The sequence below is a fragment of the Pteropus medius genome, unplaced genomic scaffold (genome assembly GCF_902729225.1).
Source record: "Pteropus medius unplaced genomic scaffold, Ma_sr-lr_union100, whole genome shotgun sequence".
Lineage (NCBI taxonomy): Eukaryota > Metazoa > Chordata > Mammalia > Chiroptera > Pteropodidae > Pteropus > Pteropus medius.
In genome coordinates this window covers 58,255-130,343 of record NW_024352787.1, presented here as the reverse complement: position 1 = coordinate 130,343, position 72,089 = coordinate 58,255, and the positions used below count along the sequence as shown (strand labels likewise).

The 72,089-nt window shown below is 34.9% G+C and overlaps 1 protein-coding gene, 1 long non-coding RNA gene and 1 pseudogene across 2 annotated transcripts; 1 reads left to right on the top strand and 2 right to left on the bottom strand.

The window, feature by feature from the left end:
* Positions 1 to 12,381: 12,381 nt before the first annotated feature.
* IPO5 (importin 5) lies at positions 12,382 to 51,156 on the bottom strand. Its single transcript, XM_039849168.1, has 26 exons — positions 50,981 to 51,156; positions 45,448 to 45,528; positions 43,073 to 43,265; positions 39,030 to 39,132; positions 37,849 to 37,945; positions 37,533 to 37,637; positions 35,201 to 35,323; positions 34,996 to 35,116; positions 33,234 to 33,321; positions 31,260 to 31,366; positions 27,728 to 27,852; positions 27,546 to 27,635; positions 27,291 to 27,464; positions 24,947 to 25,165; positions 23,823 to 23,906; positions 22,285 to 22,417; positions 22,078 to 22,199; positions 20,730 to 20,826; positions 19,475 to 19,647; positions 18,394 to 18,505; positions 18,252 to 18,307; positions 17,123 to 17,245; positions 16,045 to 16,264; positions 15,223 to 15,451; positions 13,764 to 13,905; positions 12,382 to 13,131 (listed from the first exon to the last, which is right to left on the bottom strand). The coding sequence occupies exons 1-26, from the start codon at positions 51,068 to 51,070 to the stop codon at positions 13,045 to 13,047; spliced, it is 3,294 nt and encodes a 1,097-aa protein (XP_039705102.1). The 5' UTR covers positions 51,071 to 51,156; the 3' UTR covers positions 12,382 to 13,044.
* LOC120591843 (uncharacterized) lies at positions 36,163 to 36,281 on the bottom strand (annotated as a pseudogene).
* Positions 51,157 to 60,328: 9,172 nt separating the features above from the next.
* LOC120591615 (uncharacterized) lies at positions 60,329 to 63,168 on the top strand. The gene is made up of 2 exons (XR_005649926.1): positions 60,329 to 61,234; positions 62,685 to 63,168. It is a non-coding gene; the product is annotated as an uncharacterized LOC120591615 (long non-coding RNA).
* The last annotated feature ends 8,921 nt before the right edge of the window (positions 63,169 to 72,089 follow it).

Genomic DNA, 72,089 nt, shown 5'->3' with positions numbered 1-72,089 from the left:
ATATTCCGTTGTATGAGTATATCACTGATGGTTAATCCCTGCATCCATTGAGGGACATTTGGCATGTGTCCACCTTTTGGCTGTGAACAGTGCTGTGATCATGCATGTACTTGTATTCGTTTGAGTACCTGCTTTTAATTCTTCTGGGTACATACCCAGAGTGGAATTTATGGGTTATATGGTAATTCTACATTTAATTTTATGAGGACCCAGCAAACTTTTCCACAGTGGTTGAATCATTTGGCATTCTCACCAGAAAGATGAGAGTTGCAATAGGATTTTTTCTTTTTTAATTAAAAAAAAAGAAAAGGCACAGAGAGGCTATAAACTCTTGGAGCTCATTAAGGGCAGTGTTCACAGGGAACATAGGAGTATCGGTGGGATGAAAATTATCTTTGGCCTTGGACAAATTCCTTACTTTCATGGAGCCTCAATTTATTTTTGCTAAACACAAAAATTATAACATCATAGAATACTTGGGTATTATATGAAAAAACATGAGAAATCATACTCACTGGCATAGTGTAGACTAGTGGCCCCCAACCTCCAAGATGTGGACCGGTACTGGTACATGGCCTGTTAGGAACCGGGCCACATATCAGGAGGTGAATGGTGGGCAAGGAGCAAAGCATCATCTGTGTTTGCAGCCGCTCCCCAGCGCTAACATCGCTGCCTCAGCTCCACCTCAGATCATCAGGCATTGGATTCTCATAGGAGCACCAGTCCCTGGTGCCAAAAAGGAACCACAATCAACAATATTTAAGTGAATCTCAATGTTCTTTACTAACAGGAGCATTTATTATAGTTGAAAAAAAAGTTGAAACCATGATAGATGTACACGTGATGATTTCCCAAAAGAGAGAGTTTCCAAGATAAGGTAAAGGTATCTCTAGATAGTGTCATTTCAACAAGATGAGGGCACCATGATGGAGGCAGTATGTCACGTGGTGTAAAAAACACAGCCTTTCAAATCAGATAGTCCTGAATCCACAAATTAGCTTTGCCCTGAGGTAGTCAGAATTCCTTCCATTGCAAGTGACAGGAACCCAACTCGAATAGCATATACAACAAAGGGAGACTTGCTGGCTATGGCAGAGCTTCCCTAACAGTGTACTAGGCATGAGTTACAGGTATGCTGGGATATTCCTCCCTTCAGCCTTGGAGAAGGGGTGGGGTCAGCCAGGGCTGGTACCTCGATGTAACAACATGTAAGCCTGATCAATTACTGTTTTCTTTGGCATGCTTTTCCATTGTATACCTGCTGTCTCATGTGGCGCTGACCCTTCTTGGGCTCCTACCCTTACATCCCATCATTAGAAAAAAAGGGAACTCACTTCTCCCACCACAGGTAGAAGAATCCCAGAGGTATTCTGATTGGCCTGGCTTGCATCATGTGTTCACGCTCCACCAATTCTCAAGACTAGAAGACTAGGTATTTCAATTGGCCCACATGTCTCATCCCTTCTAGCCAGAGATGGAATCATTTAAAAAAATGGCAGCTCCCATATCCAGACTAGGAGGTAGAAAGAATAGTTCCTGAAAAGTGGACGGGACACAAAAATTTTGATGATGTTCAATTCACTAAATTTTTCTTTTAGGGTTTGTCCTTTTGGTGTCACGTCTAAGAACTCTGCCTAGCTCTAAGCCTTAAAGACTTTTTCCTATGCTTTCTTCCAGAAGTGTTATAGTTTTACATTTTGCATTTAAATTCAAGATCCAGTTTTGAATTAATTTTTGTATCCTATATGAAGTTTGGGTCAAATATTTTTTATCTATGGATGTCCAACTTGTTGTTGAAAAGACTATTCTTCATCCATTAAATTAATTCACACCTTTCCCAGAAATTAATTGGATATATTGTATTGATCTATTTCTGGGTTCTCTTTTCTTTTCCATTATCCTATGTGTCAACTAACATGCTATCTTGGTTATGATAGCTATATAGTAAATCTTAACATAACGTAAAGTATTTTGTCCCACTTAATTCTTCCTTTCAAAATTGTTTTGGCTATTCTAGTTTGCCATTCCATATACATTTTAGAGTCATATTGTATCTACATATTTTTAAAAGCTTGTTAAGATTTGATAGGAACTGTGTTTAATCTACATATCGATTTGAGGAAAACTGACATTTTACTATATTGAGTCTTCTAATCCGTGAGCACAGTATATCTCTCCATTTATTTAGATCTTATTTGATTTATTTCATCAATATGTTGTGATTTTCAGCATACAGAGCCCATCCTGTTCTGTGCTGCAAAAGATCCTATTAAGAGAATGAAAAGATAAGCTGCTGACTGAGAAAAAATGTTAGCAAATCATATATCTGACAAAGATCTTATATCTATAATATACAAAGAGCTTTCAAAACTTGGCAGCAAAAATACCTAAACAGAATAGCAATTCAGTTGTAAAATACACAAAGATAAAGACAGATATTTCACTGAACAGGAGATATGCATGGCAAATAGCACATGAAAACATGTTCAACATTAGCCATATCATATTTTAGCATACACAAACTTTGATCATATACAGGAATTAATAAATTGAGTGTTCATGTTGACTGCTTAGTGTGGGAGAATTAAGACACAATTTAACAAATCCAGTGTTATGTCAAAATTATATGTTTTTATTACATATAAAGGCTATCATATTTTATAACATGATATGCCAAATTTATGACAATGTAAAAAGTATTCACCATATGGTACACATATTTCTTTTCATAAAAGTGTTAAGTACATAAAACTAGCTTAACCTGTATTTTAGGGTAAGATGTTATTTTTTCATATTTTCTAATACTTATCCTCATTGATTCCCTTAATCCTACTATGTTATTATTTTGATCATAAAACTCTAGTGGTTTCTCCAAATTCTTCTTATTCATTTGCTTAACTATATTGTACCACGCTATAATTCTGATGGGATTGCATAGAACCTGTGATCTAAACATTGTTTAAAAAATAACATTAGATATCAAATAGCAACAAATTCTTTTCTCCATATTTATCGAAGGTCAAATAATTATCAGGCACAGAATGTATAGAAAGCGTTTTTTAAAAAAATCCTCCAATGTGGAAAATTTTCAAAATAATTTTATGTAAATAATTTTACATAAATAATACCTCAGGCCTCAAACTTTACATACCAAGTTTATTTTGTTAATTAGATTATATGTCCCAACAGTGGAAGAGGATCAGTAAAGATAATACAGACACACTAATAATTAACTCAGAAGATAATCATTCCACTTCGGAATCATTTGCTATCTTTTTTTGCCCCAAGGGCTCTAATTATTCATGATAACTTGCATTTCTTGCCTATTTATGCTCTGAAATTTGACCATGGAAGGTTGAAAGTGTAATTTTGACCAGTAACAGAAAATGGCAGCCACATTACACACCTAATGACTGGAGAAGGGCCTCAGTGTTGAGGTAGTTCTAACATAATTAGTATATTCTTTAGAAGCAGTTTCAGTATAGGTTAGTATTTTTTTCCCAAAAAATGATGAAGCTTGAAGTCATTGTCTATGATGTTCCTTTGCTGCCCCCTCAAGTTTTCACATTTTTCTTCAGAGAGACAAAATTCTAAATAACCTAAAATATCACCCCAAATAGAATTTAAAAACCATTCATAAACTGCTCGTGATACAAACTACTGGTAGTCTCAATTATTAAAAACAGTAATATTATCTTCCACATACATAGTTCTGTGGGGTGCCATTTACTCCTATTAGCATAATTCAGGGATAATCTTTAAAATGTATAATTAAAAATATATTTTGCATACATTTTAAGGTAAAAGCAAAAGCTTTTTTCAACTATCTATTGTTCTTAGGTTTTAAGACCCACAGGATAAATTAGTCACAATAAATTCCATCTTGATTATTATTGTACTGTATATACCATTAACCTCTCAACTAAATTTTTGTTCTGAGATAAAAAAATTTACTAGACATTGTAAAATGTCAACTTTCACATATTATAAACTATATATGGGCCCACTGTCATTATGTACAACATAAAGTAACTCTGGGAGGGGTAGGAAGAGAGCCAACCTTGCTGTGCACCCATTATTTCCTAGGCCATCCGCATTTGTGATCTCACTTAATTTTCAAAGCAACCCTGCAAAGTAGGTTTTTCTCCATTTCCCAATGAGCAAACTGAGGTAGAGAGATCACAATGCCAAGTACATTTTCCAAATTCACACACTCAGTGAAGAGCATATATGTGCAATTCAAATTCAGGTTGGTCTGACTTCAACATCCATGCTTTTTCCAATACCGCATGTTACTTTCCATACAAAAAAAGATGTATTCATTCTTTTACCTTTCAATATTCTATTTTCCATTTATCCTTCCATTCGATCAGTTCATCGAGCACGTGCTCTACGTGGGCCCTGATGATTGTTAAAAACCTTCCTGTGTTGAGGGCAGATTTAACCCAAGTACCTCCAGGCTTAGAAGTTGTTGCACAATAATATAAAAATACTTAAAACTACTGAACTGTGCCCTTAAAAATGGTTAAGATGCTAACTTTTACATTATGTGTATTTTACAACTTTAAAAATTCAATGAAAAAATAGGACATAAGAGCAAAAAGAAAAATCGGTTATATAGATGTTAGAAGGCTGAATGAATAAAACTTGAGACACTTAAATATTGGTAAATCCATGAAGAGCTATCATGCCTAGGGTTGAGGTAACCAAGATATTAATACTCAAACTAACCACCACCTTAGGGCTGGGGAACAAAAGGAAGAGCTGGGACTGCCAGGACCAGAGCTCAGGAGAGGGGCCCACATATGCCTGGTGCTTGACTTCCAAGGTGGGGATAGGAGGTGCACGCTGTGGCTAATGCTGAGAAGACCTAAAGAAGCTGGAGTTTGAAGTTGCAACTTTCTTCTTCTACTTGAAGGAGTGCTACCAGGAACTGGAAACAAAAGGATGTCCCTTCTCTCCTCTTCATATCTCCCAAAAGGGCATCCCACTGGTAGGATCCAAACAGAAGCCAGTTGGCAAGGGAGCCCTGAAAATGAACTTAGCAAAGTCTTAACCCCAGTGTCACAGAGCAGAGCAGAGAAAGGTAAGCTTAGAGCTGAGACAATAATAACCAGCATAACTGGTGAAGTTTCAATATGGACACTGTAGTATAAGTATAATAATGTTAGATTTCCTGATAAGGATTATACTGTGGTTATATAAGAAAATGTCTTTATTCTTAGGAGATATATGCTGAATTACTAAAGAATGAAGGCTTATGATTCTACAACTTGTTAAAGAAAAAATTATTCATGACACTTGCTAAAGAAGGTAAGGCAGACTTTATTTAAGGGGACTATTGCCACAGTTGTAGGGAATACCACAATGGGGCTTTGCAGTGAGGGAGAGAGACTGGCTCAACTCCAAATACAAGGACAAGTGGGAATTTATAGCCAAGGCGCAGGCTGGGGATCTGCATGGGAAATTACTAAAGGAAACATCAGTAGTCAGGGAGAATTCTCGCTGAACTGACCTAACAAGAGTCTTGCTGAAAGCAGGCCAGGGTCATCATTAGACAATCCCTGGGGGATGGTGAGAGATGAGGAAATGGATCAGATACTGAGAATGGATAAACTGACTTAGTAGGATTCTTACTAATATTGAAAATGCAGAACCGAACGTGGAAGTCTGAAAGTCTAGATGAAAAAAAACTCAGGGGATCCTCATTAGACCTTAGTCAAGGAGAGACTGTCATTCTCAAGTAATTCATAAGATACAGTAAATATCGCAATACATTAAAAGTAATGAACCTCAGTAAAGAATATATGGAAGTTCTTTGTATTTTTTATACTTTTTTGTAAGCTGAAGATTATTTTAAAATAAAAAGTTAAAAAACCCCACAAACCTGTATAGTTCTGTTGCCTTTGTCTGGTTCATACCTGCAAGTGTTTTATTGGCTGAGCTATATTCTTGCTCAGTTTTGTTCATTTAACCTGACATATTAATCATTGCATTGTATTTCTCATAAGCTGGTAAAACAAAACTTTTTGAACCTATATGATTGCATTGCAAACCTCAGCCAAGATAAAGTATTTCCTAGACTTCAATCATGAGTACCATCTGCATGATTTTTGCCACACCCGCAAAGCTATTGTGGCTCTGTTGACATTTTTAAAAATCAATTAACTGACTTTCTAAAAAGTATTCTAAAAGAAAATTTATAACATTACCATAAATGAAACACTAGTATCATTTGCTATAATATAAATAGCAGGCAACCACAAAAATATACTAAAACCAGAACAATGTTATTAAATTAAAAAAAATAACATCAACGCTAGTAAATATAATTATTTTATGAAAACATATTTGAAAATATGCTCCCTGAGTGGAACTTTTAATACTGATTTAATATTAAAAGGACATTTAGTCTGATGCCACTTAGTTTAAGATGAAATGAGGTTCTAAATCAATATAATGACCCAGTTTTAATATTTTTATAACCAGTACTGAGCATATCAATTTTATAGTCATTTAAAGAGCAAAAAATGTTTAACCTCCATCTTTGACAGAATTGAATACTGAAAATTCTTAGCCAAAAAGATATAACTTTTATTTCAAAAGCCATTTGAATATTTATAAGCCTGGAAGGATACCTAAGAACAGATAATCTTTCCTTCTTGGGAAGATGTTTAAAAACATCCTTTTTAGATAATTCAGTTATGTTGAAATTTTATTATAAATTTATTGCAAGGAGATAGGCCTCAAGCAGGCCAACTTCAAAGATTCTTTCATAGCAGAGACATTTAGAGGTAAAAATAATTAGAGTAGATAATCATTGTTGACTTATTAAAAAGCAAAACAAAACACCCAAATGTCTGGGTTACTAGGTGGGTAGATCGTTTCTCAGAATTATTTTTAACTTGATTCATAGTCACCAGACACGCACACATTTCATCAGAAGTGCTAATTTCCTTCTGGAAGGGCTTTTGAAGCAAAAAGGTTCTGTTAGTCAGAATTTTTCTTTCACAAGGGGAGCCGGTGGGTGTGGCTGAGGGACAAGTGTGGGAAGAGAATTTTCACCGTTTGATAAATTTCAAATTTTGAACCAGGTGGAACTTTGTATAAAAAGTTAAATAATTAAAAATTAACACTCTCCAGAATTTAGGCTTCAAAATGCTCATGTATTTTGTAATGTATGAAAACTAAAAGAAGAGAGCATTCCTTCCTTATCCACTTACCCCTGCCATCTGATTTGAGAAAATGTGTCAGGAGTCTTTTCATAAATATTTCCAATTTTGTTCAGATGAGTTCAGAAGCAGAAAGCTCAGATTATCAGTAAATCCTTAATCTTGGTTGGTTTTGAAATGTTTGAATGATTGGGGGTGGTCCCCATGGCCCAGATGTAGCCATCATAGTAACAGCTATTACCCATGTCCCCTGAAGCACTTTGGTTACATTATTCTATTGAATTGTCACCAGTACTCCTTTCCACACACAAATCAGAGGAAGCTTTGGGAGCAGCCAAAAGAAACTATTTAGAAATTATTAATCCATTCCAGAGAGTGCAAATAAAGGCTGAGATAGGACGTTTGCACTGAAAACAAGTCCAGGCAAGAAACAAACGCTCTCCTAGTACAATAAAGCAAAAGTGGAGACAAAGGGAGACAGTTCCTTACCTGCAAGTCAAGGCAGGAGTTTTCGAAACAGAATGAAGACTGTGGTTCCAGGGCTCCATTATCAAGTGGAGGAGGACAAGACTGAAGTTGAATGCCAGACCCTGCTGGCCGTCCCTCCAGCTTTGTATGCCTTCCGGATGACTTCTTAGAGATGATCACTGCATTAAAGTTGGGCAGGCTGTCTGGGTAAGCAAGTCATTTCAGTGAGTAGGATCCCTGAGGCCAGCACAGAGCCCCTGCCTCATAGCCTCTGGTGACAGAGATCTAGAGGTTCCTATATTGGGGAAGGGAGTGGAAAAAAGGGGTGATCCCTATTACAAATCAGAAATACCTGTTAGTGGTGTGAAATGTAACCTTTGCTCCTCAGAATTCTTTAACTATTGCTATTCAGTTTAGTTATTGCTGTTTTAAAAAGTTATTTCAATCCATTCTAATGTCTCCATATTTGCTATTTTATATTTTTACTCTTTGTAAAACACCAGCTACAATGTGAGTTTCTGTCTTATGTCTTATTGATCATTTCCATGAGACTTAATTCAAGAATACTAAAAACATTGATGGGCTGCATTTTTCTGAAATACAGAATTATCTTTTCTGACTCTTTAATAATAAACTTTAAATATTCTTTTTTAATCAGAAAAATGCGACAGAGTCATAACTCTACAAGTATCCTTTAGCTATTTCCTGATCGAAGGGGCTTTTCAGTAGCTAAATGTTTAAAACTACATAAAATGTGTCAACAGAGTCCAAGAGAAGTGTTTGAGAAAAATCCAAGAACCTGAGATTAAGTAGTTAACTGGCAGCCACATACAGCTGGGACAAACAGAAAGACTCCCTGCTCCACTAGGTTTCTAGAAATGGTAAAACTGTGGGCCTTGGGGCTATTTCTAAACGGGCTACAAATAACTTGGCACATTTTCTCTACTGACAACCTAATCATGACTTAATAGTAATACTCCTCTCAGGCAGGAGTCAGGATTCTCACTAGTTGGTCCTAAGTGCCCCACTCTGGGCCAGCTCTGTGATACAGCCCCAGGGCAATCCCAAATGAGGTAGAAAGGCTGGGTAGAGTCTCACCTCAGGGAGGTTTTCATTGACCAAGAATGAACATATTTTTAGTCTCTGGTAGTTTGCCAGAATGCCTACATTGAGGCCACTGGATGCACATCCTGTTTGCATTACTAAATGTTTCCCTGATTTCTTCCTATTATACACTCTGCACCCTCTACTTTTCCTTGCTATATAATTGTAGTATGATGTATCCCCTACATGAAGGCAGCACATGTGTTTTGCTCAGCACTTACACACCCAAGCCATAGTAGTTCTTAATTGCTTAATAAAATTTAGACTTTTTTTTTAAGGCAAGGCAACCCCTGGTTGACCTCACAGATTGCAAAGAACTTGTCATCTTACAATCCCTTATTTTTTACACCTACAGCACCTGGTCTTCCTAGGTGGTCTCCCATCCAAGTATTAACCAGGCCCGACCCTGCTTAGCTTCTGAGATCAGGCTTGTTCAGGGTAACATGGCCGTACTTAGATTCTTATTGCTTTCATTTTCCATGGAATAAACATGACAGCTAACTAGTTGTGAAGACAGATACTATCCAAATTTAATAATCCCTTCAAACAAGTACTCATAATCGCAAATCTGCACTACTAGGCATTGTCTTAGGTGTTCCTATTATACACATATTACCTCAAGCCTTACAACCAACCTGTGGGTGCTGATACTGTCCATGAACTTCTCACAAGTACTGAGGCACAGAGGTTAAGGGCTCACCCAAAGGCCCAGACTAATAAGCAGTTGGGACTATGTGTGTACTATTATTATTCCCATTTTAGAAAGAAAGCAACTAAGGCATTTAGGTGAATTTGTTCAAAGTATCGATAAATGTACAGTGAGATTTCTGAACCTAAGCAGTCATGTTTTAATCAGGCATCAGCAAACTATATATAATCTACCTGTTCATGGAGTTTAATGAGACATAGCCATGCCTATTTGTTTAGTAATGTCTACAGCTGCTTTTGTGCTAGAATGGCAGAAAAGCAGTTGTGAGGAACCATGGGACCTGCAAAACTTTACATAAGTAAAAATATTTACTCTCTAGTCCTTTAGAGAAAGTTTGCTTACCCCTGATCTTAACCATTAGACGCCATCATCTTTCACAGTGTACCTTAAGACCACAGAATGTTGTCCGGCTGCAATTCAAAACTTACATTTTCTACCCATCTGTTACAAAACTTCCAGAGAAGACGGGGAACTAATTTCTAATCCACAGGAAATGGCACTAGTCTTGATTCCCATTACAATCTGAATACTAGTCAAGAGGACAAAAATGTATAGATCAAGGAAACGTACAATGAAAGATTCAGAATTATCAAGTAATGTATTTCAGAATTAAACTCTGCTGCCTTAACTATAATTAAAAAAAAAAATTTGTGCCGTTTTACATAAAAATCATATTGCATTGTTGGATTTTTTAGAAATAATTGAACTATAATTTATCTTCAAATTGTTATTCATTCAAATGTATAATATAAATACTATGCAGAAATAAGTCCAAATATTATCTAGCAAATGACTGTCAGGATTATAACTGTGTGAAAAAAAGGGGTCAGTCAGTCCAGGATGGTTTTAGAGTTTGCCATCCCCTTTCCCACTCATTCAGAATTGGAAGCGTTGGAAATAAAAATGCAAGCCTATTACTCCTTGCAGATAATTCACTTTCTTCTAAAACAGTGGTACTCATAATTTTAGGGCTGAGAAAAATGAAAGATGGCTAGGTTTTAGTTATTATTCCTTTGAGGCAAAGAGGAATTAGGAGGAACAAAGTGATTTCTATCTATAGAACATGACAAGAGCCAGAAGATTGACGCAATACTTGTAGTAAAACATTTAGCTAGCTCCTTAGCCTTTCGAATTGCTTTAATTGTAAATAGAAAATCATTCAAGATTAGATCACAAAAATATAATGCTACAGCACTGTAAATATGCACCCCTCCCATGAGACCAGGTGCAGCAAGAATATTTGCTTATGTATTTACTGATGGTTCTGCTAGTCAAACTATAACTCCAGAGCTGACAATTGCTGCTCATTACAAAAGTGTCAAATTACCTTTAAGACTTTATTTTTTAAATTTACAGCATTAAAAAATACTCCAAGAGTTATGCTAAAAATTTCTAACACCTGTGCATGTAACCTCATCCTTTGTTACAACATACCCAGAAAGAGGCGCACACTTTTTTTTTTCCTCCAGAAATAACTTGGATTCACAAATATATCATTACTTGTTGACATGCAAGGCCACTGGGACACTAAATTTGGTACAAAAGGAAAAATCATAAATTTTCATCTTGTGTAGACAAAAGGAGATATTAAAAATGTTTCCCTAATTTAAAAAAAAAATCATTAGTTCATGGACTAATATATTACAATTAGTTATGAGCCCTAGATTTCAGATCATGTCACATTAACAGCCTTTAATACCAACCTTCCCTGATTAAACTTGATTTAACTCCAATTACTTGTTTCTCTACTTCTATCAAGAAGGATGTTGTAGTCAGTTCTGCAGTTAATTGATATAAGCCCATTTACTGCTTCAGGGACCTTAGACTCTTTTTATTGGTACATTTTCTGACTTTCTCATTAATGTTTAAAACCAGAATCTAGGTTCTTACCCATAAGAGCCAGTACAGTGCTTTGCACACATTAGATTCTCCATTTTCAAACCAACTTAGGCAGGTGCACCACGTTTTTAACATGTTTTAAGTGTAGTAATAAAAACAAAACCTAACTGCTCTAGTTAATTGGCATCGGTACATGATTGGTTTTCAAACTCTATGTAAGAAACCAGAAAGGGCCTGTCTTGACACATTTTTACTCCAACAGGAATACAGGGTATAAAGCAGCTCCAAATATTACCCCCTACACATTACAAGAGTCAAATAGGTACCCATTGAAAGCAAGGATTGTGATGGTGAAGTCATTCAAAACATGTTCTGCCAGACACCAAAGCTTCTGGGCTAATGGTGTGCTGAAAATCAAAAATATATTTAAAAGGTATTTGCTACCAAGTGAACCATTTTAATACAATCCACTCTACGTTCTATTCCACTTCAGATTTAATTTTAATAAAGTAATGCAAATCATTTAAAGAAAAAAACCTTTAATTTTAAATTCTGATCTAGGCATAAAATTCATTTTTATATCACGGTTAAATTTAGTACAAACTATAAAAATGTTAACACTGATGTTTCAGCAGAAATCTATTAAGATCCCTTAGAAAAATTTAAAGAAACAAGAACAAGTCATTTACTATGAGGTTAATACATGAAGGAAAAAAACCATTCATACATTTTACTGAATTTGTCAGAAATTTTAGTGATTATACTCATAAAATTAAATTTAAAAGTCGTGTGCAATTCTATAGCAATGACAATTTGCAATGAAAATACTAAGCCAAATCTTTTTTATCTTATCCATCTTAGTTTTAAAAAGACACCAATTGTGAACGCTATAGGTGTATCATAACTTAGCTTAAATTAAAGTGGAAGATGGTAAAAACTAGATGTTTTCAAGTTTGAATTGCACAAGGGAAATGCTAGGGGAAAAAACATTCAGAGCCATAGTTATTACTTTAAAAAAATATTAATTATTCTTATATTAAAAACATTGAATGAATCAAAGCCAGACAGTATGGAACTTTTACACAAACATTTTTTTGTATTTCAATGTTGTTTATTGAGGAGTGAATGAGACTACTGCTAGACATGCCAACACTTCACATTCAAGGGTTGGAAGCTTAAAAGCGTTCCAAACTGAGTTACTGCATAAGCCTTTTGGGAAAAAGAACCAAAAGTGACATCAAATATGACATCTTCATGCTTGTTTTTGTCTTAAGCATTTTATTTTTCAATTTTTGGATCTACTAGTTTGCTGTGTAGGCTTCTTTCTATCCTACAAAAAAGATTCACACTCCAATTAATAGAATTAACACTAGATGTACAGAATTTGTTTTCACACACATCTATGCTGAGTAACGGATCTTAAAGCTGTTTTGTCTTAAATTTCCTTATGTCTAATGAGATAAATTAATTCCATTTCCCTTTCACCTTCACATGGGTGGGTTATACCAATAGAAAAATACTCTTCAGTGCTACTGTAGGGCTAACGGGGAACTTCTTCAGTGGTATGATAGAAATCCATTTAAACACCATTCTGAAACCCAGAGCTTCTCTTCCTGCTGTTGTAGCTTTGGAGAAGAATGCCCTACACAAAACTCAACTGTTCTCTTTTGCTCAAAAACAAAACAAAGAAACCTAAACAAAAGGGTAAACGTTTATTTGGAGTTAGTTTTCTGGTGGTGATATTAAGGCCCTTCAAGCAGAGTTCAGGAGCTCCTGTATTGCTGCCTGCTGCTCAGGACTGAGCTGTGCTATGCATTCAGTCCACAATCCTCCAGATGTCTAGGGGAAAAAACATTTTCACAGATTTAGATTTGGTAAAATGGTTATTTGGAAGTATTTTAATAATCATCATTAGGTAGACAGTTGTAATGCCAAAATATTTTCTTTCCAAGTAGATTAGTTTGATGAGTATCATTATAAAAGAAATCTGTTCATTTCTTTAAAGTTCGTTGCATTTACAGTTTTCATCTTTGCACTGATAAAAATGCACTAGGTAGATGACAAATTCAAGTAACCAACACACATGAATTTAGGGAGTAAAAATCATTTTAAACAATAATGCTTACAGTACTAAAAAAGATGCACCCCCCCTTATTTATTATGGAACCAGGTGCATCTTTTTTTTCTCACAGATACGCAGACAATTTATGCATGAGTTGTACTAAGCACCAACTGGAAGGTTCAAAATATCTCAAATTTAAGACAAAGGTTTTAGTTCTAATAAATAATAGGTATACACACAGATTATGTTAAATATAATCCATTTGAGGCTTGGAGACAAGAGAATAGAAAAATAAAATTTCCTTAGCTTATTAAATTTCTATTTCTTCTTCTAATAAAGGATATGAAAAAACAAAAAAACAAAGAAACAATTTTATTCCTCCTGCCCCAATTTAACCAAATCTGCTTACCTGTACTTGGCGAACTACATTAGCCAGACGTTTGGCACAAGGATCTTCATGTTTAATTGCCTCATGCATTTCTCCTTCTGCAATTATACTGAATATTTTGGGCAGATTGGTATTGTTTGGGCCAAGAACGATTGGGTGATTACTGACAAAAGAAAGAGAAGAAAACCTTTTAAATGAAAATTATAAGGAGAAATCACTCAAGCACTCATACTTTCTTTCCTACACCCTCCCTCCAACACTAAATTTTGTTATAAGGTTTTTATAAAGTGATTATGCATTCACTAAAATCAACTGCCTTTTTAAATTTAGGCAGAAAACCAGTTAATTTTACTTATTAACTCTTTAGTTTCTTCCCCTGCAAATTAGAAAAAATACTTGGCTCATTTCTCGAGACAGTTTTAAGAGTCAAACAACAGAATGCTCTAAATGCTTTAAAAATAATGTGACTTATTAAAAAAAGAAAGTATAACAGCTTAATACAAATTTAATTTAAATATTACCAAATAGTTTCTAAAATAAATCTGAAGTTCAAAATGATACACGGGCATTACGAGAGTAAGCCAGGAAATAAACTCCAGGAAACTCTAATGTAAAGAAACATAACAGTGAATTTAACTAGAATTCAGAATAGTTATTTCTGAGGGAGGTGATCAATGGAGAACTGGTCACTTCAGAGGAGGAGGCAGGTAAGGAGTGTGTTGTCTTCAGGATGGCTGTTATATTTCTTAATGAGGTTCTCAGTGGGAAGACTAAAACTGTGTGTGAATATGAACTTATAGGCATGAAGAAATAAGCCCATTGGCCCATTTCTACAAATTCTCGATGAGTGGTTATAGCCCTTAGATGCATTCATGAACTAAAATTAAGTGAGTAATATTCAGGGGAACTTGGACTTAGACCACTGAAGAACATGCCTATGATCTGATAGTTTCTATGCCTCCAGGTTGTTTATAATTCTTAGATTTACTCATGGGAACAAAATTGTATTAACAATGCCAGGGCCCAGTGCCCAGTGCCAGAACTTGACTGCCCGTCTGGTATACTTCCTTATATCATTGATTCTTAAATCCAAAGAAAAACACCAGGATTTCAGAGGGCAAAAAATGGTACTAACAATGTACTTCAACCTCATTCTATTAATAATGTCAATTATACCTCAGTAAAACTGAAATTAAAAAAAACCCTAAAGCTGAATGAATGAATGAATGAATGAGGGTGGGAAACAGAACAATGAAAGAGAACCTTCTTAAAACATTATGTTCTATATAAGGCCTCATTTGTTGAATTCCATAAAAAATAACCCAAATTAGATTATGAGGCAATCTTACCTGTGATATGGTTTCTTAACATGATTTATAAAGACAGTATTATTACAAATCTGTACACCTGAGGGCTGTGCACAGGAAGCACTTCTTTTGTGAAGGAGAAGGACATAAGGTCCATTTATCTTCTTTCTTACCTTTCAATCAGGTCACACAGATAATTGAAAGTCTGAACAGCTTCTTCTTTATCTTCATGTAGTGGAAGCCAAGACAACCAGTGTGGCAGAACTTCTTCAACGTTCACACAGTCAGGCTTAAACTTCATAATTTTCCCTACTGCTGAGATGCAGTTCTCTGTAGCATTGACATTTTCTTTGGTCTTAGAATCAGCAGACTGAATTACTCTTACCAGCAGTGGAAGTGCTTCTAAAATAAGCATTTGAAAAAAGGTCAGTTAAAAGCTCACACTTTCATGCAAATCTCTGGTCCAGTTATCAGTTATAGTGAAGAAATGTTAAAGATTAAGGAATGTTTTGTCTCCTTCACTACAGAATTAACAGATGGAGTAATGAAAGGGAGACTGTTCCAGCAGAGTCAGGAGCACTAGCATTCTACTAACTTGGAGACCTCAAGATGTTAGTAGCCTACAGATTTACACACCTGATCACCTTACAGTACTTAAGCTTTTAAAAGCCTCCTAGCTATATTCCTGGCTAAACTCAAGTATGTTTTAAAAGTCCTGTTTTAGGAGTTTTTGGTGCACCTCCGAAACCCAAAATAAACCGTGCCCTGGAAGACTGGGGAGGAGAGGCTCTGATTCCACGCAGATTTCATTTTTCATTTCTATGAGAATAAAGATGATAAATTTATAAGTGCTATAGATGGAGTGTTTGAAAAAGGGAAAGAGAATAAGGTAGAAACAGAAAGATAATGTTTGGGAGTGCTCTTGAAGAGAGAACTAGGTAGGAAAAAAAAAAATGCCTGAAAGAAAATGCATGTAACCAAATAAACATCAGTACCTGTACAAAAAGGACGATAGTTATCTCCACCATACTGTGCCATGACTCCCAGGCCATATGCAGCTGCTTGCCTGACTTCTGGGCTGTTGTCACATACATATTGGAGCATTGGCCTTAAGAAATATTCTGCATATTTAAATGAGGCTGGACTACAGTGTTCTATAACATCATCAAAGATGCACAATCCCCATTGTCTGTCTGGCCATGGTCTATGTGGACACTACAAAAGAGATATTCTTTTAAGCTTTGAATATTGAAGTACATAAAGGTTGCAAAGAAATAAATATTCACTATACACTATCGGCTTTCTTGGATATTCCCGACAGAGGCAAGGAAAACTAGTAACAACTACTTCTTGTGAACAACAAGCCTCAAAGTACTATATAGATTTAAATAAGCACAGGTTTAAAAGACTTTTGTGAACTCTTACAGAATTCCACAATCTGACATTATCATAAACCAGGAAGAACTGACAATAGCAGTAATGTATATATATTCACTTTACAAAAAAGGTAACAGAATGCTGTATTTAAAAAAACACAATAATAAAAGATGTGACAATCTTATAGTTTTGATTTAAATCTTTGAAAAAATGTAGTACACTACTAAATACAATAAAATACAAAATTAAAAACCAAAAAAAAGTGAATATCTAATGATTGCATTTTAGTACGTATTTTAAAAACAGTATATAAGACCATCATCCAAAATCTATGATTGCTGGTTGTACTAACAAGGATCATAACTGAAATCTCTAGGGTCTATTGCAAAAAATATAATCATTCTGTTTTCATTTGTCAACTCAGCAAGGCATAGATAATCTGAAATAATGAAAAATCACTTGTTTGTCTTTAGAATGTATAATGATTTAACTATGGAAAACCCAAATAGCAAACTTTAAGCTTATGTTGAGTGAGAAAATATACAGGGCAATAAACTTGATAAAATTAAAGATGCAGAGTTGAAAACTGATTTCTAGGACCCATTTTGACTGGACAGTGTAAGTTTTCTAATACTGCAATGAAAAGAATTCCAGGTAAATCATCTAAAATAACTGTTGAAGAGAGGCAACACTTACAATTAGGTTGACAATTAACGGAAGCAGCTGTTCAAACCATGGTAACACCTTTTCCTTGTAGCTACTGAATATTGAGTGTAAAATGTCTGACACTTTGGTCAGAATATAGACGTCATTATCATCCTAAAACAAAACAAACACACCTATATGTATTAAAAAGTATCCCCACTATTATTAACACTAACATTTATTTTAAAATGAGAAAAATTTCTCATCACTATCTTAAGGGCACAGCAGGAATCTAGAGACTAAGTTTACCTCAATGTTAGGGTGTCATGTCTCTTACCTGCCTATGAATAAAGGTGTATGGCAAGTATTGCACTTCTTGCAAAGACTGATCTTAGTACATACTTCAAAGTGTTTTTACTTGAGTATTTTCTGTTTTGTTTTTTTTTTGCAAGAATGTTTCTAATTTTGAAGCAGGCTGATGGGAAGATGTGGTGTCAGTTACTTACAACATCTCATCCCTGTGAACTTGTGCTTGGTAGCATGTGAGCACGCTGCAGAGAATTGGGATGACCTGAACATGCCAGCACTGGTCCACCAGGATGGCCACGAGCCACATATTATAGACCCTAAATACACAGTTGAAATATGTCTGATGGTGTCAAATGGTTTGATGAGGCAAGAACTAAGTAACAAGGCAGAGAATTATCCTATCAAATAATGCATGTATATTATTTACTAGAAGTAAATCTGCATTATTCTATAGTTCAGTAGAAAGACAGGTGTTACAAAAAGATCTGGCCTTAAACTCTAGGTCCTTCAAGAGTATGTGCCTTTAGGTAGTCACTTAACATCTGAGTTTGAGTTCAAGCATCTTTAAAATAGTGAAAGCATCACCAAATACACAGCTGTGAGGACTAAGTAAAAGAAAATACTAGAACTACAAAGTACTTTTATGTGTACGTATATGCAACAAAATGCATACACACAGCATTCAAAACACAAATCAGATAAGTCGAATGACTTATTCTCTAAATTAATAAAATATACATCAGATTCTTTTGCTAAAGATTACTAATAATTACATAAGAATGTCAGGTCAGATGAATTAGAAACGTAAGCATTTAAAAATCTTCCAGATAGAAATGACCAGGTAAATCAAGTTCTGAAGGGAATAATTTACCTCATCTTGCAGTGACTCTTCCACCTGTTCATCATAGTCTTCATCTTGTCTTTTAACTAAAACATACCCAAATAAATGTCTTTTTAAATGGTTGCCAAAATGGTCAAGGATTACATTCAGAAATAAAGCATAAAAAACTTACCTTGTCGCAATTCTTGATTTTTAAAATGTTCTTCAAGTTTAGCTTTCAGTATGCCTCCTAATTCTTCAAAGTGTTCATTACTAAGGCATCCATCTCCCATTACTTCAATGCACTAAAATGAGGTTGAAGAAAGAAAGCAACTAAGATTTACGGGTTTCTAAGAGTCAAAAGTTAAACTTCATTAAGAATCACATGGAAGCATGAGAAAAATGAGCATAGCTCAGTATCCTGGAAGACTAATGATTAAATGAACGGATATTCTTGGTTTGTATTTGTTACTATGCCAGTATATTAAAGAGAAGACTTTAAAACACATTTTCTTTTAAACTTGTTCTAGGCACATCGTAAGTGCCAGGCATTATGCTATGTGCTGAGTGTTCAAAGATGGAACAGGCCAACCAGCTTCTAAGGAGCCCAATCCTACATACATGCTCTATACAAAGACAGCACTAGAGAAGGGTTAGTCCGCTCTGGGAGGGCATCACAGGTAGAGGGAACGATATAGGCAAAGGTCTGGAAGCATGCATTCTTTGGAAAAACAAGAAATTTTGAACTGCAAGAGTGTAAATGGAGACAAAGATGCTAAAGAATTTTTAAACCTAATGGGAGCAAGCTATGGAGCTGTGAACAATGGGGGTGACCAAGAATATGGGAAGATTAGTGACTAAAACGAAGACCAAGTTAATGCTTGAGAAAGGAGAACAGGCTACGAGGAAAAGTAAGAGCAACTTCTGGAACAGACCAAGTGAGGCTATTTTGGCAGCACAAAGAAGAGAGAAGACAATGGGGAAAAACAGGAATTTAGAAGAGAGTCTAGAACAAAAATCAGACAATGAGTTGGAAATGATACCCAAGCTTTTATAGTCAGACTATAGGTAAATGATGGTAGAAACTACTTAAGACTGGAATACAAGGGTAGCTACTCTTAAGAAACAAATGACACCAAAACATTAAAATAAAAAAGAACTGGCCATTTTTAGTTAAAAAAAAAAACTGTTACACAAAAGTTCCCCAATGTATTGAGCAAGATTAATAAATGAACATATGACTTCATACATATTATTAAGAGAAAAATATTTACCTTTGCAAAAGAATGCATTATTTCTGAGAGGACATCTGAATCTGGTTCTGTGCCAATGGCCTTGATTAGAGCATCACACATAAAATGCCACATTTGTGTGAGATACTCAGGACCACGAACTCTCGCACATTCCAACAGAAGAGGCATGGATTCTGCTGCTGCCACTCGAACACGTATTATTGTTAAGGAAATGTAATCACTATCCTCAAAAGATTGTCCTATCATTTTCTTATTTAAAAGTGCTAAGTTAACAGGAGTGCTAAGCAACTTGTTTACCTAAGACTGCTATCCAAGAGCTTGTGTTAAATATAACATGTATAAAAATATAAGTCTCTCTGCTCACAAGACATACCTCCTGTGTTTTCTGTCACCTACAATATGAGTCTCAAATGTAACCCAAAAACATAAAAACGACTGTGAAAAGACCTGAGACCCTTGGATCTCTTCCTGTACTAGTCTTTTCCATTTTTAATAAAAGTTTAGTTGTCTTTCTCTATCTAATACCATTTTCAAAATAAAGTCTCAAGAGTTCCTCTTAAAAACAATTCTGCTTTGTTTTCTTAAATAATGGGAATTCTCTGCTGGGCAAAAGCCATCTTCTGTAAAGGATGCCACTACAGGATACTGCATGAGGACCACAACAAAGGGACCCTAGAGGCAGACAGAGCTGAGTTTGGGTCTGGGCTCTACCACTTTGTTGAGTTGTCTTTTTTTAACCCACTTATGAAATTTTGTGTGTGCAAAGGCATAAACATGTAACTTATAGTAGTAATTACTATGTTGAGGAGGAAAATATTTAATATGCAGATATACCAAGAGATGTTTCTTTCTAAAGATGCTATCTACTTTTGAAATGTAGGATTCTGTGCTACAGCAAGTTTACAGCAAGTTATTAGTGGGTTTCTAATCTACTGAGAAAGGTCTTACTTTTTTAACATTACCAAACAACTATTGGAAAAACTAGCAATTATATACAATTGTACACATTTGCCAATAAAATACCAATCCTTAAAATCCTTCGGTGGACCATAGAAAACAGCCAATTTAATAGGTAACATTTTCTTTTTTCATGTTTTTGGCTCAAGTGAAACAAAGGCATATGCAAAGAACCAAGTTTACAACCTGAAACTATAGTTACTGCAAACATAAACAATAGTGATATACCTTTCAGTTAACACAAAGTCTAATAATATCTGAAAACAAGCTAAAATTAAATAAATCTAGACATGTTTTGCATTCAAAAACTGCAGGATATCATCGTGGAAATAAAATTTCAGTAAAGGGACCATCAGTTTGACAACCTGTTCGGTGTATTCCACAAAGCCTTCCTTTAACTCCTTAGCATAGCAAACCTGAAATCAAAGTATTGGAAAAGTACTTAAGATTCATGTTAGTTTATAGGTATTTTTATTACATAAGGACCAGAGAATGTTGTATTCTGACTAGAATTACATTTAAGGATACATGTAGGACCATTAAATTAGTCTTTCAACCAAAAAAAAAAAAAAAAAAAGTAAAATGGGAAAAGGCCATGAAATGATTGTAGCATATACTGTCACTTAAAAGTCTGGAATACTACATATTTTTATTTTTGTGTCAGAGAATTTTGCAAAAGTTTCAGCACTCTGAAAATACTTTGAACAAAATACATCAATTAGGAAAAATAATTTTAAAAGATATTTTAAAAACTTAAAAACTTAATTGTTAGCGTATCATTTACTTTGTAAATGTGCAGCCAACAGGCTTGTTATTTTATATTAAAAAGATCCTTTCAATAAGTGATTTTTAAAACAGAAAAGTGTTGTTTTAATAATTTTTAAATTCTCTTCCACTACATTAAAAGATTTGATACTTTGTTTAAAGATGTTACATTTGCTCTCCAGTTAAAAGATACTTTACAGATCCAAAATGTTTATAAATTATAGTCAGTATTGATAAGTTTAAGAAATATGTTGAAATGAATTAGAGAACAAAATGCTTTAGTAATAAGAAATTAAAGCCATTAACTGCTAAATTTGTAATATACCATAATCTTTTCTTTCAAAAAATATATTATCCTCTACTGTCTATAACATGCTCATAAAGGCAAACAAAAAACTCAAAGAGAACTTAAACACAAATACCATAACACAAGAAATTATCAGTGTACACATTTTAATTTTCTACCATGTTTATTTACACAAACTACATCATACCAGTTTTACTTAATATCATGAGTACATTTCTGGATATTCGCTCAAAAGATATTCCTTGGCCAACTACTATACACTAAGCACAAAACTCAAAAATCTTTGCCCTCCGTGGCTTTCTAACCGCTGTGTTAATACTCTAGTATTAACCATCTTACTAAAAGCAGGTATTCAAGCTATTCTTTTTTTTTTGTTATAAGAAGCAGCACTGATAATAAAAGGTTTCATCTACATGATTTCTTTAGAATGGAAATCCATAAGTAGAGATGTTGGGTTAAAAGATTTCTACACCTTTAAGAATATATTCCTGCTCTTCAAAATTTCTTTAGCATCTATAAAAAGCACTCCTATCAAATGTATATAAATGTATTATGAGAAGCTGTAAAACAAAGTTTAAACATCACTATCACTTACCAGCATCTGACAAGCAGTTGACTTTTCTTCCAGTCCTGCAGTTTTAATACCAAAACTCTGCTGATCACCAAGGTTCACAAATTCCCAACCATCATCATCACTCATATTCTCCATGTCTTGGGCTATTTACAGGGAGGAAAACAAATTTATGTTAAAATTAATAACAGAGAGAAATTTTACAATTGCTATCTTCATGAAGATACCTACTATCTAAAAGGGCTACTTCAGGCTTAATTGAAGCTGTCTTCATTAAAGGCCCCATAACCACTGGAAGGTATTGCTGAAATTCTTTTCCAAGGATTTTGCACATTCTGGCCCATGCTGAGATCATGTAAGAGATCTGGGGAAAAAATTAAAATTGATTTTAAAACAGGGAAATACAACATCATAAAGTTTTTTCACAGAAACAATGTTTCATTTTATATTCACAGCATTTTAAGTAAAAAGTGCATTTTCTAAGGTCTTATGCTTAAACAGAAACAATAACAAAATCATTGTGAACCTCTATACTGGAATACAGATAGCAGGTGAGGCAAAAGAGAAGACCAGGACCGTATCTATATTTTCCTACTTCAAGAAGCAAAAAATAGTTTTCTCTACTATTACTTGAATCACATAAATAAAGCCCAACTTAAACATAATCAATTCCTAGGCACTAATTTCCTTGATGGCAGAAATATGTTATTTGACGCTATACCCCTAACTGCCTAGTTTTCCATTCATTAAACCTTTATTAACATATTCACACCCAAGAAACAAAACATCCTTTTCTCCTAGCTATTGTAATTTTCTGTGTAAGTGGCTGGGTCTATTTAAGACACTTCTTCTCCTACTATTATGTGTACATAGACAATTATCTGCAAACTACCTACAGAGAATCTGGTTCTAATTCATCACCCTTGTCACCCAGAAAGTGATTTTTACTCTCCAATATCTATCTATATGTCTATCTCACATGCTTACAGGCACACACTTCCTATTTCTAATTAAAAACAAAACAAAACAATTTTAAGTATATAGGAAACAATTATAGTGTATCTATGCCAAGTAAAAATTTAATTCGACAATTATTTATTGGCTGCCTGTTTTATGTTAGGCATTGTGAATATTATTAAGATTAGGAAAAACATTTATGATTATTACTATTATTATAATACAGTGTCATAGTACCCACCACCCAAACTTGTACCAGATGTGAAACATGAGCAGAAGTCAGCCAGGCTGGGTGGGGGAGGGTTCTAAGTTAAAGAGATGTTTATTTATAGGCAGAGAAGAGAGCACAGAATGTTCTAAGATTGTTAAGGTTTTTGTATTTCTTTTTCTTTTGACAGGGGAGGGAAGTCATGCAGCATTCCAAGGACCAGGAGACATCCAAATAGAGATGTCTAGTAAATGTATGTATAAATGAACCTTGAATTCAGAGAAAGATCTGGAAGTCACAAACATACAGAGGAAAACTAAAGCCGCAAATGTGAATTACACTGCTCAAAGGGAATGAGAAGATAAGAGGGCATAGGACAGAACCCTCAAGAGCACCATAACCTTGAGAGTCAGAAAAGAGTAAGCAGCTACAACAAACTGACGAAAAATGTCATGAGAAGCGGAAGTCAAATCAGTGAAGAATACATCTAAAACCAGGGGCTGAAGAAACCAATTACTAATTTTCTTTTTGTTTTAGTACATTTAACCTTGTGCTGTCTGCAACTCCTAAATGCATCAAGGTGAATGTGTGAAGACTACTTTACCTGAGGATCGTCATCTTCCATATCACTGAAGTCTGTCTGGGTCTTCAACAAAAGCTGCATCACATCTGATGCATCTTGCATGAACTAGGAGAAAATATTTGGGAAAATCAACACCAATATTACTTGTGTATATCAGATCCGAAAGGTACTTATTGCTTCTCACGTAATAACAAAACTTACCCAAACGATCTATTACATTTCCCACATGGGTCATAACCCCTCAGGTAAAAGGATCTATATTGCAACAGACTTAGTGCTCTTTCTAGAAAAACATATTTTCCAGTGAAGGTCAAAGTGAACTGCAGTATAAAGGTATTTCTAATGGCATCAAGTTTTTGTCTATGTCTTATGTATTTCTAGAAGTAAAAAGATAATCCAAATCCAGAAAGAAAATTTTAGATTGCTCCAAAGAACTACATGATTTTCATTTAACTGTGTGTATGGTTCTGGCAATCTGCACCGTAAAAGCAGGCAGTGTTTCAAAAATAGGTTGACAGCCAGATACACAGAGCATGGAACTTAAAAATGTTTTACTGGTTAGGATCTTGGTGTCCCACAGAAAAATAATTTATAAAATACTGATGCTAGTTTTAGAGACCAGATAGAGAGGTTCTTTTATGATACCTCTAGTAATCATAACGTGAGGGGTTGATGACAGAGGAACTTCTTTTGGATTAACTTTCACAATGCTGAGCTATTGGCTGGGAAGAAAAACACAATGTCCAATGGTCTTTGCAAATTATTTTCTAAAAAGCTCTATATGATGCTTTTTAAATTAACAAGAAAGAAACTGGAATGTTTCCAAGCACATGTTTAAATGGGTAAAACTAAACATATGGATCTTGAACTCCACGTCTCCAAAGAGATAAAGACTTTTCATGTGGGAGGGAAAAGGGGAGGTTTCAAGAACATAACTGGGTTAAGAAGAAACCTTAACATTAATGATGAAAAAATGAAGGCAACGATTTATTTATATATAAAATAGGAGTAATGTGAGAGTAAGATGATGGAAAAAAACAAGCATCCAGAAAACCATTTATCAGAATGAAAAAACCTTCTTGTACCCTCAATGCCTTCATAGCCAAATTACAAAATGTAAATTCAACATACTACAAATCACTTACTTTTTCCTTCCCAACAGCCAGACCAATGAGACTAATGCATTCAATAGTTTTTCCTCTGAGAAGTCTAAGTTCCTTTTGAACTGCATTCTCAACAATGTGCTTTAGTGATGGCATAAATAAGTCATAGTAGGGAACAAATTTTTCCTCTGCAGTATCTGCAACTGATGCAATGGATGTCACAACTTGTTCCAAAACTAACTTGGTGCCTTTTTGAATCAACTAGAAGGAAGACACACAAAATAAATATGTAAATGAGAAACCAGAAGAAACACTCCCTTCAAGTTCCCAAAGGCTTTTCCCAAATGTTTTGAAATAGCAAGCTGAGAACACCCTCCAGAAGCCAGAGTGGAGATTGCAGGTTTTGGAGCAAATTTAGTAATTTGTTGAACTATTTATGTATGATCATGCCTTACTTCTGCTTTATCTCAAAGCACAGCTAGTTGCTGAGCACAAATTTGACTCTTAAAATTTTTGCATCCATCAAGCTTAATGCCTACCTAATCCCATTTGTTCATTTTTCCTCATTTATTCCTACTACGTACTACATATGATGTGCTGTCTTACTGTGTTGTGAAGAAAATTCCCTTTTGGGTCCATTCCATTATCTTCTAATCTGACTCTCCCCAGAAGATATCACTAATGATAACCATGGGTACCCTCTTTCATCCACTTCTCTGTCTTGATGAAACAGATGAGACCATCCTTCTTTCTCCTGCACCAAAGGTCTACATTATTCTCTGACCTGGTTAATAACAAAAACTAACTGAGTATTTGTAGCTGGGCTCACGCTATCACCTGCCAATATTATTTGATAATTCCTTGTGAATTCATGTGAATACTTAATCCAGCAACTACTCCAGATTTTCTTCATTCTCATCAACTACAACCACATCCTCAGCAGAGCTCACCTTGTATTGAGTTCCACTACACCTTTAAGATGTAAACATATTCCCTTCTGCATATCTCGGCATCTGCTTTGTGTTTAATATCTTGGTCTGCCTCTGATCTCAAAGGAATGTCCTTCTTCCTTGGAAATACCTTCTCTTCGCACAACTCTTGCTCACATACTATATCCTCCTCCCCATCCCATCTCAGCAACTCCGTTCTTTAGTCTTTAAATATCTCACTTGCCTCTGGGGGAAGGAGATACAGAAACTCTCTTCACACTTCAGCCCTCTACCCAAATCTACTTGTAAAATCACATTTCATCCATCTATTTCTGATTTAACCAACCAACCAATCTGTCTTCAACTTGGGTCTACATCTTTCTGTCTTCAGATATACTCATGTTTCTTTGTCATATTCCTATTCTGCTGTCATCTGATACTGAACACTCATCCTTTGTTTCAAACCCCTTTCTTTGTCTGCTGAGACACCGTGTATCTCATCTTCTTCCCTGTTATTCTTTAGACCAGTGCTATGCAAAGTGTGGTTTACAAAATGTCTGTTACTGGTTCGTAATGAGTTAAAGTACAGAAATTTGGTGCTAGAAACTTTTACAGTAATTTGACAGTACCTTTATGTCTGTTGACTATGATAGCAATAAAGGCTTTAATTTTCTATGTCCTTTTTATTCATTTCGTTTTTATAGTAGTAATTTATTTTCATTGTTTTTGACGACTAGGCCTCAATCTTTTGTCTTTCTTACCTGTGTCTTTGCTCTCACATACTGCTGTACTACGTCATTCAGTTGTTTTTAGGTTGCCTCTCTTATTTAAGCTATAACCATAAACCATCTTCTATTTGAATGGCCAGGCCTCATTTTAAAAACTCAATGTATTTAAAGCAAAAATGCCTTTTCCACACCTTCTATTTGTCCCCTATGTTAGAAGGACGATATTCTTCTTTCATTTTCTAAAATTCAAACTGGCAGAAAGAAACTGCTGATGCTTCCTGAGAAATATCTTTTTGAATCACCTTTCCTTGCCAATTTCCACTATTACCATCTATGCTACCTGAACAATGATCTTATGACGATCTTGCTGAGTTTTCTGTTAATGTTTCACAATGCTACTATGCTAATATTCTACAATCACATTACTCTGATTTCTTGCAGCAGTTAAGAACATAAAATGGTTCTTCTAAATTTTCATAAACCAGAATTCAAAAATAACTGCCTTGGTTTCAAGGCAATTCATATACTGATTTTACCTAACCTATAGGCCATTATCTTCCCCAAGTCCAAAACTGGTTCCTTCTCTGTCAAGCCTGAACTGTCCTCCTTCTAACTTTCTATTCTTTACAGTCATGCTGAAAGCCCTCTTTCTCCAGGGGTCTCTCACCCACCAAATTAACCTAAATTAATCTCAAATGGGGGGGTGCTTAAAACAATCTTACAACTTACCTCCTGAAGTTTAAGTACCATGATGGAATGCAAATGTTTCACCAAATTATCTAAATATGGAATAAGTAGTGACTTGGGACAGTCCTCAGTAAAGTTAATGAGAGCGGCAGCAGCATGTGCCTGCACTCGTTGATTGCCTTGGTCTTCCATGGTCTGTAGCAGAGCCGCAATCACCTGTGAAATGAAAACACTTAAGCATACATTCTGAAATGCCACTCCTTCTTTTTAAAGTTTGAGTGTTTGAAAACTTGTTACCTTCTCATGAAATTTCTTTTGGAAACCAGGTGCAAAATCTGTAGCCATCTGTCCCACGGCATTACAGGCTGCATACCTTACTCTTGGATGCTGTAATATGTTCCTTTGTATTAGTAAAGGTTTTCTATTTCTCATGTGAAACTACGGTGATAATTACAAATCAAACATTTATCGATACTTACAGGATCCTGAAGAAAAAGCAAAACAAAATTTACTATCTCATTTAGAATTCCTTCCATTTGCTGGTGGCATCCTTCACCAATGGCAGATAAGGCCATTAATCCTGCATGCCGGTATTTCCAGTCAGCTACAGAAAAGAATTACAAATAAAAGAACAGGAATGAGACACTACAAACATGTAATTCTGGTAGAAGTATAAAAAAGTTCTCATTTTGAAAAGAATAAAATGTTCTTATACATTAATTAGAAAAATGGGCAGAAAAAGTATCTGACTAGATTATTTCATTGTAATAGTGATTATGTTATACAAGCATTTTATTCCAAAAGTTAAAGGGCAATATGGAAGCAAAGAGCTTATCAGTATTTATATCAACTACTTAAAAGACTCTTCCCTCTAATATTTTACTAAAATAAATTTAAAAGTCTGGATTTTCTGTGTCACACACTGCTGTTTACTGAATATAGATTTGCTGATTTCCATGGTCATATTTCTTTAAAAAGAAAAAAGGCTGAGAAAATATGCTAATTTAAAAATTTTATTTAATAATATGGTAAGTGAATATGGATGAACCTTATTTGTATTTTAATATTAATAATGGATACCTGCTTTTTGGTTAGCACAGTATTAGTTAAGCAATGTTTATGTTATTGGATTTCATATCCTAGTATATAATTTCCCTGACTCTCATTTCTAAATATTAATATTTACTCTATTATTGTCCCTTCCAATTGCTTCAAATTCCTTGTTGGACAAAGCAAGATATACATAAATACATAAAGCTAGGATTGTGGATAGCAATGGTTCTCAAAGTGGGGCCCGAGAACTCTGGGATTCCCTGAGATTCCTTCGGGGAGTCTACAAAGTCTAAATTATTCTAATATTATTCTTTCATTCTTATTTTGAGGGTACAGTAAAATATGCTAGGGATTACAACATGTGTAGAATCTCAAGAGACTGTATATAGAAGCAGATATAAAAATTAGCTATTTAAAAGATATCTACAAAGTTGCAGAAAAAGGACATTCTTCTAATACTTTGTTTTGGAAAAGAGTCATTCTTCACAAAAAAATGTTATTTTTATTAACATGTAATGAGTTTATCGTTATTTTAAAATAATTGCTTTAATTTCAAATACAATAAACACTGATATAACCCACATACACAAAAGCACTCTGGGATACTCAGTAATTTTTAGAGTGTAAAAAGGTCCTCAGAATAGAAAGTTTGAAAATTGCTGGTACAAGAGTTAATCAAGTTGTATAAAAATCCTGAATTATATCATACTTAATTTTTCACTTTGGGAAACCTACGTAAAGATGAACTCTATTGTAACTAATTCTACTATAAAAATTTTCTGAAAAACTGCTAATGTTGTTGTTAAAACTTTATTATCACTTATAATAATATTATTTTATATGTTTTAAATGTGTTTAATTACTCAATATACCATTGTCAAAATTTCTACAACTGATGAATAACAATCCCAGGAAACCAATATATCAGTATCTGATACTAATCCTTATACACTGCAAAGATCCCCAATCTTTATGGAACCAGGGACTAGTGCTCCTATGACAACTGAATGCATGATGATCTGAAGAGGAGCTGAGATGGTGATGCTAGCGCTGGGAAATGGCTGCAAATACAGATGAAACTTCACTCATTGACCCACTGCTCACCTCCTGCTATGCAGCCCAATTCCTAATAGGCCATTGACAGGTACCAGTCCATGGCTCAGGGGTTGGGAACCCCTGGTATGCTGAACTTACTAAAGAAATGTAATAAATATTTATTGATATAGGATATCTATATTTGGTTCAGAGATGTGCCTCATATATTCTCAGCATGCAGAGTTCCTGGAAGAATGTTCAGCAAAATGTGACGATATTGTATAGGGATTTCAAAACAGTTTTCCTCCTCTGAATTGGAAGATTTAAAAAAATTTGCTGTTTATTATTTAAAGCAAAAACAATAAAACTTTTAAAAAATAAAGTGGGCCAAATGTTAAGTTACTACGAAATATATATCATTTACTATCGTTAAAGTTCTTTTCGCATATTAAATACATCTTTGGATTTTAACCTCAATCCTGGGCGCAGGACAAGCATCATTTTCCTACTTTACAGATAAGGAAATAAAAGTGCAGACTTGCTCAAGGTCATACATTTTAAGTGTTAGAACTTAAAGTCAAATTCTTTAACTACAAATCCAAAACCATATCCACAACAAACCTATTTAAGTAGTGTGAATCAATGGAGAAACACTGATAGCTGGTTGACCCTGTGCAATCTTTAATATCTCTGGGCTTTACTTTCATCTTAAAAATGGAAAAGCGAGATTATTTCTAGCAGCTCTTATAGGTTGAATAATCTGTGATGCTAACTATCCCTATCTCTTTCCAAACAAACAAACCAACCACCCAAAATTGAGAGGCTCAAAAAAGGAGAAAACTATTATTCAAGACCCAGATGTAAAAACACATCATTTAAAAGGGATAATGTTTTTGAACCATGCCTTTTCAGGATAAATAACAATTGTATAGAATAAGGAGCTAGGTAAATAGCATAATGGCTAGAGTTCTTAAAAATTCATTTTCATTTCAAGTTGGTATTGTCACTCCATTTTACTACTTTAAGATCTCAAATCAATGGTTTGACCCTCCAGTTTGTTTCTTGTAATGTTCCCTATAAATACTCAGACAAGCAAGCCAGGATTTCTCTATTAGTGTATGTGGTATCATTATTTGCAATCAACAAAAACTGTTAACACTTAATGGGGGAAGTGTGGAATATTATGAAAGAGGCTACTATATGGTGATACGATGTACTGTAGAACAAAAGCTTAAGCTAAGTATGGTGTGCCTGTATGGTATTTTCGCATTCCAGAAAAACACCTGCATATATGCATAATAAAGTCATAGAAAAAAATGGCGAGGGCAGAGCACACAAAACAGTCTCAGAACGGTTAACAGCTAAGGTAAGGGACTTTTAGTTTACACATTTCTGTATTCGAATTAAAAAATAGTCAAACACATTAACTTTGTAATTAAGAAGACAAAAATAAGACATGTATATAACAATTTTTGGTACTGATACGAATTACAAAGGCTGACAAATGATCAAATGTTAGGGAAATGATAGAAAATACTGATAAAGGGAGATTATATGAATCGAATATGCTAATATTTCTTAAACATTCAAATAATGCCTTAAATTCACATCTAGATATTTCTAGCTAGGGAGGAAATCTGTAACTCTTCCTTAGAATTTATAAATCTTTCCTATACACTGAGGACAATTCTAGGGAGAATTGAATAATATTTGCAATAGTGAAGAAGAATATTCTTTACCATAAGACTGAATGTTTCCAAAGATGGCTAAAGAACTTTTACTAGTATAACGTAAAAATCAGGTTAAACATAGAAGATAAAAAGGCAAAGATTAATTTGTAGACGCAGTCTAAACATCTGTTAGAGTTTAAGATTTAGAAAGACACATTCCACTATTTTAACATTTGAAAGAAATATAGCTTACGATTTTGAAGCATTTGCATAATGTGTTCCTTGATCATTGGCAAAACGAGTTTTCCACCAAGTCCACAAGCCATTCGGTCTAAAGCACTCTCACCAGCAACCGCATTGCTGTACATAAACAAAATTTAATGTATTCAATCTATTCAAAATACAGAATAGTACCCTATACAGACATTTCTAAATATCTTATTGAACTGGGACTAAAAAATAATTTAAACAGTCTTTTGAATGTATGTATTAAGTTGTGGGTTAAAAACCTTAGAGTTAAAAGGGGGCAGGAGGTAGGCAAATAAAATGTTTATCATGAGTCATCACAGTTTAAAAAGTCCTGTCTGAATCTTATTTTTCAAGGCTTTTCCCTTTTTCTCTCTCTACATCTCTCACTAGCTAAAAGTTAGCTTATGATACTTTCAAGACTCAGAAGTATGAGTAGAGAATTTAGGAGGGCCTTGTGTATATCATTTTCTGGACATGTATCCTTCAAGCTTATCAGTGGACTGAACATAGAAAACTGAAAAAGGTGCTGAAACTATATGAATATCTTCTCACTATAAGCTTATTTATCTTTAAAGAACAAATTGTATTGTTAAAAATTATGTATAGGTGAAACTCAATTCTAGTGTTTTCATTAAAAATTGAAGAAATTTGGGCATAAAAGCCTTACACAGTTTTAGAAATCCAAGATTAATAGTGAGTTTGATACGTGAATAATTTTTAACTGTTTTGTGAAGATAACATTATATACATAAAGATAAAATGGTAAGTGATCTTTAGAATAGGTTCTCAGACAAACTGATCTGAAAAATATATTTAAGGCCTACTTACTAATAGGTAAGAAAATCTTATTCATCTAGTCCACAAAAAATAGCTTCATAAATTATATAAATATAAGTGCTTTTTACAGAGCAAATTATAGGCCAGGTTAGCAGCACATTAAAGAAACTGAACCAGGGAAAGGAAACGAAACCTGATCTGAGCCAAGTCTTCTCTTCAGCCCTATTAGGTGATTTCCAGTGAAGGATTACTTTCATATACTTCGGAACATAGTTAAGCCAGAAATCAGTCATTTTTAATAATGAGATTAAGCCTCAAACACACACCATGTATTCTGTTAAGTCAAATGTCTTTCATTTCTAATATTGTTATAGTAGCTTATAGTGACTACCAGCCTTTCACAGGAAGAATTTCAGTTCTTTTTAAGAAAGAAAAGTAGTGTAATGCCCTGGGAAGAGTAAGAGAAATGGTATTAAACTCTAGCCTACCAACTATGTAATCTAGTCTACCGACTATGTAATCATGGACAAATCACTCAACTTTCTCTCTCCATTCTGCATCTTTAATATGATAATATAACCTTTAGCACTCCCGAATGAAAAACAGAGTTCTGAAGTGCTATGTTTCAAACACATGTAAGAGGCCATCATCACTACTGGACAGTGAAAACAGATTTTGTTAACTTTTCCACAGGAATCTATATTCATGGGGGCCTTCTAAGTCACAAGTAAAATAGTAATTCCAGTGTTACTGTCATCTACTGTACAAGTCTCATCACTGTCTACTCTTTAGCCTAAAGTTAAATTGCATTTTATTAGGAAAATACAAAGTTTCACATGGAATTTTGCTAAAACAACCACTGTAAATAAAGTCTATGCATATAAAGGAAATTATCACACTAAAGCTTCTTTATACATATTTTTTAAAATATTCATACAAGAAAATCTTTAAAAAAAATTTAGAGTAAAATGGGGTAGAAAAGATAGTTGCTTTATTAAAAATAAGTATTTAGAGATCTGATGCAGAAAAGTATACAACAGGAAGCCTAAGTGTCCCATATTTCAAACTTAAAAGTTTAACCTCAGATTACATAATATAGAGGGAAAGAGATGGGCCTTATAACTCTAAATCTCTCACTGCTACCTCATCTTGCTCTATCCTGTCAAGGAACCTCCATACAGTATCCGGTGTGTATGATTACCTGTCAAAATCATCATCTTCTAATTCATCCGCATTTGCCCAGTCCTCATCCTCTTCCAGATCAACCATCATTGCTAACATCTGAGGAACTAAAGGAAATAATTATTTCAAACCTAAAGACCATGGCTTTTTATTTTATCAATATCATTTACAAACAAGAATTTTAAGAAGTAAAAAACAAAAGACTCACTTTACCTCCAAGAGAGACAAAAAAATTATTTGCCTGTGCCCCCAACATCTGGTTTGTTAAATTTTAACATTTTTGCCACATTTCCTTTATATCTTGTTCTTTTAAGTAACATATCAGAGTCAAACTTCCCAAATCCTAATTCATTCTTTCCCTCCTGAAGACCAGAGATAAGCGCCGTAATAAAATCAATGTTTCGATTCTCAAACTGTTTTTACACTTGAACTATAGATTTCTGTATCTATATACAAAACTATAGATTTCTGTATCTATATACAAAAGACAGCAGTATTTCAAGATTTTATTTTTCATATAATGGTATCATACGATATGCATCCTTTGGCAATTTTTTGCTTTTTTCTCAAAACACATGGATTTCATTTTAATTACTTCATAGCATTTCATTATATAAACACTATCCTGCTGATAGACATGTTGGTTGTTTCCAAATTTTTTCATTACAAAATTTGCCTTGATGAAATTCTTACATATCTCTTTGACAAGTGTGCGCTCAGGGCATAAAATTGCTACAAGTGTCCTCAATAGTACTAAAAATTAGTAAACTCCTCTCAGTGGTTGCATAAGCTTGCATTTCTAAGGGAAGTTTTAAAGGAGACCTGTATTATTTCACTAAAATGTGTGAAGTGCACTAGAGCTGTGAAAATGAGTCCTCTCCTAGGCAAACCCTTTACTACACTCAACATTTGACATCATCAACACTCAACACTATCGGTTTTTGACAACTTGTATTCCACAATTACACTTGTTTTTAAAGAGGCAGTGTTCCTTAGCTATTTCAGATTCCTCTTTTGCAAATTTCCTATTCCTAGCCTTTGTGTAATTTCTAGATACCGTGCACTGCAACTACTTCCTCTCAATGTGCAGCTTATCTTTTAATTTTACTTACGGTGTATTTAGTTGGACAAAAAACTGTTTTAGTATTTGCAGATTTAGCAATGATCAATGGTTTGCGATTCAGTCTTAAAAAAAAATCCTTTTCTACTATCGAGCTTTACTTACAAAATGTATCTATATTATTTAGTTTTTAATTAACCCCAAATTGGTTTTTATAGAATATTTGAGGTTGTGATATTTTTTCCATAGAAGTAACTAAAGACTCTTGATGAATTATCTTTTTAAGTCAGCTTTTTTTCCACATGAATGGATCTGCTCCCAGACCTTTTTGTTCCATCCACTCCATTTGTCTGTACCTGTACCATCAACAAATTCTAAATCTTCACAGTCAATTAATTGGTCATCACAATTCTCTTGGCTACTTCAGGCCCTACGTTCTTTGACATGAATTTTGGGATCAATCTTCTAATCAACTCTATTGAGATTTTGACTGAAATTATACTGAATTTATAGATTAATTTGAAAATTGATATTTAGTTCTTTCGATATGTTTAATTCTTTTAGCCCATGTACCTATGTATACAGATGCATTTTCCAGATTCATCTGATTTTGAAAGGACATTGATTATATCAACAAAAATGTGAACTTACGCAACTCTTAGCAAATTTATCCAATAATTCTCCCACATTAACATAAACTATTTAAAGACCTTTGACTTACTAGTCTGTGCAATGATATTGGTATGTTTTCTTAACATAGCGGCTGCAGTCTCAGAGAGGGTCACAATTACTTCAAGGGCAAGCTGGCGTTGCATATTATTGAGGCTAGTGTCTCCACACAACTACAAAGAAAACATATTTGCATATATTTAAGTAGTTTACTCACTGAAAATAATACAGAACATTTTCTGAAGTATTCAATTTACCTTTAGACTTAGTTGTAAAGTAGCTTCCAAGTGAGGGCGCAAATACTTTGGAACAGTATCTGCAATCTCAACGAGGGATTTTAGGACTGAATCATCATTCTGGTAGCACGAGTCATTTACAGCCTAGAAAAGATGAAACAAGAAAAAAGTCTGTGCTCAACAACCACTTTATGCCTCGTTAGCCAAAACATTAAGAGGCAAACAACAGAGAATTATGAGAGTATTTTTCATCAAATAATTTAGCAATCTATATTATGCAAATGTTCATTCTATCTACAGCCACATGTATACTTTTCCTTTTTATTGTTAACAAGAAACATTCAAAATAAGGATTTACTTCTAAGTCAAAATTAAAATCAGTGAAACTGTAATAACCACAAAACTTATGGCTATCAAGGAATTCTTTTCGTAACCAGAAGGAATCCTTTTCTCTGTCCTTCCTATATCCGTGTCCTAGTTTTTTTCATATACACAGTAAATACTAGATCCTCTGATACATTTAAAGTGTCCAATATTACCCAATTAATTTTTTTTGATGTCAAGTTTGGTCACTGTGTTACTTAAGTGTGCATTTCATATCTATCACTGTCTATTTCAGAATGACAACTCCTAGATGTTCTGCTAACATTTTAACTTTCTCCAAACTCAGAGGAAGAAAAACCTGAGATTATACTTAGTAACTTAAGATTTTTAGGTAATAAACTACTAAAACAGAATGACACAGTTAATGTTTTGTCATTGACTTAAACTATCTTTTTAGTTTGAATGTAGAGGGAGAAAAGTTTCTACTAAATCCTTCTAACAACTCTTAATCACATAGGATATTTCAGTTTTATTTCCTCTAAGTCTTCTCTACCGAATACTTAAAACGAGAATTAAAGCTATTTAAAACAAACAAACAAACAAACAAACAAACAAACAAAACCAGTGGATTTTATTTATTTAATTTTTATTTTTTGTTATGTCTACAGCACTCAGTCTTCCTAGGTGGCCTCCCATCCAAGTACTAACCAGGCCTGACCCTACTTAGCTTCCGAGATCAGACGAGATCAGGCATGTTCAGGGTAGCATGGCCGTAGACCCCAGTGGGTTTTAAATAGGGGTGCTATTTTCTCCTAGGAGGTGTGTTCTTGATTGTGAAGACCGAAGATGGGCAAAGGCCAGGGGTACTAGATATCCTGCATCCTGACACAAATGCTTCCGAGAAACTCACAAGAACTTATTATGCATCTCACATGATCATAAATGTCAGACACTTACAAAAATGAAAAAAACGGTTTATAAGGATCTGTTTTAATGTACCGTGATGCCCACAATGTAAATACTGTATAAATCAAGAATCGATACTTTGTCTCATCCAGAACTTTTATCATTTCTAGAAATCAAATCATCAATAGTAATCATGGTGTTAGACTTGCCACTGATACCTCTGTTATCAGCCCACATTTTTAGTTACTGCATTTGTACAGATCACTTAAAAATCACCTAGTTTATTATGTCTTTTGTTGCAGCCATGCTCTAGAATTTAAATATAAAAAAGCAAGCCATTTTACCATGTGTTACTTTCTATTACTTCTTTGTATTCATTTAGGACACATATTGATATTTTAAAAACTTGTACATGTGAGATGTTACCTATGCATTAAATTTTAGAACAGTATATGGTAAATTACAAAATATTTGTTTTTATAAAAAGGGGTCTGAGGTCTGATAAGGTGAGAATAACTGCTCTAATTTGCCCAAACTTATTTTTACCTTCTAATTGAGTCAGAAGGTGTCCTTAAAACAACCTATCCTTGCGATCCAATAATGTGAATTAACCAAAAACTATTTACCTTATAATACAAACTATTTTAAGTCCTATAGTTAAAAGTAAGAACTGCAGTCAGTCCTATTTGGGTTTGAATCATGTACAGTTTAACCACTTATCAACACTGTGACCTTAGGCAAGTTTCTTATCCTCTCCTTAGTTTCTCCTTATGTAATATGGGTATTAAATTTCATAGATTATTTAGTTGATTCAATAGAAATAATTTATGTGATTAGTCAAATATAAATTGCTTATATCAACTGCATTACAGAAAAATTTTGAGACTCTAACCTAAATATTTTAAAAGGCTAAGGATCTATCCAAGGTAACAGATATAAGTTCAATGGGGACAGAGATCTGCATGTTTTGTTCACTGCTGTATCCCCATAGCCTAGTTGCAGCACATGGTAAGCGATAAATATTTATTGAATAAATGAATGCACTAGAGAACTCTGACATGAATTCAGACTACAGAAAACCAACAAAGATATAATTATCACCAATTTTATACTGTTTTCTTACCTGTAAGAATCCAGGTAACAAGTCTGCAAAATGTTTGAACAGAGCAACATTATGCTCATTTGCAAGTATAAATGCTGCTGTAGCTCTAGCAGATAACGTCCTAATCTAAAATAAAGAAAGCAAAAAATGTCAAACGAGAAGTTTTTGATGGATGCAAGTTCAAGTTTTCTTATTTGAGATGAAATTTTCTTCATCAGTAAGACCAATATTTATATTTTATAGCATTACTGTAAAGACAATCGCCAAATATATAAATTTCTTTCACAATTTAAATGTTATATTAAGTGTTAATATTAATGAAATCGAAATGATTTACCGATGGATGTTCCTGATCTTGCATACACTGAACTAACATCCGTTTGATGACGTCTAAATAGTGCTGCTGTTGGTTCCCAAAAATTCCAGGAAAGTTCCTAAAAAATGATCCAAGGCAGTTTTTAAAAACTATAGTATATCTTAGTAAAGTGTCAGCTAGAATTTCTAATTAAATGTCTGTCTGACTCCAAAGTGTGCACTAATCCTTATTGTTGAACATCATCTACCCATTCTCCAAGCAAATCCTCTTTTGGGGGTGGGTGAATGGAAACAAACATAGTGGAGATGATTAGCCTGGGTGTAGAGCTGACCCATCCCAGCCCTACGTTTTATCCTTATCATTCTGTCTCAGTGGGAAGCTGACCTAGAGTGCAAGAGGAACAAGAGGAACCACAGCATTTCAGATGGTAGCTGCAGTAACCATGCTTTCCGAAAATCTGTTCCTAACCTTGTAATCCAAGTAGTTTAAATTCTGCTCTACTTTAAAACTAGTAAACAAACTGAATGCTTTTATTTAATTCTATCCTCTGGATTATTTATATAAGTAAGATACAGTTGACAATAGGAGCAGCAAATGGTGTTAATCCTCTTCTGATGCTCAAGGTATAGTTTATTGAAAAAAAAGTATATGATACTGAAAAATTATAAATCCAAATATATTTTAATGCAGTAGAACTGTATAACAACACAGTAGTGTGAAAATTTTATTAACACCAATAATGATTTAATTCTAAACTTCAACCGCTTTGCTTATAAATACACAGGAGCTTATTAAAATTATTTATTTTTAAAAAGTTTGGTTACAAAAGATCAGGAAAACAAAGGGGATTCACCAGCATTTTCTTTCTCTTCTTTAAGATGCCAGTATTAAAGCGACCTTCTAAAAGCTACATTTTTTACTGCGCCAATCTCCAACTAAAGAAACCAACCATTCTAGAAATTTTTTCAGAATCATAAAAAAACAAAGGAAAGAAATAAAGTTCCAGAGAACACTTGTATACAAAAAAGGACCATAATATGAAATAAAAAGCTTAATTTTTTTCCATTTTACTTCTAACGCAAACACAAAGCTTGTCTAAAGGCATTATTATAAGTCTAAAGTGTTAGACTAAAAAAATCAAAATGTGCTTGCGCATTCATGATATTAAATTGTTCAAAAAAATTAGATCAATGTATATATACCAGAAAATGTGAAGGGCAGCTTCCCGCAGTCCCATATTTTGAGAGCTGACCGAATCAAAAAGGAACTTCAAACCTTCAGGCCACTGGTTGTTGCCATCCTCATCTAAAAAGTAAAGAAATCCAGGCATAAAAAGTGTGTAAGACAAAACTTTAAAACGTTAAGGGTGAATGCTTTCATTTCATAAGCCTCATTCAAAATATGTAGTAGAAAATGTCACTTGCTCTATATTTTTGATTAGGTTCTTTAACCATAAAAACATTATAATCCTATAAAAAGCAACTGTGTATATTTGGGTTACATAAGCACAGATATTAGCAGTGGTCATTTCTAAAAAAGTGAGATTTGGAGACATGGCAGCACTTTTGACATCTTGATTGGCAGAATCTTTTATATACACTATTGTTATTAAAGAGTTCAAAAACTAGGCAAAGATAATTTTTGTTAACAAGATTTTGGTTTATCTTAAAACCAAAATAATTATTACTTTCAAACTGGAGAAGATATGGGAGTAAGAATCTCAGGACCCAGAGCAGTGCTCATTCTTTGCAGCTTTACTATCAGATGTTGTCATGTTTACTTATAAACGAGATTTTAAAATACATAATTTTGGTGATACTTTGTAATAAAAACAAGCAACTACAAAAGTCTACAGTACCAGTTAAGAAATTCACTGGTTAGATTGTCACAAAGAACTTAAGAGTTGTAGAAATTACAGATGAGTTATGCTCTTCTTTTAAAAAAATTTCCCTCATATATGCTAAATTTTTCTGAAATGACAAGTGTGCCACTTAGCTGAAATTAAAAATACCTTAATCTGTCTCTTCAACATAAAGATGCTTTGAGGTGAAGTAAAACAGCTGTTTAAAAAAAAAAAAATCTATGGAGAGAGCACTTAGAAACATTATGTGATTTTGAGTTAAAAATGATGGTGTCACCTATAAAAATTCATATCTACACACTTATAAAATTTGAAAATAGAACTTTCTAAGCTCTTTAAACAACTCGAAATAAAGTTTTAGTGGGTTTTGAACTTTGCTGGTAGCTGAGATTAAAACATTAGTGTCCTGATTTACTAAGCACAACCAACAATATTCTCCCATTTAGTCCTTATCTTAATGATGTAGCCTTTTCAACCTTTACAAATGCCACCAAAATGAACTAAGTTTAAAATATATTTATGAATCTGACCAAAAAGTTCTGACAGTTGAGAAAATGCATTTTTAAATGTTTTTCTATCTCATCTTTAAAATATTTTTGGGGGGCAGTGCTAGTCACAGCAATCAGACAAAAAAATTAACAAAAGGCATCTGAATTGGAAAGGAAGTAAAACTGTCATTATTTGCAGACGACATGGTACTATATAAAGAGAACCATAAAGATTCCACCAAAAACCTACTAGATCCGATAAACAAATTCAGTAAAGTAGCAGAATACAAAATTAATATTCTGTAATCTATTGCATTTTTATATACAAATAACAAACTACCAGATAAATTAAGAAAACAATCCCATTTACAACTGCATCAAAAACAAAACAAAACAAACCCTGGAAATAAATTTAACCAAGGAAATAAAAGACCTGTACTCAGAAAATTATAAGTCATTCAAGAAATAAACTGAAGATACAAATAAATGAAAGCATATACCATGCTAGTAGATTGGAAGAATTAAAATCGCTAAAATGGCTGTACTACTCAAAGCAATCTATAGATTTAATGCAATCTCTATCAAAATACCAACGGCATTTTTGAAAGGACAAGAACAAATCATTCTAAAATCTATGTTGAACCACAAAAAACTCCGAAGAGCCAAAGCAATGTTGAGAAAGAACAAGGTTGGAGGTATCATGCTACAAATATCAAACTATATAGTACAAGACTAGAGTAGTCAAAGCAGCATAGAACTGGCATAAAAAAAGACACATAAATCAATGGAACAGAATAAAGTATCCAAGAGTAAATCCATGCCTATATGGTCAATTAATCTATGACAAAGGAGGCAAGAATATACAATGGGGTAAAGATAGTCTAATAAATGCTGCTAAGAAAACTGGGTACATGAAAAGAATTAAAACAGACCATCTTCTTATACCACAAACAAGAATAAACTCAAAATGGAGTAAAGCCTTAAATAAAAACCCCAAACCATAAAACTCCTAGAAAAAAACATAGGCAGCAAATTCTCTGACATTACTCTTAGCAATTTTTTTAAAAATGATGTATCTCCTCTGGCAAAGGAAACAAAAGAAAAAATAAACAAATGGAACTGCGTCAAACTAAAAAGTTTTTGAACAGTAAAGGAAATCACCAAAAAAACAAAGACAACCTATTGAATGGGAGAAGGTATTTGCCAATGATACATCTGATAAAAGGTTAATATCGAAAATTTATAAAGAACTACACCTTAACACCAAAAAAACAATCCAATTAACAAATGGAGAGGACCTTAACAGGCATTTCTCCAAAGAGGAAATACAGATGGCCAAGAGATACATAAAAAGATGCTTACTGTCACTAATTATCAAGGAAATACAAATCGAAACCACAGTGAGGTATCACCTCATACCTGTCTGAACAGCTATCATCAATAAATCAACAGATGCTGGCGAGGATGTGGAGAAAAGGGAACCTTTGTGCACTGTTGGTGGGACTGCAAATTGGTGCAGCCACTATGGAAAACACTATGGAGGTTCCTCAAAAAATTAAGAACAGAACTACCTTATGACTCAGTAATTGCATTTCTGGGTATCTATCTGAAGGAAATCCAAATCACTAATTGGAAAAGATATATGTACCCCTATGTTCACTGCAACATTATTTACAACAGCCAAGATAGGGAAGCAACCTAAGTGCCCATCAACAGATAAATGGATAAAGGAGATGTGGTACATATGTACTATGGAATATTATTTGCCGTAAAAAAAAATGAAATCATTTGAATAACATAGATGGACCTAGAGGGTATTATGCTAATAGTAAGTCAGACAGAGAAAGACAAATACCGTATGATCTCACTTATACATGGAATTTAGAGAACAAATAAACAAAACAGAAACAGACTCAGAGAACAAAATGATGATTGCCTGTTGAGAGAAGGGTTGTGGGGCTGGGTGAAAAAGGTGACGAGATTAAGTACAAATTGGTAGTTATAAAATAGTTATGGGATGTAAGGTATAGCATAGGGAATACAGTAAATAATATTGTGATAACCGTATATGGTGCCAAGAGGGTACTAGACTAATGAGCGGATCGCTTCGTAAATTATATAAATATCTAACCACTATGCGATACACCTGAAACTAATATAAAATAATATTGACTATCAACTGTAAATTAAAAAAATAAATTACCTAAATAAAAAATATTTTGGGATGTTTTATAATGTACACAGCATAGTAGTATAATAGCATATGCATGTAATTTATAAACACACAAATATAACAGTGAAAGCATCTACTGATTTCTACTTCTATTGGCAAGTAGGTTATAAGTTAGACTGTACTTTCAAAACTTTAGATTGGTAACTATTATGACTGCATGTCACAAACTTCTGTAATTTTGGTTCTAAATATAGAATCCATAAGCATTCTCATTTCAAACAGAATGGTAGTCAAGTATAGGGTAGTCAAGTATAATGGTAGTCAAGTCTTCCTCTAAAGAGTCCACTTTAAAAAAGGATATACACTTGATCCTTGAACAACATAGGGGTTAGGGGTGCTGATCCCAAAACAATCGAAAACCCGCATAGAACTTCTGACTCCCCAAATACTTAATCTGTCCTTTGGTATCCTCAGGGATATTGATTCCAGGACCCGCTATGGATACCAAAATCCACAGATGCTCAAGTCCCATATATAAAACGGTGCAGCACAATGTATAGTCAACTCTCTGTATTTGCAGACTCCCAACGGCAGGTCAAAAAGTATGGGTATTTATTGAAAAAATCCATATGTAAGTAGGCCCGCCCAGTTCAAACTTGTATTGTTCAAAGGTTAACTGTATTTTCTTCTATAGCATAATAATAAATGCATTTGCCTATTTACCTATTAAATTCCTGGCCAGCTCTGCAGCAATATCACAAATTTTTTTCCTCATGCTAGACTGTGTTTCCATTTGAATAATCATGAGTAGTTCACTCTTGATGGCAGTCTGGACATCAGAAGGAAGAGTTGGGTAGACTTCATCAAATGCAGAGGACAAAAGACGCCTTAGGAGAACGGCAGCCATTTGTCTAGCCTATAAATAGTTAACTCGGTTAATAACTTGAGAAAAAAATTTCCAACAAACTAGGTTCACTGTCATTGATGTATTTTACTATTACATTTTTGCAATTCATTACAAAAGCATTTTGTTAAACTTTTCAAAAAGTAGGTAAAATACATAAAACTATTTCTAATCACATTAATCTACTGTGCAGAAAATGCTATCCAAAAACTAGTTTTGTTTATAGCTGAGGAAAAGCCCTAAACATAGCAGATCTCAAATAGGAACACATATCATAGCAACGATAAACCTGTCTTTAATTCCTATTCTTAATATAGTCTTTGGAAAAAAAACAAATCTTAATATAAATTGCAAATCCTATAATGCTCTTTTCCTACTCTTCCATTTGGCTCTCATTCAAGTATATGAAGTGCCCTCCCTTACTATACTCCCAACCTGGCCTACCCTGCTATTTTACTGCCCTTTCATTAACCTCTTAGATAAAATGATATCAAATCCATTTACTTTATGCTTCATTCATGCAAAAACATTACAAATTCCCAACACTTAAAAAGAGCTAATCAATTTCAATGTGTATATTCTTATGCCATTTTAAAATCTGTAGAATATATTCAAGTTTGGCTGTTTCTATATAATATTCCTTAAGATTATCAACGAACAGTTGAAATAAAGGCCTTTCTAAAATTTATCATATTAAATCAATAAGGCACTGAAAACATTAAACCCAATTATTCATGTTATTTTCCTTTTCTGGGCTGCAGCTATTCATTATCTCTATAATTACTTTGAGACTGTGACCAACAAAAATAAGAATTAAGCTATACTAATAAAATTTGCCAATTTTTTTCTCCATTTACTTTTCACTGAGAAACCTTTTTTATCTTAACTACTTTGGGCAGATAGCAAACTTATTTAAAAATTTATGCTCTAAAAAAAAAAATGTATGCCCTAAGAAAGATTCAAAGTGGTTAAAAATCCCCACAAAAGTGGTTGAAATTTGTATAATTCTTCTCACACATACACTGAAAACTATGAAGCCACAATCAAGATGCTAAGTCTAGTTCACAATCACCATCTAATTCTTAAATCAATTGGATTCAATATAGGTTTTTAAAAATAAAATCCAGTAATTTTCATATTATTCCCAGCTTTAAAGTTTGCTATATGGGTCATCAATCTTCAAGATAAAGTAGCCAACCTTTTAGAGATTTAGGTTACCTTGTATGTTCGTTCTTCATATTTGCAATCAATTTTGAATTAAAGAAAAAGAATACATTACAAAGGTGAAGAAGCATCTTTGGTAATGGTTTTTTGTTTTTTTTTGTTTTTTTTTTTAAAAAGGGCAGAGTTATACCGTTTAAGTGTTATCAGAGAACATTAAATTTAAAGTCAAGTGTATTAAAGTCAGGTGTATTACTATGTAGAAGTAAGTATGACTTCAGTTCCACTATGTGTTAATATAAGCATTTTGCATATAGTGTGTCTGTTAGCAGAGTCTCACTTTACAAATTCTAAGGGCAATGTTTTGTAGGTGGGTTAAGTTTTCTAGACTTGGGTATTTTGATGCCCTTCTCAAAATAAACAGGATATTCAATTAACATTCAATATATATAAGGATATTACTTTTGAGAAGAAAAAAATTAGCTGCTAAATGCACAGTAAAGTAGTAAGAAACTATAAATTTGAAACTGATACAGTCACTTGGTAATTTGCTAAAAGCCATGACTTTTAAAGGCCTCTACACAGTTTGTTTCTAAACATCTTTATAGTACATATCCTTCACCACCTAGAGAGAGCTTTAAGCATAAACTTTTTATAAATAAAAAGTATTTTTTCAGAAACATTTGGCAACACATTGAAATACTGAATGAATTAAATTTCCTACTTTAGAAAAAATTGTTTCAAGAATGAAAATTTTTTATAGCTACAGAAATCTTTTAAATTTAATAATTATTTAAAAACTATTAACTTTTAAGTATCTTGGACACATCATCTTATATGGGAGGGAAAAAGTAATTCTCATTCTTAATACGAGTATTTTAAAAATTCTAACTCCAAAGTAGCTTTCAGCAAATAAGTTCAAAGTTCTGGTAAACAACAATTCAGTAAACAACAATTCTCACTACCCACTCTGTCCACCATCTAATATCCAACTTGTTTTGTAAGAATATACTCTCAAGTATTAAAGTAGTACCTCCTCAGCAGCTGTTGTATTTCTGATGGCTTGTAAGAGGAATGTGATCTTTGACTGGCCTGGGATATTCTCATAGGTTTCCTATACGAAAAAGAAAAACATTAAAGGTTAAAATGTTGGAAAACTTTATGAGTACATCAGTGAAAAGAAACAAATGAAGACTGGGAAAGGTCCATGCATTCATGAGAAGTCACAAATTCTACGTCTGCTGTTAAAATTTCCTTCTGTAACGTAAAATATACTTTGGATAGGTTAGGAAAATGAGGATGTCCAAGGAGTTACTTATCAAGTTCCTTTCTACCTTTCTCTCTTAAATAGATTTTTTTTGATGTATGTACAACATTTCCCCAAACTTCTACTCCCTGAACAAAACTCAAGGCCTAAGAGGGTGCTAAGTGTGACTTGAGCTACCATACTGTAAAGTACTCACTCACTATCCCCTTATACATGGAAAACTGGCTTATCTTGTCCACATTTTTTGGACCATATGACATAGAACTGGTTCAAATTAGCACTACTTATAACCACCAGAGGCATATCGCAGATGAAACAAGTCAGAAAAGGAAAGTATTCAATTTTTTAATGCTATCCTTTTTTCAAGCAAGGATCATACTAAAACCATGTTATATATACAAAATAAATGAGTATAGTCAAAAAGAAATTTGGCTAGGAGACTTTAGTATTATTTTAAAGAATCCAGAAATCTAGATTTTGTGACTCAAGACACTTTTCTCTAATTAATAACATAAAATGAGAGGAAGTTGGTTAACAATAAAACTAAGTTGACACCAATTAAAAACAGATTGTCAGAGTAGATCAACAGACAAGGCCTAAGTATATGATGTCTACAAAATCAAGTCGAAGTTTACTTTCATGTGCATGTATAAAAATTCTAATAATAGCAGTCTTTTACAGTGGAAAAGAAATCATTATTTTAAGTACGCTTGGAACCGTTTTTCTCTAAGAGGCCTCTTTAAACTGATTGACTAGAATCAGCGATAAATAAGTAAAGATAGTCCACTCTCATCTATCTACTTCTAAGGGTATAATGTAGATAACATGTTAATTTCTTAGCAGTCTGAGTTCAAAGAGACTGCTCTCTAACAGCTACCACCACTTGTATAATTTACCTGGTTTCTCTGGACAATGGTGACAAGGAGAGAGGGAAATAGGGCTTCTCTGAATCCACATCTAACTTACACCTTTTATTAAATGCTTGCTCCACAGCATCCTTGAGGTATTGACAGATAAGGAAATAAAGGCTCAGAAGTTAAATGACTTGCCCAAGGTCACAGACAATAACTAGAAGAAAAAATGCTGGTCTGCTGAGGCCAACTGTACTCATAATCTCCCTGGCACTTAATGCTTTCTGGGTTTCACCCCTGGGGGCTGACTCCGCCAAACACCCAGTTCCATTTATGCAGTATTACAGTTTTCAAACTTCTCAAACATATCTCAATCTGGGGAAGAACAAATCTGAGGGAAAGGAGAATTCAAAATATTCTGATAAACTAAAGTTCTTCAAGTACATAAGCACATAGGAACATAATGCTCAAAACTGTGACAAAATGTATTCACAGATGAGGAGAGAAAATGGTTTGAATTTATCCAGAAATAATTTATGTAAATATATTCACAAGATGATTGCAAAAATGGTTATGTACCTTGAGCTTTTTCACTTAATCTTTATCCAAACAACTCAATACCTGATATAGCTTTTCCACTTAAACATAGTCTCTCACAGTATTCCTCATACCTAGCTTAGCCCTATACTGTAGATGCTATAAATATTTAACACTTAAATTTCCAGGAGCTAAATCAAATTTTGAATTAAAAAAAAAAAAATCCTTTACTAGGATATCACTCTCAGAAAATCTGTAATAAATTTCGAAGATCTCTACCCTTGGCTCTCGCTAGACTATTAGTGACAGTTATACTATGCTAATTCTAAAAGACTTATAAACATTAAGTCAATTATTAAATTCTATTCCATAATGAATTTGAAGTCAATGGAGGAAGAGTTTACTATGAGTGACGTCTGACTCCTAAGAGACGGTATTCCCTATTTGATATGTTCCACTGTGGAAATCCAGACACAGTATTATATATATACCAAAACATGGGTCAGGATAATATTTTGACAAAAAGAACACAGCCTTAAGATCAAAAGTGTAACTTTTTCTTAACCTAAACAGACTGAGTTCCACAAAGACAGGTATGTTATCTTTTCTCCTTTGCATTCCCAGCACTTAGCACATTAGAGTATAGTGAATATAAATATTTCTAATAATATTCCTAGCACTAGCCCAGGCAGGTTCAATGAATGTTACCCAGTGTTGTGGAAAATAAAATTTGAATTCCATCTGATTCCATCATATAAAATCACACAATGTAAAGCAAATTTCACCTCCCACCCCGCCTTTCCAGCCCAGGAGAAACACTAACATGTACTCATCTCAGGCATTCCTTAAGTATTTATGGAGCGCCTACCTTACATACAAAAATGTAAAAGAGGAGACAAAGAACATCATCTAGTAAACACCCTGGTTCCTCAAAAATCAGGTAGTTTTAAATGTTACCCTCCATCAATTCAAATCTCATTAATGAAGTTTTATATTAGGATCAATGAGGAACAAAGTCAAAGGAAAAAATTAGTAAGAATATAAAAATCCATGTATATGCTTGATTAAATACTTATTTCGTATGAAAAAATGTCACGAATGCTACGGACATTTAACTCTGGATTATTTGTCAATTAGTTCTTCAATTGTTTATTCATGTAAACTATTGTATTTGGACAAGGGCATTTAATTTTTTCAAATATCAGAAACAATTTTTGTAAAGTTAGAGAGAAAAATTCTTCAAAATGTTTAAAATAGAAATAAGATAAAACCTACCAAACGGTTTATACAATGGAAAAAGTTTCAAAACTTTTGGAAGCCCTTCAATGATTTTAATAATATAGTACAATAAATGCAATTTTTACTGTACTTGATTTCATATGTGAATGTAAAACAAGTCACCTTAGTCAACAGTTTGGCATTTATGTGTCAACTAAGTATTTTTATTTTGACTTGAGTAAATTACAAAGATATTTACTGAGCCTCTGTCAAGTCTTTAGTTCAAAAAACTTTCTCTATTTACTACCAAACTGTAATATTCAATTTTACTTAGTTCGATTACTTATAAAAGCCATTTCTTTTTTCAAATAATATTCTACTTTCTTTACAGACCCAGCTTAGTGCTATTATTGTATGGGGTAAGGGAGCTTCCCCTCTAAGTTACCTTTTTTGGGGGGTCAAATTAAGAAAATTCTTTACATATTAATGTATTCCAAGTATATATAAAGTAAAAATAAAATATCTGAATGTTTTCACTGGGAATAGAGATTAAGAGAATAACAGTACTTACTTTCAATTATTCTTTATGAGAAAATGTGCTGAATGCTGCTAACTATCCCCAAAGTGATGGAAGTGATAAGATTTACAACAGGCTCCAATTGGAATTCTAGCTGAACCAGACACTGGTATTTAGTTAAATAGAAGAGAGATTCCCCACTAGGCTTGACAATAGAGACTTAAGCAACTGGAGGGAAGAGGCAGAATTAAACTAGCTTACTAATTACAATGCTGTTCTGCTTTGTAACACATGGAAATTTCTATTATGGGTTGGGATTAAGAATTTATTTTGGTGAAAAATTACCTCAGAGTTAGCAGAAAGCATTAAAATGTTTTCATAGGCATCATCACATCCCACTAATAGGAATACAAATTGATCAACTAATAAATGCATATTACTTCTAAGGACAAATGCTACTTTCAAGTATTCTATGAATAAACCTGCAAAGTCTGAAAAAACAGGTATACATGTATGCTTATATGTAGCACTGTTTTTAAGAGCAGGACACTGGAAAGCTCAACGTCCACTCATAGAGGATTGGTTGAACAAATAACACATCCGTGACAGAATACTACATAGGAGCTTTAACAAATTCTCTTATGTGACAATGTGAAATATATTGAGTGAAAAATCCAAGCTGCGCAATAGTATGTGTATTACAAGCACATTCATTTATATAAGCTTGTAAAGGGATTTTCAGGTAAGAGTCATAAGAAACTTAAAATTGATTACTTTTAGGGAATGAAATACAGAACTATTTGCACCATTTGAATTTTTACCCTAACATGTATTATACGTATAATAAATCAAAAGTCATAAGGATAAAGTTAATAGTTGTTTAAAGTCCTTTTTCATACAGAACTGAACTTTCAGGTATTTACTTTGCCTATTATAAAACCACTAAGTGTAACCAGCATTCCAAATCTATTCGAAGTCTATTAACATTTTCATTTTAATTACAACTATAAAATTTGTGAATCCAGAAGAAGCCTTGTCCCCCAATTCCATTAGCTGTATGTACAATAAATGTTTGCACTGTAAGAAGATCTGGCTGAACATCCTTCACTGAATCTTATAAAAATCTTCAATCACAGGGTGGCAAAGAACTCCATATATAATCAAGTTTGAAGATAGGTTCTGATACTGTACTTAAAAGAAACTGGAAACTCTCTGCCGTACCATGAAGTGTCACACAAATCCTGGTCTCAACACTTGACAGTAAACATCAGTCTATAGAACCCAGTGTATCTTACTGCCACTTGGTAAATGAACGTGCAAATACTTTTGAAATACTGTCTTTTGAAACTATATCCTGAGCTCCACATTTTGGAAGCCAGGAGTCAGTTTAAAAAAGGAGAGATTCAGGTCAGATTTAATGAAATTAAAGAATTAAACAGATGGCATTGGCCCAGTTAAACAACGAAAGTCCTCGGACATCCCATTTATGTTATGAGACCACAAATCTCTACAGACCAGTAAGATTTGTTCTAAGAGCAAAGTAAGGTGGAACCTGCTTAGAAAGAAACCTTAAGGGTAACTTCACAAGACTGTGGATGAGGTGGGAAATCTAGCTTCTGTTAGAAACCAGACAAGAGAAAGAGGACTAAATGGAAATAAGGGGAAAGAAGGCGACAGAGAAAGACACATTTCAAAAGGAGGAGATGAGGAAGGGAGAGACAGATGGTAGCGAAGAGGGGGCAGGAGAGAAGCAGGGGTCATGGGGCAGGTAGCAGCCAGGGTTTGGGGGAATAAGAGGGTTGGTCTGGGTGGAGGCCGCGGGGGAGGGTCCCACTGCGAGAAAGCGGGAAAGGGGCGAGGGAGCCCGGGGGCCCGCCCCAAATCCCACATCCCTCCCCCATGCCTGGCTTCCCCATCTGAACGAGGGCAGCGTGTCAGGAGCGGCCGCACGTGTGTGCGAGCAGCGGCTGGAAGGTAACTGGCGCCCGGCGCGGAGGCTGCAAGAACCGGAAGGGCCCCAGGGCATGGCCGGGATCTGCGAGCCGCCTCACACGTGGGCTGCGCGGCCGACGCCCGCCCGGCCCGGCCTGCGACGCCGCCGCTGAGCGGCCAAGGCCCGGCGGGGCGATGTTGGGGAAAGAGTCGGCGCGCCAACCAGGGCGACGAGCGCAGTTACCTCTGCCTGTTTCCGGACCACATTGTCGGGGCTGAGCAGGTTTCCCAGGAGCAGGTAGAACTGTTGCTGCTCCGCCGCGGCCGCCGCCATTGCGCTAGGCGTGAGAGAGAGAGAGAGAGAGAGAAGGAGGCGAGACAGGAGCCGTGAGGCGCGCTGGCGGGCCGGCAGGAGGGGCGGGGGCGGGCCCAGCGCGGGGACCGGCACCAGCCGCGGCGCGGGACGGGGTGGGCCGGGCGGGAAAGGGCGGGGCAAAGGGGAAAGGGGAGGACAGGGCGGGGCCTCGCGACCCCTCACCCCGCTGCGGCCGCCGGCGTCAGCGCCTCATTGGCCCTGTACGCGCGGGGCGGGGCCGAGGCCTCCTCCTCTGGGGCCGCGCGGATTGGCCACGCACCCTGCGGTGCCGTCACTGGCGGCGCGCGTCGGGGCGCGGGCTTGGAGTGGGCCGTGTGCGTCCAGGACTTCGAAGCCTAACTGCGGCCAAAGCTGCGTGGTGGGGATGGCGGGAGGAGCTGGCTGGCGGGCCTGGAGGTGGCGAGTGGATTGAAGCTCGGCCGGGAAGGAGGGGCCAGCCCAGAGCGCGGGAGATTTCGGTGCTGCGGGCTGGCTGGCCTCATCCCCGCCAGCCCCTCCCCGGACGGCCCGAAGAGCGCTCTCACTTCCAGCCCCCTCGACCCCCAAGACTCCAGCCCCCCCATCCCCAAAGAGGGAGCCCCTTTGAAACCCACATCCCACTTGTATTCTACGCCAACCTCCATCTGTCAAACCCTCCGACCTCCCCCAGATCTATGACTCAGGCCGCCCCTTCCTCCCGTCGCGCTGACCAGTGACTCACGTCTTGGGCTTGCCCGGAAGAGGGGTTACTCAGCCCTGGGCTCTTCCCGCTGTTGTCCTGAGATGTCCACGTAGCAAACATGCCTCCACCCCCTCCCCACTCCAGGATCCGTTACTGTTTGCTTGAATTCCTTGTTTTGGGGTCCCGTTCTTCTAATGGGGGAAGTTGAGAGGCACCCCCCTCCCTAAAGTAACTGGCTTATAGGGCTGATCTCGTGTTTATTGATTCCCACCAGTATGAGGAGGGGGAGCAGGCAGAGACCTCATTTCAATTGCAGCGTATTAATGCATAGATAATACACCCAATCTTCCTTTACTGCCGAGCTGCTAAATGCTTAGAGAGCAGTGTTGAAATCAAAGGGCACTTCTCTTGAGCCCTTACTGTGTCCACTGCATTAGGCTAAGGGTGACAGTGGAGAAAACAATTCATTTTTACCTCAAAAGGATACAACATTCCTAGTGAAGAAATTACACATTGGGTGAGATGGAGAGTACTACACTTCTGGCAGCTATAGTATTTAATTTAAGGAATTTAATTTCCTGTTGACTATTCTGCTGAAGTTCTGCTATTTGGAAATCTGCTTAAAACATTTGCTTTTAGGTGAATGATTGCAAACCTTGGCTGTACAATAGAATCTGGACTACTGTGTCCAAAATCTCTGGGCTGAGTCCATGCGTTCCCCATGCAATTGTGATTGCCAGCCAAAATATTTTAAAGTACTCTAATTGATTTGTGGAGAAAACGCCTTAGAAAGTTTTAGCTGTGACAGTGATAGGGTTCTCTACAAAAGGTCTGCAGACCTATCTCTGTAGACCTGATGTTTCTTAGATGTGACAATTTGTCATTCACAGGACATTTCTTCACAGATCATTATGTACATTAATTTGCAGTAGCTTTTGTTTTTTGTGAGCAGTGGGCTTGTCTGGATTCTGAGGGGGCTTTTTCCTCACCCAAGGTTAAGATTTTGGGAATTACATACTAAAACAACCATTTTTAATGGCTAGGTTACTAGTAAAATAAGGTAAATTGCCTAGAGGCTTGCTCAGGGTATGGCCTGATCTCCAGTTACTTTTAACACCTTCTGTGGTACACGTTTTCATTGGCAGTGACTCTTGATTACATATATTTGTTTAATAATTATTAAATAATAGAAATTCCAACAAATTGGCAGATTTCAAAATAGGGAGCTTATTTCTCAAGATTAGATGGTATAAGGTAAAGAACTTTGAATTTGAGTTGAGTGAATTTGGGTCTTTAGTCTCTTACTAGTTATGTGAACGTGAGTGGGCGCTTAATGTCTCAGTTTCAATTTCTCAGCTATAAAATGGAATAATAATGGCTGTTAAGACATATTAATCACAAAAGTTCTAACATTAAACTGTAGTTGGAAATGAAATGGGAGGGTAGGAAACTTTGAGTCTTGCTCACTCCTGATTAGCTGCCATTGCGTTGGGCCCATTAACTGTGAATGGCCAGCTCCCGATGTCTTTCCCTTCAGCTTATTAGACCTGACACTACCTCTGGAGGCATATTTGCTTAGAGCATGTACAACCCCTTGTGAAAAAGGAAGACTAGAAGTTTCTCTCAAATGATTGATAAATCTAGGTGGTTTAGGATTTTTGATGTTTGCCAGATGTCAATGCACAGTCTGGTCATGACTTACTTGTAATACTACAGGAGGCAAGACTTCTTAATCTGAGAGCATCAAAATCCTCTCCAGCTAATGTTCTTGGTTTTATGGGCTTCCATGTTGATGGGAGTGTTCTAGAAATGGAAGGTGGCTGGAGATGTTGGGCTTATAAAACCTCTGTGAAAGCTTTTTCAGCTGTGGTAGAATTTGGTCTTGTCATTTCTGTTTTATTGGGTGCCGAACTTTAATAAAATAAGATTCTCCCAAATGAATGATCTGTAATTTTTTTAAGTTGCCCCAGGACTCCAAAAGAACTACAACTACTTGTCAAGATAGTTGTAAGCACATGTGCTCTCTATATACAACTTATTATTGAGGGTCAGTTTAGATAATATAAATGAAAGTGTTATAATCTGTAACTGTACACAGATGTATGGTGATGGTATTATTTACAGGTATTTGTATTAATAGCATGATACAATGAAAAAAAATATTGGAATCGTTTCCTCATCTGTAAAATGGGAATAATACTTCTTCATAAGGGTGTTGTAAAAGTTAAGATAATATTTGTAAATGCACATAGCATGGTGTCTGCACACTAGTTACTCAGTAATTGTCAGCTCTTATTAGTTGAATGGATTTGGGGATTAAATAAGAAATAGACCTTAAACAAGTAATTACTCTTCAATCTCCATGTGGTACAGATGTGTGTATTTGTATATTTTCTATTAGTCTCAAAATTATGCAGATAAAATAGTATGTGGAATAGACTAAGGATAGTTAATAGACACTTGGCTGAGGAATAAGATTTTTAACTCTAATGTCAGTGTTATTTTTTGCCTGGATACAAGTCAGCAAAAAAAGATGAGAACTGTTGAAAAGTTGTTTGCTGAAAATAAAAATGCCAAACTGTTCACATTTCTTCAGTTGCTTTTTATCAAAACTTTCAAGCTCCTGCTCTGAAGCAGTCTGTTATGGTCAGAGCATTCCAGCCAGGGACAAGGGAAACCTTCAGATTCCTGAAGAGCATTGCACACAAAAGGCCCTCAGTAAGTGCTGAATTAAACACAGGCAGGGAAAATGTGGACTCAGTTTTTTTTGCTTTCTCTCTCATAGTTTTATATATGAAATTCACTTTATATCTGTAGGTGGTTGGATTCATTTTAGGTAGGCAGTCAAGTTTGGAAGCTAGGAGCACAGACTCCAGAGCCAACCAGAGTGAGAGTTCAAATAATGACTTCACAACTGACGTGCTATATGATCTTGCCCAAGTTAATTAACTTCTCTCAGCCTCAGTTTCCTCTTCTATAAAATGGAGATAACAGGAATACCTTTCACCATGCATTAAAATACTTGACATGGTGCCTGGTGCAGAGTAAATGCTTAATAAATGTTAGCTGTCATTACTAACTCAGATTGAAACCTCCAAAATTTATAAATTTAATTCTTGATTGCACATCTCCCTGTTAGATTATTACATTTTTATAATCCTATTAGATTAGCAGTTGTGTTACAGCACTGCATAATAATTGTGGTTAAAAAAAAAAAATTTTAAGTTTGATGTCATCTCCTAAAGCATTTTAAGGCCATTTTCAACTTCAAATGCTATATTTGGCGCTGTCCAATGTGGTATCCACTAACCATTATGGCCATTGATCACTTGAAACATGGCTAGTTCGAATTCAGGTGTGCTTTAAGTGTAAAATACACATTAAACTTCAAAGACTTAGTAGGAAATTAAGAATAACAATTTTATATTGATCACATGTAGAAATGATAATATGTTTAAATAACATGTTAATTATATTTATTAATCAACTATAATTATTAACTATACTAACAATTGTGCTTGTTTTTACTTCTTAAAACATGGCTACTAGAAACTTTAAAATTACATATGTGATTTGCATATGTGGTTCACACTATATTTCTATTGGACATTGGTTTGCTAGAAAGTAAGTCAACTAGCTAGCTACACATAGGTGTCCCCCATACTTTGTTCATTTAGATTTAAGAAGCGACTTGTCCCAAAGTGAAAATCAGTTACCTTATATTACTTTCTGTTGCTTCCAGTTTTCCAACTTGGTTTTCAGGGATTTGGAGACATGGTACAGTATTTTCTGAGCAGCGTTCCTTGCACAGGAATTTCCCTTCCCTGCTGGTTTGACATTAAACAGATTTTTAAACCTTTAGAAGGTCAGTAAGACTCCAGATTTGATCCTGTAGAATAAAGTCTTATAACTTAAGTCAAGGACCGGTTAAGAGTTGGGGTAAAGAACTATGAGCAGTTAATTGCCTATTATATTTCAGTTAAGCTGTAAAAAAGAGAATTGAGGTAAGGAAGAATATCTTTTATTTTTCTGATGTGATCATTTTCAGTTAAATGTGGTAAATGGATTTAAAAACTATCATTTGCTGCATTTTAAGACCTGAAACAAAAACATACTTAGCAGAAGGATTACGTTTTTAAGTTAAATGTTTTTCCTTAGAACACAAATAAATTGAAAGTAAAAGGATGGAAAAAGATATGCCATGAACACAGTATCCAAAAGAGACCTGAAATGGTATACTAATATTAGACAAAATAGATTTTATGTTAAAATTGTTATGAGAGACAAAGGACATTTTATTATGAAATTTAGGAAGATCTAAATAAATGGAAAGACGTTCCATGTGCATGGATTGAAAGAATTATTAGCAAAATGGCAATACTCTCAAATTGATCTACAGATTTAAGGTAATATCTATCAGGTAGTTTTGTTTTGTTTTGTTTTTGGCAGAAATGGACAAGCTGATTTCAAATTCGTATTAATTACAAGAAACTACAAATAACCAAAATAATTCTGAACAAAACAAAGTTGAAAGACTCAACCTTGATTTTAAAGCTTACTATAAAACTATAATAATGAAGACACTGGCATAAGGATAGCTATACAGATCAGCGGAGTTGAATGGAGAATCCAGAAATCAACCTTATGTTTGTGGTCAATTGATTTTTGACAAGGATGGTTAGTTTAATGTTTCAACTTGACCAAGTTGTGGCGCCCAGTTGTTTGGTCAAATGCTAGTCTAGATGTTGCTGTGCAAGTATTTGTGGATGTGATGAACATTTAAAATCATTTGATTTTAAATAAAGCCATATTAACCTCCATAAGGTGTATGGGTCTCATCCTACTAGTGGAAGGCCTTAACTGGAAGCAGACTGAGGTTTCCAGAGGAAGAAGCAATTCTGCTTTAAAACCGAAACATAGAAATACCTGCTGGCTTGCTCTGCAAATTTCAGACGCAAGATTGCAACATCAACTCTTACCTGAATTTCCACTTGCTGGTCTGTCCTATGGATTTCAGACATGCCAGCCCCTACAATCATGTGAGCTAATTTCTTAAAATAATTCTCTGTATATATACCCTATTGGTCACATTTCTCTGGAGAATCCCAATAACTACAGGTGCCAAGACCTTTTAGGGTAAAAGAATAGTCTTTCCAACAAATGTTATTGGTACAAAGGGATATCCACATACAAAAGAATGAAGCTGGACTGCTACCTCATATCATATACAAACCTCAAAATGGAACACAGATCTAAATGTAGGCGCTAAAACTATAACATGGCCTTGGGATTAGGCAATGGTTTCTTAGATATAACACCAAACTTGAAAAGACAAAAGGAAAAAATAGATAAATTGGACTTCATCAAAATTAAATACTTTTGTGCTTCAAAGGAAACTATTAAGAAAGTGAAAAACAACCCATAGAAAGGACGAAATTATTTGCAAATCATCTATCTGGTAAGGGATTTCTAACCAGAATATATAAAAAACTGTTACACTCAATAACAGAAAGAAAACCCAAATTAAAAAATGGGCAAAACATTTGAGTAGACATGCTTCAAAGACGACACAAGAATTCAAATGGCTAATAAATACATTAAAAGATGTTCAATGTCATTAGTTATTAGAGGAATGCAAATCAAAACCACAATGAGATGTCACTTGATACCCGCTAGGATGGCTATGCTAAAAAAGACAATAACAAGTGTTGGGAACAATGTAAGAAATTGGAACCCTCATATTGGAACCCTTATAAATTGCTGATGGGAATGTAAAATGGTGTAGTCGATTTGGAAAACAATTTGGAAGCTCTTCAAAAGTTACACATAGAGTTACCATATGACTCAGGAATTCTATTGGTAAGTAGATGCTCAAGAGAAATGGTAACATGTCTACACAAAAACTTGTACATGAATGTTCATAACAACATTACTCATAATAGCCAAAAAGTGGAAACAATCCAAATGTACATCAACTGATGAATAGATAAACAAAATGTGGTGTATCCATACAATGGGATATTATTTGGCAATAAAAAGAAAAGATGTATTGAAACATGATATAACATGAATGAACCTTGAAAACATTGTACTACGTGAAAGAAGCCAGACATAAAATGTCAGATATTTTTTGGTTCCATTTATATGAAATGTACAGAGTCTGCAAATCCATAGAGACAGAAAGATTAGTGGTTGCCAGGGTCTGGAGTGGTAGGGGTGGAGCAGGAGAAGAGGGGAGGGAATGTTGAATGACTGCTATTGGGTATGGAGTTTTCTTTTTGGGGTGATGAATATATTTTGGAATATATTTTGGAATCTGACAGTGTGATGGATGCACAGCTCTGTGGATATACTAAACACTCAATTACACACTTTAAAAGGGTGAACTTTATGGTATGTAAATTATATCATTAAAGCTATTATGATTATTTTTTAATGTTTTTCCTTAGAGATCTGAAGGAAATTGATCCAGGTCTCAATTATTGTTTTTTTTTCTATTTTCACAATATTTTTAACTAAGTTCTGAATACAAGGATGACAATATTCATAACCCTGAAATCTTTGGAACATTTCTAAATCATCATTTTGGGGGAAGGGCAATGGGAAGATTCAGATATGATTTCGTCTGTATATTTTCCTCTCCATCTATTTCCTAAAGCAAGCATCTTACAATTTGGACATAGTGACATACATATTTGACCTTGTGCATTATGATGACATACGTAGTAGAATATTGTGACATCAAACTACATCTCAAATTAGCATATACTGCAGGATAGATTTTTAATGATCTATAATTAATGAGGAAGAAACAAAAGGAACTTTATAGTAGTTCATATTCTTCATTTCCACCCACTCTATGTGTAGTACTGATTTATGCCACATTTTACTGTATTAGTATTTATTTAAATAACATTTAATTTATTCATTTATTTAGCAAATGTTTATTGGGCACCTTCTCTGCAGTGGGTACTGTGGGTACGTCTAGGCTGTGAGGATTCAATGATGAGCAAGCCGACCGTGTTCCCACTTTCATGGAGCTTATAATCTTTTGAAAGAAATCAGACAATGAACATGTAAACTGAGTAGATAGAATCATTTTATATAGTGACCAGTGGCGGGGGAAAAAAGGATAATAGGATCAAATATGACTGGGATGGAATTGGGTGCTACTTTAGGGACACAATCTTTTGAAGCGAAGTGATATTTGAGCTGAGACTTGAAAAATGAGGAGACATTAGTGGAATGGGGGATATTCTCTCAAGCAGAAGAAAGAGCAGTACAAAACCCCCAAGGCAAAAACGAGCCTGGTGTATTCCAGCAAGAAAAGATGGGTATAGCTAGAGAGGCAGAAGCTGTGAGGAAAAGGGTTAGCGGGTAAGCAGGAGCAGCTTACCTAGGGCATTGTGGTAGTTTAGTAGTATGACTTATTTTCAATGGAATGGAAAGTCATGAGGTGGTTAAGTAAGAGATGTGGCCTGAAAAACAGCTTAAAAAGATCATCCTGGCTGCTACGTAGGAAATGGACTGTCTGAGGAAGCTGAGAGAGCATTAGGAGGTCATCGCAGGATTGTAGGTCAGAAAAGATGGTGGCTTTGACTACGGTCGACAATGTCTGAAGTGGTGAAATTTAGATACTTTTTGAAATAGAGCCATACGTGAGGTGCAGAGGCAGATCCAAGTTTTGTGGGACCTGAAATTTATACAATGTCAGGGCCCTCCCTAAGAAAAGTAACACAAAACGAGGTGTCTTGGAAGAGTTCTGTGCAAATGAAGAGCCTCACAGCTTAAGCTTTACGAAATTCATGGTGGATCCTCCTCTGATGAGGGTGAGACGGACAAATCAAGGATGCCTAGGTTTTGGGTCTGAGAAACAGTGATGTCATTAGGACGAAAATGTATTTGGTGTAGGGTCTGGAAGGAAGAAAATATCAATTTAAGTCATAAAATTCATGGCATTTAAAGCTGTGCAATCACATCAAGTGGATCACATCACTCAGAGAAGAGAAAAGAGGGCCAAGGACTCAGCCCTGAAACATCTTAGAGGTCGGATAGAGGAGGTTTTGAATTCACAATACAAATATAATCATGAGGGAATTGGAGTACATTGAACATTACCTTAAATTCTAATTCCTTTTTGATCTCTAATAGAAAGGGTGTTAACCTAGGAATCCACTAGTGAATGTAAAAATAGTTTGAAGAACAAGTAGGTACAAATGTTAAGGAAAGGTAAATTATATAACATTTTATTTGAGGAGATTATTTTTATTTTTTATACTTCGGGAGAACTGGTATTTTCTTGGTGCTAAGGAAATACTATTTTCTCTAAGTCTTCAACCATTCAGCTCTCCTACAATCTAATCTATTTCTCTACCTCTTATTTAGAAAGGATGTTTTACAAAGAAATTAGATCGAACTAATACCATGTCAAACGCTGTCGTCCTCTCATCTCAATCTAAGGACTTAGCTAATTAATTTTGTTTATACGTAAGTTTGTGCTTGATTATCAAAGATAATATACCTATTTAAAAGAATGTGGAAAAGGAATAGGAAAAGCGGGAATGCGTGCCATGTAAAATAAGAATGATATTGGAAGCATGTTATAAAAATGCCTGTGTTACATCGGCTATACCAGAGGCCAAACAGTCTCCCTTTTAAAACATAACTACATATAGAAAATCTTGATAGAACACAGTTTAAAATTAGAATATTGGTACCAGTATCCAAACACCATCATTATGAAGAGATCCCATTTTGTTATTATTCAAGCTGGTTATACTCAGTTTGCAGAGACTCCTGTTCTTCCAGGAGCTCTTCCTTTATGAATCATTTAGTTATTATGAGATTGAGAATAAGAGATAAATCTTTTCTGAAGAAAGAAGAGGACTATTCTATTTAAAAACTAGAAGAAAATCATAGTATGTAAGCTGTTAACTTTAGAAGAAACTTTGGGAAAAATATATAAATGTATGAACATATATAGAAGTATATATATTTAATTTCATATAGTGATAGATTACAAAGCATATTAAATCAGGTAAAGAGAAAGAAAGTGAAAGGTACTGTTTTTAATAGGATGGTCAAGGGAGACCTTTCTGAAGAGGTGACATTTTAGCATCTGAGACTGGATTTGATTCATGGAAATTAATTTTTGGAAAGAGCAAAGTTATTTAAATGATTAATATTAAAAAGTGCAATCTTTTAACATCAGATTTTAATTCATAATAATAAAAGCTAACGAGATTTGATCTCTTTCTGTACTTTATGTTGTTTAATCTTCATATTTAATCAATGAGGCTTCAACCATTTTGTTTTGAAAAAAATGCTTTGGAGTCAGAAGATCCTGGTTCCAGCTGCATCTCCACCAGTAACCCACTATAATCCTGAGCTGCGCTCTCAATACTCTCGTAAGCCTCCGTTTCCTCATCTGTAAATTGGGACAATTGGACTACATTCCTAAGGTATCTTTTCAATGGTAACGTTTGAGGGTAATTAAATCAATTATCACACTCTGTTGAAATAGAATGATGATTACAGAAGTCGCTTAGGGTTGCGTATCCTGAAATGAAATTGCTCTGGATCTCTGAGACTTGAGGTCTTATATCTCTGCATGCTTTTTAGAAGATTTTTCTCCCCCCATTTTCCCTGTCAATCAGTTACCGTAGCTGCCAACCTAAAATGACAGCTGTCTCTACTTGTCAGCTGCTCTTATCGTCTGGTTTGCTGTGTGCTTTGGAAACCAGATAAACAAGTGCCTTAGATGGTATATGAAATAGGCACAGAGTAGAGAGTTGAGTATATTTCCTATAGTGCACCAGGCATGAGATTGACAATTATTTGGCCACTCAGATATTTTTCATTTGGGAGTTCATAACTGTCTTCTAGAGGTTTACCTCTACTGTGATGCTAACAGAACACCCTGACACAAACCTCTCACTAATAGTGTTATGGAGGTTCCAACGTATATACCCGTAAACACTTAAATGACAAAACAATAGAACAAAACTATTTTTGGAAAGTCTAAATTAAACTTTATATAATAAAGACATTGCCATTGACAAGTCTCCCGCATATAATTTTCTTTGTAAGGTGACATTTTGGCTTTTTTATACCTAGTTATAGGATTATATTCTAGGGGATGCAGGTGAATAAGGTAGTCCATTAAGTAAGTAGTCTTTTGACTACTTAGTGATATTTGATTTTTCTACAATGGAAATGAATTATGTTTTCCCTCATTTACTTGACTAGTGATCTCTGAAAATCAAAATAAAATTTACTCAGTCTCTGAGAGGTTATAACCATAATGTATAGATGCCTAAGGTGGGAACTCTGAAAATTTTAAACAGAACTTAATTTGAGAAATCAAAGTCCCTAAGAGTCAGACTTTTAAGTACTATTTTTCTATAGGAAAGTCAGGTAGAAAATCTTGGTGAATTGGATTTTGATTAATTAGTGAATAGAGGGTGAAATGATCAAGAAATGAATATAATCATAGGAGGAAATAGTAAGAACTTCCCATTATAAAGGAAATAAAGAACACAATTAGCAACGACCAGAGACTGAACAAAATATATCTGATAATTATAGTCTTACTTGGGTGCTACAAGGATCCTGATCAGGGAAAACAGCTGTGCCCATACATGGGTCCTGGGAGGGTTTCTACCCGGAACCACCTAAATGAAAGAAAAACTCAACTGTTTCAGGATGGCTACACAGATAATTAGGACAACAATCTGCATTCTTTTGGGCAACTCAAATCAAGTAACGCTTTAGGTACATGGAGGCAGTCGCCAGCTAATTTAAAATACAATATCAAGGAACAATGAGCAATCATGGGATTCTCTTTCTTTCATTCATTGTTTCTGTCATAAGTGCTCAGAATAATTTTTTCTGACCTTTCCTTCCTCTTAGGTACTACTACGAGGACTCCAGAAGGTGACAGAGCTGAAAGAGCCTCTCCACTCTCACACAGAAAGACTTTCCCTCCACAATCACCCTAATGTGTCCCTCAGTATGGATTAAGTTCTTACATTTTTTCATCTGAATTTAAGGTTTGGGGATGACTTACAGTAGTCAAAGCTGTTCTTGGCACTATGGTTGCTCCAGTTGTGGTATGTCATGAATCACACTGTTCCGCCCTCATGGCTCAGTGAGGTCACCATGGAGACATCAGACTGCAATTGTGACCCACTGCAGGTAAGCAGTGCCATGCTGTTGGCACGTTTCAGTCCGTCCACCAGACAAGCTTTACAGGTCATTCAGCCATTCATATATTATAGGCTAATCCAACTATTCCCAAAGCTGTAGAAGAGAAAAGGGAGTTCTGGCTTTTGAGAACTCAAGTAAACAAACAAACAAACAAACAAAACCCCCAAAAAACAAAAACAAAAAAACCCTGCAAAAACCTTCATGCTGTTCAGGGCTACTCAGATTGGATAGACATGTATCATCAACTTCAATTTTGACAATGAGTAGTTTTTTACCTATGGATTTGAATTCTATTCTACCACTCACTACTGAAAAGAGAAACTGATCTTTTATATAGACTAAAGTAAATTTATATGGAAGCAAAAGAAAATTCCCTATTAAATGTTTATGGCATTTGTAGTTTTAAATTCTTATGTGATATATTAACTTAGCATGTTTGGCCTAGATTGTCCTGGTCCTTGATGACCTAGTTTCACTACATTTAGTATTCCATTGTTCTGTTTATTAATTTTTATAGGTTATTAATTGAAACTAATCTTTTTGTTTTTAGAATTGTTTTATAAGACATGTGCAGACCCCTTTGGATGGGTCACATTTTTTCTTGGGAAAATGTGATGTCTAAGCACTTTCAAGGTCTCTGAGAATCTTGACATTTCTTCAGTACCATTCCTTGCTGTTTTGTCCTCATTTTCATCAAGTGTAGTTTGTTCTGTTTTCAGCAGGAGTGATGGCAGTGAGGTGTCCTTGTTGCTTTTTGCTCAAGGGTCCTACCAAGAATCCAAAGCCAGAAATTATGCATGTTAAGAATCAGTGATTGAAAGATTCTAAGGCAATTATAAGATCTATGGAGAACTTATTAAAAGAATGAATCCCAGCCATTCCTCCAGCCCCTATGCTATTGACAGTTGCTTTGTTTTATGGAAGATGCTTGCTGACCTCGGCTGCCCTAGCTGACCTTTGGGCATGCCAAACCTGCACCAAAGATTGGATTTATGGGAATATCTGTTGATTTCTCCATCAGCAGGCACAACAAGTGGAAGAACAGTTGGGTAGGAAGCATCATGGTAGATAAAGGTCTAAAAACCTAGGTATAGAGAGGACAGTGGTGGTTATTTTATATTATGGTCCTGCTTGCCTTTTATTCCACTTTACATCTACAACCAGATGAGCTGTGAGAATCTTGGATAATCAGAAAACTCCATGGCTTGTTTTGTTTTTCTTTTCATTTTTAAAATGTAAACTTTCTAATGATCATTTGGATATGTTGTCCTTTTTCATTTAACAATAGGTTCAGATTCTTCAAGCTGTTCATATAGCTTTCACATTTCCTTTAATACTACTATTTGGGATAGTGGTGTGTGTGTTTGTGATGTATAATATAAATTGTCTTTATTTTTAAAAAGGAAAATTCCTGATTTTAAATTTTAAATATTCAATGAGCTCATATTGTGTTCAGGTGATCAATTGTGATGCCTTCAGCTGTCCCAGAAGTGGTTATAACTTTTCACTCTATTCTCAAACCTTATATTACATTTACGCACTCACAAGTGGGTACATACTTATTTTCTTATTATTATCACGAGCCTTATTTTCGGAAATGTTAAGCCTACAGGCTTAAAAAGCATTTAAAAATATTTTTTTTAATGTTCACATTTAGATGAAGTGACATAGTAATTCATTATAAAGATGAAGTGAAAGGCCTGGAAAGCAAAGTGCTGGTGTTTCTCAACCATGGCTACACCCTTAAAAACAAACAAACAAACTGGGTTTATTTTTTTCAGGTAATAATTTCAAAGTGTCACAGAAAATAAAACATATTTGCCCACTGGCTCTTTTCTGCACCATGTTTTTGCACCAATATAGAGAACTTGTTTTTCAGTACTTAACCACTCAAAGGAACTTCCTAAAATGCATCTCCATCAAAATCTTCTATCAAAAGTACATCTCTGCAGGAAATTGGGACATTTCGTAGCACTTTATCTTTAGCTTCTATTCTATGAAAATCTAACTTGAGATATGAAATTTCTTTCAACCCGTAGATTCGCGGAACCAGCAAGGACTGGAAGTATATATATTCAATTAGGACTCATATAACTCATATAATAGAGAACTAGATCTTAACCTAGAGATTAAGAATATTATCTGCACTTAACCTTTCAAAAAGAAATTTTTATGGCCAAAGGATCTGAATAGACATTTTTCCAAAGAAGATATACAGATAGCCAATAAGCACATGAAAAGATGCTCAACAACATTAGTCATCAGAGACATGCAAATCAAAACTACAGTGAGATCCCAGTTCACCCACTAAGATAATTATAATAAAAAAGTCATAATAACAATGTTGGCGAGAATGTGGAGAAATTTGAATCCTCTTACAGTGCTGATGGGAAAGTAAAATGGTGCAGCCAATTTAGAAAACAGTTTGGCAGTTCCTCGAAAAGTTAAATAGAGAGCTATCATTTGAACCAGCAATTTGACTTCTAGATACATAACCATGAGCAATAAAAACATGTCCACAAAAGAACTTGCACATAAATATTCATAGCAGCATTACTTATAAAAGCCAAAAGGTAGAAACAAATATTTATTTGTTTCAAATATCTATTAACTGATGAATGGATAAACAAAATGTAGTATATTCATGTAATAGAGTATTATTTGGCAATAAAAAAGAATATAGTACTGATACCTATTACAACATGGATGAACTTTGAAAACATTCTGCTAATGAAAGAAGACAGTCATAAAAGACTGCATATTATATGATTCCAGTTTACATGAAATGTTCAGAATAGGCCAATCTATGAGACAACGCAGGTTAGTGGTCACCTAGGGCTAAGGAATTTGCGGGGACAAGGAGTGATAGCTAAAAGGTATTTTTTTTTAAGTCGATGAAAATATTCTAAAATGAATTATGTTTATGGTTGCATTGAATACAACCATTGAATTGTACAATTTAAATGAGTGAATTATATGTTATGTGAATTATATCTGTAGGTTTCCTATCTCAGTTTTTGATTATCCTGGCTACCAGAAAATTTTCCCTCTACCTTTTTTTTAGCCTCATTGTTTTTGTTCACTTTAATCCAAACTCATTCCTTCTTTTTTTTATTTTTGGTAGAGACAGAGAAGTAAAATCTTTATCTCGAATCAGAATTCTGATTCTACGCAAAGGTCATTATTAAGTTAATTGTTTGGAGGAAACAATTTCAGTGTCTTTAACTTTTCTCGTAGGATCTATTTTTACACCATTGTCCACCTTTTTACCTCTCTTGTTGCTTCCTAACCCCTGGGCCTCAGATTCTTCATCTCTAAATGAGATTGCTGGAAAAGATCTCAAAGATCCCTTCCAGCTCTGCAGTTCTGTGAAGAATGTCAGTATCTTTTGCAAAAGCATGGATATATAAAATGAAGATATTTTTCTGAGCCATAATATCTAATTATAATTATAGGTAGGTGTAACTCCAATCAGCTATGAGAAGATTCTGGAAATAGATTGAGGTAACCACGTTTTAAAATCAGTGAACACAGCATAAAATGGACACAGCAAAAGGCTGAATTAGGAGACTTGATTTCCGCTTTTATGACTCAAGGTGAGATTTTGGAGAGATCACGTGACCCTTTATGTACATCTTCTTTGATATAAAATGGGCATGATATATCCTACATACCTTTCTCTAAGATATGTTCCCATTGAATGATTAAAGAGCAAATATTGTAATGTGAAGTTTTAACCGTGGTTTATATATAATCCAAATGAAAATGCTGTCATTGAAAGGCTTCTTTCCCAGAAAGAAAACTTATGTCACATAATTTTTTTTTGACCCATTTCACTTGGTCTCATCATCTTCTCTTAGAAAATGAATATGACATAGTAAAATTTAAAGCAAACATGAAAACAAAAGCTTAATAAGATCATGAGAAAGATGAACAAAGCTAAGAACATAAAATATTGATAAAATATTTTCCTTTCAAATTTGGCTTTGTAAAATCCTATATTAGTTGTAAAAAATTGTTAAGCGTATTTCTATTTGACCCTTTCCACACATCTCTATTGATTTCACTGTTAAGTTGTCTTATTTTTCTGGTCAGATCTCAGAAACCAGAGATCAAAGAGTCATGTCTAATTTCTCCTTTGTAATCTCTCAATGCCTGTAACAATGCATATACCTGGTATTTACTCAGTAAATACTGATGTTGCTTGTTGCTTGGTAGTGGAAGAGGTTAAACTACTAAATGACAATGAAAATTTTGCAGTCTATATAGAAATTCTTTTTTTGTGTGTGTAGGTCTAATAATTTCTGAGAACCATAAAGCTAATTTAAAGCATCTTAGGCAAATATCTCATGATATTCTGGAGGTCAATTCTATAATAATGAGACTTAGAAAACTGAATAACAGACATAAGAATTTGCATACCTAAATGAGTGCTGATCTTCAAAGTGGGGAGACTATGCTTTTTCCAATAATAGCACCATTGCTCAAATGGTATAGAAGTTCCTGTGTTGGGAATTTTGTTCAGAGTCAGATTGTCATCTTTCAGGAGAATCAACCTAATTACTTATAGTCACACAATATAGTTAATGGTGCCTTTTTCCCCCACTCTCTTATGAGCTACTGAGTTATCAGCAAATAGGATGCTTTGCGTAGGTAACATGGCAGTACGCAAATTACTGTTTAATTGGAGTTAGAGAGGGGCCTGCCAAAGAAGAAGGAAAATGCACGTTCAGAGAGCTGAGATTGACTTTGTTCTGGATGCTTTCGGGTATGTTATTGCATCCTTAAAACAACCTTTGGAGGTAGGTGGTACTTTGCCTTAGAATGAGGATGCATTCAGGAACATACACGTGTCCTGGGCCCTGGATGAGTCCAATGGACTGTGCAAAGTCTGAAGCTACTGACAGGTTTCCCTCCTGCTGAAGGTCACCTGGAACGTTGCTTACTGTTGCTGGGAGGCCCTCTGGGGACATGGCAAGTCCACTGCAGCTTTTTTCTTAACACAGCAATAAGAGCTCACGAATGGCAGGAGTGAGTGCTAGCATTTGCCGAGGTGCTAGCCCCCTTTCCGGTGCTGGGATTAAGCTGTTCACCTGGACAGAGGCCAGGCAGTCCTGAGGCTGGCTTTGCTCCATGAGGAGAGAAATCTCCAGGAGTAGGGGAGCCCACTTTCCTCCCTTCTTAGTCCTTCCCAGTTTTCTTGTCCTCTTGCAGGTGATCTGACTTCCTCCCAAGCACTTGTTTAAGGATAAACTTACATGTTTAGGTCAATTGGAAAAATTTGAATGTAGAAAGGCAGAGATCATGTTCTCATTAAAACATATTACAAAACATGCACTGTATAAGGTCATTTTCAGTTCTAGAAAGCTAAGTTAAATATTACATTAAGGGTCTCTGGTAGTGGAAATGTAAAAATTCTATTTATATTTGCATATCTATTTTTTCTGATTTTCCAATCAGATATTGCTTCTTTCTATATTAATAAATGATTATTTAAAAAATTATTGCATTGATATGTTTTTTATTGTGATAAAATATACATAACAAAATTTACCATCTTTACCATTTTTAAGGGTACAGTTCTGTGTCAGTAAGTACATTCACATTATTCTGCAGTCATCACCATCCATTTCCAGAACTGTTTTCATCTTCCCAAACTGAACTTCTGTACCCATTAAACACTAACTCTCCATTTCCCTCTCACCCCAGTCCCTTGAAACCACCATTCTACTTTCTGTTTCTAAGATTTTGTCTATTTTAAGTACCTCAAATAGGTGGAATCATAGAATATTTGTCCTTTTCTGACAGGCTTATTTCATAACATCTTTATGTGATAGCATGTGTCAGAATTTCCTTTTTATCATAGCTGAATTATAATCCATTGTATGGCTATACCACATTTTATTCACTTATCTGTCAATGGACACTTGGGTTGCTTTCTTCACATTTGGCTCTTGTGAATAATACTACAATGAACATGAGTGAAACTAATATTGTTTTAAAGACTATTTAAGAGATCAAAAGCTAAACCCTGGTTATTTTTCTCTATATTTCTATTACTGATTATCTTTTTACCTAAGGTAATGAATGCCTTTGACTGAAAAAGAATATGGTCATGCATACTGAATTGGGGAAAGGAGAACAGGAAAGAGAGAAAAGACAGACCGTAGACAAAGCATTGGCATCCAAAATTTATAAGAATTTCTATAGATCTATAAGGAAAATATGCACTACCTAATAGAAAATGGGCAAAAACTTGAGCAGACGCTTCACAACAGAGAAAATCCAAATGGCCAATAAGTGAAACAATGCTCAACTGAAAAAGAATCAGGGAAATGCAAGTTAAAGCTACAATTACACACCCACAAAGTGGTTAAAATTTTTCGATACTCAAAAAGAACAACAACTCACACAGCTGATGGAAGTGAAGAGTGGTACAATTCTTTGGAAAATAGTTTATCGTTCTCTTGTAAAATTGAAAATAAACATATCCCATGACCCGGCAGTTTCTTTCCTGGGTATATTCTCTAGGAAAATGCATGTGCATGTGCACCAGGGCACAATAATGTTCATGACAGCATTGCTCATAATAGCCCCAAACTAGAAACAACCCCAAAAAGTCATCTTCAATAAAGTAGACAAATAAATTGTGGTAGATTCATTTGATGGAACACAGAAATATAGCTACATTATGGATGAAATTCACAAACTTCATGTTTAGTGCGAAAAGCTAGATTCATTCGTATAATTGCTTCCATTTGTATAAAGTTTAATTTGGCAAAAAAAAAAAAAAAACCCACCAAGAAACTCTATATTTTTAGTGAAGCATGTGTAGATGGTAAGTACATGAGGAAAAGCAAGAATTGACTACCACAGGAGTGTTATGTATGGGGAAGAGTGTGTAGGGCCAGAGACTTCTAGAATGGGGGCATTTTCCTATCTTCTGATAGGTGGTGGCTACTTTATAATTAAAAAAAATATTTTCAAAATAAGTATAGATTCACAAGAAATGCAAAAGTCCTGAATATTCTTCATCACGTTTTTCCTAGTAGTTACATCTTGCATAATTATAGTACAAATTGACAGTGTGATGTATGTATATAGTTTGTCATTTTATCATGTGTAGTTTCAATTATCCACCAGCTGCAACACCATTCAGAACTAATGTATCACTACAGTGATCTCCCTTGTGGTATCCATTTATAGGTACCACCCACATCTCCTACCATCCATAGCCATTGGTAACCATGATCTATTTTCTATTTCTATTATCAATTTGAGAATGTTACATAAATGGAATTATACAATGTGTGACATTTTGAGATGGACTTTTTTTAGTCAGCATAATGGCCTTGAGATCTACCCACATTGTTGTGTATACCAATAGTTTGTCCCTTTTTATTGCTTAGTAGTATTTCTATTGCTTTTTGGATGTACCACAGTTTGGTTTGCCATTCACCTGTTCAAGGACAGTTTGGTTGTTTCCATTTTTTGCTGTTACAAAGAAAGCTTCTATGATCATTTGTGCACAGATTTTTTTTATAGGCATAAGTTTTCACTTCTCTGAGATAATGCCCAGGAGTGCAGTTGCCGGCCTGCATGGTAATTGTATGTTTAGTTTTATAAGAAACCACCAACGTGTTTTCCAGAGTGGCCGTACCATTTTACATTCTCACCAACAATGTGTGAGAATTCAGTTTCTCTGCATCCTTGTCAGCATTTGGTATTACCACTATTTTTAATTTGAGTTGTTCTGATAGGTGTGTAGTGAGAGATTGTCATGGTGTTAGTTTGCATTTCCTTAGTGGCTAGTGATATTGAATATCACGCTGGACAGGGCAATATTCCTTCTTCTGACTTGGGAGTGGTTACTTTAGAAGTGCATATATTCTTGATACTCAGCTCTGTGGTTGTTTTGTATTTCAAAAGTCAATAATTAGAAAGAAGAATGGAAGAGCACTGAGTTTAATATTTTGAGATATTATTCCCCTTCATCCATTTTTGAAAAATAGGGCAACCACGAGTAATGCCCTGAAGTAACCCAGCTAGTGATGGGCAAGGTGGAGAACCGGGTGGGCCTATGAGGAAAGCCTGTGCTGTTTTCACTTAATCATAGCACCTCTGTGTAAAGCAGGCTTCCAAAAAAACAAACTTCCTTCCAGAGTGGGCTGACATGGAGTCGTTCAAACCCAGGAAAAAAATTTATTACATATATGCACAGCATTGGAGTTTCATGTACTGCAAAGGGGAACATTCATAGAACAATTTGAGTAAAAATGAGAAACCCAGTACCTCATAGGTACTTGGAAGGGCTTTGAAGAAGTGGAAATTTAAGTCTTTTAAAAGGCTCTTTAGGGTGTGACTGGGAGAAGGGAGGGATGAGGCAGGCAGTTGTTACTTGTCATTATAAGCACTTCAATACTATGTCTTACTTTAATTAGAAAAGAAAAAGACAGGAAAGATAGAGGAAATTTGGCATGGTACTTTGTATTCATTTTCTAGAGCTGCCGTAACAAAGTACCATAGGCTGGGTGGCCTAAATGATAGAAATGTATTGTCTCACAGTTTTGGAGGCTAGAAATACAAGATGAAAGAAATTAGAATCTTATGTTTTAAAAAGATGCTGAAGCAAAAAAAAAAGTTTCTGGAGTCTATTTATAGTTATCCAGAAATTCGGGCATTCAAGGTATGTTAGTTCTTTATCCCAGTCTCTTGGAATTTTAAGAGTATACTTCAAATGGTCATTCTTGCTCCTGCACGTTATAACAATTTTTTCTCACATCTTCTTCACTCACCTACTGTCTTTGACCTAGATACTATCCATTGAAATTAAACAGCACTGTTATAAGCACTTTATATGCATTAACCCTTTTAACTTAACACAACAACCCCATGGAGTAGGAGCCAATGTTCTTAGTTTACAGATGAGGAAACAGAAGCATAGAGAAACTGAGTAACTACTCCTAGTTTCAGAGCTAATTACCAGCAAGCTAAGCTGTGAACCCAAGTGGTCTGGTTCCAGAGCCAGTGTTCTTAAGCACTAAACTGTACTATTTTTAAAAAAATTAAGACAATAACAATAGTTATAATAAAATTTTACATGAATCT

Excerpts from the sequence above, each read along its gene's own strand:
- IPO5 (XM_039849168.1), bottom strand. The coding sequence starts at position 51,070 with ATGGCGGCGGCCGCGGCGGAGCAGCAACAGTTCTACCTGCTCCTGGGA. Across the intron at positions 22,200-22,284 it reads TGAAGTAGCCCTTTTAGATA|CCCAAGACATGGAGAATATG; the intron begins GTAGGTATCTTC and ends CCCTGTAAATAG. Across the intron at positions 19,648-20,729 it reads GAAATTTTATTTCCACGATG|GTGTTCGAGTGGCAGCAGCA; the intron begins ATATCCTGCAGT and ends TAACAATAATAC.